The 54,042-nt window shown below is 35.1% G+C and overlaps 1 protein-coding gene across 2 annotated transcripts; it reads right to left on the bottom strand.

Moving 5' to 3' along the window:
• Positions 1 to 11,664: 11,664 nt before the first annotated feature.
• LOC123709849 (putative mediator of RNA polymerase II transcription subunit 26) lies at positions 11,665 to 52,759 on the bottom strand. Of its 2 annotated transcripts, none has more exons than XM_045661426.1 (6): positions 52,643 to 52,759; positions 19,154 to 19,278; positions 14,200 to 14,249; positions 13,297 to 13,477; positions 12,892 to 13,122; positions 11,665 to 12,698 (listed from the first exon to the last, which is right to left on the bottom strand). In XM_045661426.1, the coding sequence occupies exons 1-6, from the start codon at positions 52,668 to 52,670 to the stop codon at positions 11,688 to 11,690; spliced, it is 1,626 nt and encodes a 541-aa protein (XP_045517382.1). In that variant the 5' UTR covers positions 52,671 to 52,759; the 3' UTR covers positions 11,665 to 11,687. The 2 variants fall into 2 exon arrangements, with proteins under 2 accessions (XP_045517382.1, XP_045517384.1); XM_045661428.1 differs by having other exon boundaries at positions 12,892 to 13,119.
• Positions 52,760 to 54,042: the final 1,283 nt, after the last annotated feature.

Here is a 54,042-nt window from a genome sequence, read left to right as displayed (position 1 = left end):
CACCTATTTCTGTTTATGTATTGTATATAAGAGATGTATAAGTATATAGATGTTTAGATGTTGGGTGATATTTAAATATTTATTTATATGTTGAACTGTGAAAAACGTTACATAAGATTTTATTTAATGTTCCTTCATGTCGAGCACAAATAGTCACATAGATATATAAATTATAATAAATATTATGCATATTATTGATTTTATTTATTTTAAGCCAAACGTCTACAAAGTTATGAAATTTATAAATTAAATCAAAGCTAATTGCTAATGGTGATCGCAAAGAACGATTGTCTTTTATTTCTATAGAAAATGCAACTCGTAATACCCAGGGTAGAATTACCCACTGGCAGTGTCCTAAAACATTCGTACAAGTGTAGGTAAACAATAACTTAGTTATTAATTTTTCGTCGTCAATATGGAGTGGACATCCTTTCGTCTACATTAGTTATGTTTAATAATATAATCTGGATTAATAATTCTGATGTAATGGAGAGACTGGGTCTACGGGTACCAAGTAAAAACCTGTGGCGACAGTCTCAACTTTTAAAGCGCCACTCGCGCGAGCTATACAAATAAACAGAATTTCTACCAAGGTCACCTACTAATTTGTACACTGGCTGAGTTCACAAGAGTTACTTGCTATATTTTTAATATAAGATCTAGGTATATATATATACGTGTTTACGTGTCCTGAATTATATAAATAAATAATTGAATGTATAGAAAGGTCGTTGGATTCAATTCCTGGTCGACAAGATTTGTCTACTCCAAACTCTGTTTCGGGACCCCACTATATCCGTTGTTGTTGTTATTTTATCTTAAAGACTTTCGGTAGTGTTTACATTAACTCTACTGAAAGTGGCATTCATCTGAATATATAAATACATTATGAAGTGGCCTAGAATGCCATCGTTAATTGGAGCTGTTGGACAAAAGATTTATGAGGGCTGTCACAAATCAATGTGGTTAACAGATTCGGCTTTGCGAACATTTTTCGTAAATTTTTAATGTATTATATAAAAAACTGTTTTTATACCAGCCAAATTATGATTTACGTAAGACACAACAGAACATATGAATCCCTAACTAAAGGCTGTCTCTTCATCAGAGCAAAACAAATTAACAAGAGACGCACGTACTTTAGTTAAAAGAGTGCTCTTAGAAGAAGATATATAGAACTGCTTTTTTTTGTCAAACAAGGACCTTTCTTTTTATTCTGGACCATAGTCCAATCTGAGTACAAGCTCTGGCAAGCCAAGATTATAGGTGGAAATTATAATATATTGTTTGTCCTATAAAAAATCTTTATTTCCAACGATGTTGGCTTGTTTTTTTTAAAATCAAATTTAACTCGGGTATAACTTTTAGATTTGCAGCGAAATAGAATAAAATGCTTTCTAGAAAACTAAAAGGAACGTCTCCCGAGGGATAACCGTGGTCTGCTAAGGCAAACCACAGTTTAAGAAATCGAGTGGTTCTTAAAATAAAGTTTGTTTCAGAGATTTTGTTTTGATTGTTATATATATTACCAACGATCTGACTAAAATAATCAAAATTAATCAAGACAGGATGCTTATTTATGATAATCTGTTAAACTCTAGAAACCATAGAGTGTTATATTTGAGTATTGTATAAAACACAATCGAGAAAACGTGCACTGCTGAATCTAGCCCGTAGATTAATAAAAAAGGAAAACTCTCATATGTCCTACTGCTATGGATTCTATATAAACTGTGGACATAAGCTTAGATTTTCAGATTATCTTTTGCTATATTAAGTCCATGAAATTGCTTAAATTTCAAATTAAAAAAAATCATACCATTAAAGACAATTGTGTAACCGATGGAAGAATAACGTAACAAATACACACAAAAACAAAGTAAATCTAAATTTTTATCAACTGCCAGCTCTCAAGTCTAGACAAGAATTTGCAATAAACTCTCCGCCACTCTTTTAATCTTCTAGGTTTTAATTTTACATAATATAATACAAAATACAATCGTTTAAAAGTATCAAAATTATATAATGTAAAAACATTACATTATGTGCGGACAACACGAAATGGCTAGTCCAGGTGAATTAAAGCAATATCATATATACAAGGAAACAGGCATCGGGCCTCTGAATAGGGTACACTCATATCACTCCGCTGGCTCTGCGACCCAAAAAAAGGTCAGTCTAGATACTGCTGGATACAGAGGAGGAAAGTCTGCTGCAGCTGAAAGTCAGCAATTGGCACGAGGTGGCACAAGACAGTGAGTGCTAGAAGTTTCTCATTTCGTTGGCACGCCTATCTAGAAATTTAAAAATAGATTAATTCTATAAAAAGATAGAGGTTGCAGGAACACTTTGCGATGTTTATAAAGTTCAAGTAATTTACGATGTGCTCAATTTAAACAACTGCAACTTCTCATACCTTCACGATTCTTAGTTATGTGATGTCTAAATTCGGACGGAGGTACTGTACAGTTATACCTAGGTAACACTGAAAATGTTTAGAAAATAAAAAACGCCTTAATGTAGAAAGTTGCCAATACTTTTATTGTTTTTCGAAGTAATCTCTATTCCTCTCTACACATCGTCGCATTCGATGGAACCACTGAGAAAAGCCCAGAAGAAAGTGGGTCCATTCTTACTCTTCTATGGCATTTTCGTACGTTCTTCAGGGCTTGTGAAGTGAATACCTCAAATTTTATCTTTAGTTCGTGAGTATAAATGAAAGTCACAGGGCGCCAGGTCAGGGCTGTATGGCGGATGACTCATTATCTCGACACCTGCCATAGTCAAATATTCACCAGTCTATGCGAAGGTGTTTCTGGTCGTCGATTAAATTATGCGGAATCCGTCTGGTACAAAGCTTTCTGAAGCCTAAATGTTTGTGTAATATTTTTTGAACTTGACTCATACCAATGCCTAGGCTTAACCGTATCTGCACTCTCTTATCTTCCTCTATCATGCGTCGCACGGCACTGATGTTATCTTCAGTAGTCGCTGTTAAAGGACGTCCCTCACGCACGGATTGTCATTGAGATTGCTACGTCCACGCTTAAACTCGTTAAACCAATTGTAAATTGTGGCACGAGATGGAGCTTCATTAAGAAATGCTAATCGCAGCCTATCTTAGCTTTGTTGTTGAGTGAGCCCACAACGAAAATCATAATAAATCATTTACCGAAAATTTTCTCCCGTTAGGTTAATTTTCACGTGTTACAAGAGTTTAATAGAACAACAGACAAATGAATGCAATATACTACATTATGTATTACTAGGTTACCAAAGAGTTCTAAAATTGAAATTCAAAAAAGTTTTCATTAGCAATGTTTCTAACAGGCCCGTTTTAAACATTACCAGTGTTTCCCTCGTACTAGGTATACTCAAAACAAATAAAAAGAAAATATAAATTATCCATGTAGATAACTCAATACATACTTTTGAAAGTCAGTCAACAATACTGGGTATAACGGACGAGAATTAGCGATAAATTCTCCCTTACTTTTTTAAATCGCCAAGGTTCTTTTGTTCTTTTCCGGCGCCACTTTCGCATAGGGGCTTGAGTAGGCGAATTCCAACCCTGAGGAAAAATCAAATCCCAACAGTGCTTCAATCTATTTTTAATGTCCACACTTAACACAGGCATGCATTCCATTAGAATCGACAACATGTGTCAGGCTTATCACCTGCTCGTTTAAATGTAAAATAAAATCAGTTAAAGAAACAGATGGAGAAAAGTCCATAGGCCAGGTCTAATTTCGTGATATGTGGTAGGTCAAATATATGCGATAATACCCGCGAATTCTTCCACGTAGATTTAAGGAAACCACTGAATAGAGACTTTATTTATTAACCACATTTAAAAACCTTTTATCACAATTTACGATTGAAAATCTGATGAGAGTTATATGTATCGTGAAATTGTATTACAAGTGTGATAAACTGGAAATGACGTTATAAACTTTAAGCCGTAAACGGGTAACAAAGTTAAGAAATCTAGGTTACACGGTGACGTCATCGATCAACGCTGCTGTGACGCCACAGATATGATTAGCTTGGTTCTATTATTATTGAGTTATTTATGGAGATAGTATTATGTATATATACTATATATCTGTATAGTATATAGACGTATTCTTTTCTACTTCATATATACAAAGTAAAGCATATAGTATTTATTTTATCTGCATAACACTGTTTAAAACCCACCCAATGTGTTTTAATAATCTGTGTAATTTACTGCTGGTTCGACAATTAATTACACGTAGATAATATTGAACATAAAATTGTCATAGATCTTTCAAACTGAATGGTTCCCGGAATGGAACCCGTCTCTGTGGTGGACTTGCATCTGTTGGCTGACCTATATTAAGTAAAAAAATAAATAAACCTATAGAAGATTTCTTAGTATTAAATTTTATAATTTTAGTGAGTGTTTGTACGTATTGTGAACTATTGTAAAGGCAAAGTATTAAACGTATATTATCAGTCGAACCTCTCTTATTGTTCCCAAACAAATTTCCTCATTATCCATACAATTGTGTGCCTTTTATGTTAAGAATATATGCCCAAAGTATGTCACTGGCACATTATGTTTAGATTTCGTTTAAAAAAATTATTTCATTCTATTTTTGAATGTTTGACTATTGCTTTAAAACAAAAAAAAATCACTTGCACGTTTGTGTACCGTATTATTGATAAGTACAATAAAGTCTACAGTGTTGAGGACAAGAAATGAAACTGGCCGGACACGCTCCGTAAGCCGTAATCAAAGCTATCAAGGCGCGTATAGTAAGAAATCCTGTCCGAAAACAGAAGTTGATGGCTTTTCAGATTTACACAAAGATCTTGGTCTACGAGCATACAAAAAAAATTAGTGGGCACTTATCTACACATGAGGATTGACCTTCCTCCAGTCCGGACCTTACTCTTTTGGATTATAAAATTTGGCAGGTCTTAGAGAGGAAAGTTTATGATAAACCCCTTAAAAATTTGGAGAGTCTGAAGTCATCTTTAAAAAAAGCAGTCACTGAAATCGACATGATTATGGTGCCTGCTGCGATAGACGACTGGCCGCGGCGCTGAAGGGCCTGTATTAACAATAATGGAGGTCATTTCAAATAATTTTATGCTATTTCTATTCCTTAATTAATGTACTATAAATTCATATTTCCATTTATGACAGAACTTTGGGACCGACTACATATAGAATAGTGTATCAACAGCCAACGAACTGTTCTTTGTTGTACAACAGTGTTAATTTATTATTAATTGTAACCTCCGAATTTAATTTGAGTTACAAAGAATTCATATTACATTATGATAGTAAACATTGCTTAAAGAATACATTTTAATATTAGTTTAGTCTCGAATTTTCCCTTCATTATTTCTAAACAAGAGGCCTGAGGTTATATTATAATGTTCAGCCCACGCGTTCTCGTGTACTTTCGGTTATTCAATATTGTATTCTAAACAACAAATACGTTGATTTGTTCATCAGACATCTATACTATCATGAGTATATCAGAGCATTTTTAACATAAGAATCAACACGTATGTAGTTGCAGTGGTAAATGGCAATTAAAATTTTACTTAAAATAAAGTTGTAATAAAAAATAGTCATTACTTTTAGAGTGGTTCGTATTTATTTATATATATATATATCTCAATTCATTTTTATATGTTTGTATTATTTTGTTTTCTTTTCATTTGGGTTGTAAAGTAAATTTGAATTATGTTAGATGCCGGTTTGGTTAATTTAAATTGAATTAAAACTTATAATGTAATTACAAAGTGTGGCATTTCGATGATGTGCGTTTAGATTCCTCCACGTCTAGATCATTGTGTTACTTATTGTGTAAATGTTCTGGTATAAATATTTAAAACTGTAGCAGAAATAAAGATTCTATAAACCTTGTGTTGGTGTTTTGGTACGTACTAGTATACAGATTTTTTTTGCATTTGTTTTCGGAATGCACAATATGGTGATTTTAAATTGATGATTAAGATTATGGAATAATAATAATAAATCATAAACCAGAAAATAATGCTACGTAATATCCTCATACTAACTGTTAGGTTAGAAAACTACCAATAAAGAAAGACGTAAATATAAAGCTGGTCCAATATCTTAGTTATAAAGTTTGAATATTGTGTGAATATGTTTGGGCGCTAAGACTCAAAGCATCAGTCATTGTCGGATCTCGGGTGTTGATTGATTACTTCTATACGACCCAGTTTTGCACCAGTGCAATACTAGCCTTCACAGGCTGTTTCCACGTAGCAAAATAAACTAGGTATTAAGTAATTAAATGACAATTAATTTTGCCTAGTCTAGTGGCTAATGCAAGTTTTCAAGCCTGAGATTCCGCGTTCGTTACCCGGTAAATGAAGTTATGGAATTAGTACGTACTTGCTCATACACAGAAGAAATACATCGTTTGAAAACCATCTAAAATTCAACGGCTTGCGTTAGGTATAGACATTAGACATTATTTTTATTGCTGTATATTAAAATTTTGATTGTCCATAGGCGATGGTATCACTTAACATCAGGTGAGAATGCTTCCCGTATGCCCGTGTGACCCTGTTATAAAAAAAACAGTTTAGTGTAGATTTGGAATATCTTTAAAAAAATACCTTGCTGCTTAAAAAATTTAGTTCTAGTTGGTCATAACCAAAATTGCATTAAGCAAAAACTTCCGAATACCACCCCAATACATAGATAACTAGGCCTCGATCTTTACGAGAATCATATAAATTTAATTAACGTAAAAGGTAATTTGGCTACTTAGAATTAAGATTTGAAAACTTCTTGAAGTTGAGGAATGTTTACTTAGTACCTTTAAGGTAGTTAATTACTTTAAGATCTCAATTGGTAGTACGGTATTAGTTTTAATACTGTTTTGCTAAGTTGAAGTTATTTGAATTTATTTCTATAAAACTTCGTCAACCAATAAACGCAAATACACAAATGATTAAATTTATTATGAACATTATTTACACAAGTCGAGCAGTGTTGGTCTAGGGGATTTAGCGTGCGACTCTTATCCCTGAGGTCGTAGGTTCAATCCCCAGCTGTGCACCAATGGACTTTCTTTAACATTCACTCGAATGGTGAAGGAAAACATCGTGAGGAAACCGGCATACCTAAGACCCAAAAGGTCGACGGCATGCTTCAGGCACAGAAGGCTGTTCACCTACTTGCCTATTAGATTAACAAATGATCATGAAACGGATACCGAAATCTGAGACCCAGACCTAAAAAGGTTGTAGCGCCATTGATTTATTTTATTTACACACATAATCATAACATCAAGTTAACTGTCAAGTTCATGTAACTCTCACTGAATACGTATGTAGAAAAATACTTTAAACGTCATGTGTTGTAAATAATGTAAAATTCGCAATTATATCCATAAATTGGCACAACTTGAGGAATGCGCTTTACACAGAGGTTCAGGTAAGCATTACAGTCGAGCCTCTTTAACTCGAAAAACATGGGAGACACCAAAAATTCAACTTTTTCGGAGGATTTTAACGTTTTCGACGTTTAAGATTAATTCAATCGACAACCAATGACTTGCTTCGCTAAAGTTTAAATGGAATCAAAACTAATACCCAAAATAAACAACTTACACGAGCCAAACAAGCACGTGTGAGCGACGTAAAATAATAACTCTGTTAATTGTAAATTGTTTTCTATGAAATCCTTTATGTGGAGTCTTCGAACTATAGACGTAATGAGTTTCAAATTATCAAACTGTAAATATTTTAAAATTAAACATTGCTGTTGAGAAACAGAAATCTAATTTAATTTAGGAGAGTTTCGACTTCTCGAGGTTCGACTAAAGAGGTTTTAATGTATTTACAAGAAATTAATTATACATTTCGAGGCTACAATCACTTCGATGTCGTTATACCTTGAATCGCGCTATCAAAGTTATACTGACTGCTAAGGCAGATCTCGACCTAAGTCACTGGTGACCTTGGGGCCAGTCACTGTAGATAGACTGGTCGAAGATCCTTCATTTTGGTCTTAGGAAGAGCAGCAATTTCCTTCCTTGACAAGAAAATTACCTAAAGATGAGCATTTATGTACATTTTTGGAAATCTGACTATTTCGCTGTTCTTATTAGAATAGTCAAAAGACTTACAAAACTACATCATTTAGATTTATCTAAATCTAATTACTATATTACTACTACTATTTATAAAAATATTGATATCGCAAAAATGTGTGGGTTTTGGAATAATCATATTTCTTTTATGTCGTTCACTTTAATTGTGATAGTCGTAAGAAAATAAATAAAAATCCTTAAATACTACTTTTATTAAACCATTATTTTATATAACTACTTCTGTAATAATGATAGTGAAAGTCTGAGAATATTACCTTTTAAGACTTGTTATATTTTATTGTGTTTATATTGAACCTGAAATAAATTTTCCATATAAAAATAGACAAAGGCGCTTCCGTTCATTTGTAAATAATTCAATATTTATTAAAGAAAATGGAAAATCATTTACAATTCCACAGGGAATTACATCATTGTCTATTTTAAAACATTGAAACGACAATATATTTTATAAAAAATCTTTAAGATAAGATTTCGAGATAAGAACGGAAGTGACACATAAGGGACACAAGCGCATTTAAAGTATAGAAGATACACAAATAAAATCTAGAGAATGAAAAAAAATTGATTTGAATTGCGAAATCTTTGAAATTTTTAATAAATTAGTTCTCATTACAATAATCTGTTTTCTAAATAGTTGAAAATGTCAAAATAAAAAAATTCTACATTTGATGACAAACATTTATAATTCAATGAGTATGGACTAAAGTCCTTTGCCTTTCCCACTAGGGATAAATTAAAATCATTATCATTAATTTTAATTCAATGACATTTGACTTATTTTAGTATTTTATAAAACAGCATAATAAACAAGTTTGTTTATAATCATCGAAACAAAGCTTTACTATTAAATAAACATCTTCATAAATATATTTCCCTTTGAAACCGAATCAATCATAATAAAAAGAATGAAAACTCAATTCCCTTGGGTTGGCCTGTCAATTTAACGAGAAAGCTTGAAATTTAGGGTAGGTAAAGTTTACCAAGAAATAATTTGGAACTAAAGTTACGCAAATATACCTGAATTATTTTGTTCGTTTCTTGATTTAATAGATTCGCAAATAATGTGTAAGAAAAGAACTCCAACTGAACGGCCATAAAAGGCAGCTACCGCAGCCCATGTTAGTGCTGTCCTGTTATGGATAATTATACTTTTTGGATGGCCAAGTTTGAAAACACTAACCGGAGGGCGGGCGGAGTAGCGTTTTCAAAGTCAAAGTCAAAAATCTTTTATTTATATAGGTAACAGAATGTACACTTATGAACGTCAAAAAAAGAAGTGCTAGTTCTCAAATCAAGGGCGTAGAACAGGAGAGAAGAACTGGCAATAAAAAACTTTCCGCCACTCCATTTAATCACCAAGTTTTTTTTCTTCATTACACAACGTTTGTAAAGAGCTGCAACCATTACACTATGTTCCACATGACATCTTAAAAAAAAAAATTAAAAACAAAGATTGGTCTTAGATTGTCAAAGATCCTCTATCAGCAGGAGGCATGGTGAAATAACACGCAAATACATAGTCGAAATAACTAACATCACCATTCACCGTATACACGAATTCAAGTACGACCAGTCACCACTGTCAATATTGAAAATTTACAATTCTAAATAATATTATTTAAACTTGTGGGTAAGCTACACAAGACAAGAAAACCCTAAATACTCGCCGTATAGAGCATACCACATCAAAGATTAATTCTCATAATTCCTTAGCACAATTCCCACAACATTCTATGAATTCTGTCGCATAATACTGTTTAAGTTTTGAATAAACATTTGTCCCAAAACTCAAATTGGTAGATTTTACAACTTCGTTATTAGTTTATTTTAAGTTCTGTTTAGCACAGTTAGATGCTGTGTCTCTATTAGTAGCAGATAGCGGAGGACGTTTCCTCTGTATCCCACGTTACCCTCAATTTTGAGGAAATAGTCCATCACCTTGAAATGTGAGGTAGTAGCCGATCCACGGGTAAATCCTGGTAATCGCCCTAGAAGGTTTTTTAGCTATTGGAAGGAATTAGTGTACACTGTTAAGTGAATAAATGTGTTTATTTATTTGACAATAATTCAGTATGTGTAAGATTTGGGAACACTTTAAGTAAAAAATACCTGTTATACAAATAATTATAAATTCTTTAAAATATGTATATATAATTTAATTTCATATTTTTTAAAACTGTTATCAACAGGCCTGAGTGCATGAGTGAGTGTGGGTTCAAGGGGGCGAGTGAGTGAGTGAGTGAGTTAACGAATGAATGAAATGTGTAACTACATATTAGGTCTTAGAAGCATCTCCAACACTGCGTGAGATGTGTTCAGCCAGTACTTTCATCGTATTTTTAGATTGAAGATGGTGAGCGGGGAGATATTAAGCAGCATAATATTTAATTTATTATAGATATAGTCTGCTTACATATTGCGTCTGTCGAAGTCATTCCTTACTAAAACAAACGATAGTTTCATTCATATATATATTTTCTAAAAAAAAATTATATAATGTGTCCGACCTATTTGTTTGCAATTCTAACAAAGGGTAGAAGGTTTAAATAACTCAAGTTATGTTTAATAACTTGAGTTATTTAAACCTTAAACCGTAAACCTGTCCTACGTTATTAAACATAACGTAGGACAGGTTCAAAGTTCGAATTCCGGTGGGACAATAATGGTTTCCGATTCAGTTCAGTTCAGCACAGAAACCTGACCTATAGAAAGCTATTTTTCGTTCTAATAATGTAAGATATTTAGGTCTGACTTATAACTGCTTCTTTACTATACACTACCACTATTTTTGAAAACAACGGAAATCATCCACTTGTAAAGATAATACCATAAATCAGAGTTTATTTATATGCTCCATGTGATTTCCAAATTTTGGTATTAAAGATAATTTTTCCAATGCAAATGAGGAAACTAATGTTACCCTATAAAACAAAGAAATAAAGGTAGCGAGTTAAAAAATACAAGATTATTTAAATTGTTAAATAATAAACTATATTTTAGTTTGTCTTGCTAAATAATCCAATTTATTTTCATTATTACAATCCTATCAAAGGTTTTAATAAGAAAGATACCATGTTTCCACTCCTCTAGTAATTGAATTTCCGACGTTCTCAAAGACACTGATGCAATTACTTTTATTACCTACGAAGTCTCAAGTAAGCCGTGTGGAGCGGAAAATTAGCTCGCTCGCTTTTTAATTTCTCAGTTGGTTTTATACTTGTGATCTAAAAGCTTACGATTCAGATCCAAGTACCAAAGATTCACTAATAAGAAGAAATAAATGATAAGGATTTTAAGACTTTAACAATGGATCCTCTCTCTCTCTCATTTGTGCTATACTTTCATAAAAAGGATTTAGTACTAATATAAACATAATAGATATGTTATAATACTACTAAGACTGATTATTGTATGATATTCAGCAATATCTCAGGTGCCACAATATTCTCACCATATCTTTCATATCTTCCATTGTAAGGATAAATAAAAAACAAATTACTATAATTATTTATTGCTAGAAATTATATCTAAATTAGTATATCACGGTTCATTTGTTCAGGGTGCGTCGTCTCCTCGTAAAGGGAGATATTGGTTGCGTCTATTGTAGTAAGCTCTACGGTGATAAATAGGTTCACCCAAAGATCTTGATTGAGCCTGCGGTTGCGGTTGAGTCGGTGTTACATGTCCTACTGGTATTGGAGTTACTGCATACCCAGCAGCTATTAAACCAGCAAATTCTTCGGGAGTGTATGCTTTGTTGTTCTTTGGAGGAGGTAGCTGTGACCTCTGTTCATCAAGACGTCCCTGTTCAAAATGAACCTGTTCTGAACCTGAAGCTTGTTCAATTCTATGTGGTTGATCTCTTAACTGCTCGGGCTCAGGCTGTTCATATCTTATCACTGGCCTGATTGCCTTCTTAGGAGCAATATTCTTGCTGACATAAATTGCGGATAGGGGAGCTTTTTTTGCTTCAATAACTCGAGGTTGTTCCTTAGCGGTAACCTCATACCTTCGTCCTTCGTTCGGTCTATATATTGATCGGTAGTAATATTGTTCAGGTTGTACGGGTCGCTGGATAGAAAGGTTTTCTTGGAGGGACTGTTCTCCAATGGGATGTGCTTTTTCTGGTTCTGGAAAGCGTTTCAGATATGCAACCGGTCTGTCGTTTAATACACGAGGTTGTTCTTGTCTAAATCTAGGTGTATCGAGAATTCTGTATTGTTTCGGTGTGTTTTCCTGTTGGTACTGAGGGGAGCGGTATGGGTTAAGATTTTGGAGGTTAGGAGCTGGAACTACTTTAAGGCCTTGAGTCTCCGGTCGTTCGTACTGAACGACTTGTTGAGCCTGCAGAGCTTGTGGTTGTAAAGTAACATAGCGCAGAGTTTGTGGGACTCGTTGTTGAGGATGGTATTGCTGTTGAATAGGTTGCTGTTGCTGTTGCTGTTGCTGTACGTTTGTAGTTTCAATCAGGTACTGTTGAGGCGCTATTGTTGGTTGGGGAACGACGTGGATTTTAGGGCGAAGTTTGGTAGCCTTTTTGCTTGGTTTCGGTATGTATTGTTCGATCTAAAACAAAAGTAACCGAGTTAATTTAATTTCTGCTAGAGTAACTTCCAGATAAAATAAATATGAATGCGGTTAGAAATTAGATTTTGATTGGTAACAAACATATTGCTACTTTTGGAAGAACTGACCCAAATCTGCTAAATAAATTAATATTAGTATAGCTTAATGCTTATTTTTATCAGTTTATTTTTACCTGTTGGTATTGAGGAGCAGGAGTCTGGGCCTGTGGCGCCTGTGTCTGATAAGCCTGGGTTCGAATGGGGTGACCCAGAAGAGCCAAGAGATCCTGTCCATACGCCTCAGCTGAGTTGGAACCCGTGTCACTCACAGATAGAGCAACACCTACAGATGCTTCTCCACCGTTGGTTGAATAGTTTGGTCTGGCAATCACTGCGTGTGATGGTGGCACCACCTGTTGTAGCTGCTGAAAAGTAATATTTTTGTCAATTTCAGATTTCTGAACAAAAGAGCTACATAATTTATATTGTTCTTAAAGAAGTGTAGCCATGGTTTGTATTTTATTCGTAACATAAAATAGAACTATCAATATTATTATATTGCATTACCCGAATAATTACAAATAAATAGGGTAACATACCTGCCGCTGTGTTTGAGGGTCGATATAGTAAAACTGCTGCAGATTCTGTTTCTGATCTTGTTGTGGAACGTACAGTTGCTGCAGGTGCTGGCTAGTTATAGGAGCTTTTCTCTCTGGTTGAAGGTCAAGGAGTTCCTGAGTGTTGAGCGAGATTACTTGTCCTGGGCGATATCGTTCATCCCTATTAGGAAAGTGAAAAACAATTAACACAAGAGAAAATGACGATCTAATAAATTCAAAAACAGGTCACACGTGTGCTTGATGTTTCTTTATTAGTAACACACAATTCACCATTACATTATTAGTAATTTTCTAATAATATAAACTTCTCTTTTTTCATAATCTTTAATATTAATCATTAATCAAGTAGATTAGCTAAAATTGGTTACATCAAGACATAATATTCTTTTAATCGATTAATTAAATTCCAGTTGTTATCTAAGCAAAAATATGTAAAATAAGACACATTTCAGAAATTTCGTTATGCAATAAGCAGTTTAGGCATCCTTTTTAGTCAAGTTTTTCAAAGAAAAATACATATTAGGTTAATAACCTCAATCAAGTGAACATTTAACTGATGTTTTATTCTTTTCTCTTCCTCTCTAAATTGCCTATAAACATTTGAATCAACGCAGAAGGCACCCGACCGAGCCAATTACCCTTTCAGCAGCTGTTGGTGATTTGAAAAGCTTTAAGATATGAATTCAATCTAATATGCAAGGTCGTGTTTAATGCTATTTATATATATTATAACGTTAAATTGTGTAGTTATTGACCGTATACTATTTCAAGTATTTTTTTCGGGTTGGAAGGACTAGACTCCTATAATACACAAGATACCTATGTCATAATAATCAATTCCATTTGTAAATTACGAACAATTTTTTTTATATCATCTCTTACCTTAAAGTCTTGTCTTCCTCCTGAGGTTCTTCTACAGGTGCCACTGGTTCCTGCAAATATTTTCACTTGTAGTTAAATAATTCAAAATTCCAATAAGTTAAAAGTTTCCAAGACTAATTATCTATTATTAAGTAATATAAAATGGTTAATTTGTACTTTTATAATACAAGGTTATTTAGGAATGCACCAAATATTTTCGATTAGCTATGCCCACATAATCTGAACCTGGAAATAAAGAACTAACTATCGTGGCTAATTGTCAAATGCCCATGTGACAACATATTGTGTAGTAATAACATGAGCAACAGTGAAAGTGTAGGAAATGCCGCTGAACTCAACACGACATACACAATTGTCTATACTGCTGTAGAAAAATACATTTTACGAGGAAGCTTCATGTACAATTACAGTACTATAAAATATACGCATATATATTATAATAAAATCTATTTATAACAATTATATATTTTGGATTTACAATTATATTTGTTGCTTAAGGCTAATTGTCTCAAAGATTTTGATTCTTCATATAAACTCCGGTATTCATAAAATCAGCCACTTTAGAAACATTTTCGGCGAGATTCAGTAACCTGACTCGATATGTATATGGGATTGATATGTATAAGGATGCATACGGGATGCATATGAAAATCCAAAAGGTTGTAGACGTACGGAAATCATTCTTCACACTAAGTTACGACTATGAATCTCAGGGTGAATGACCCCAGAAGGCTAACTATTCCAACCCTGGATTCGGTTAAAGGCTTTGAATAATACAAGAGAGCAAATACTAATAACTGAATCGTAAATAACCATGTTAAATATGTGTATCTAATTCAATTTTGCATAGTCTCAATAAATGATAATGCACATGGCCTTAATGACTATAATTTTAAATTTTCCGTATTAATACCGATTTGCTTTCTAATATTTTTTTTTATAAACATACAATGTTATGAAAAAATCTCTGCTTTTTCAAAAAACTTCTTTCTTCATCTACAGTTGGTAACTGTATCGGAGTTGTTAATAGAGTATGAGTATGTAGAGCCTGAGGTTTCTATAAATTTGACACTTCATTTTCATCACTAAGTTGCGTCATTCTTTATACATTGATCAACTTACAGATGTCTTATAACATAATTAATCTTAAAAGCTTAATTTAGTATATATTATATAAGTATTATAGAAATTGATTTATTTTATGTAAGGCCGTAAGGTGTCTACAGTCTAGTCCTGGTCACAGTTTGCTTCAATACTGTATTCGTAGCTCATTCGTTGTACAGAAGAATCGTAGACGTAAGAAATAATAAACGATCTACGTTTATTTTATCTATTTCCAATATTAAGAACTTAATAGCTTACAACCGAACTTATAACTTTTCTCTCAAACATTTATGATAGTTGTAAATTCCAAATATAAATGCACAAAGTTGTGTATTTGAAAGGTTTTGTTTGTTGAGCCATAAAAGAGAAGTATAATTTGTGATTTTAACGATCCGTAAAATAGTCTTGGAATATCATACAGAGTTAAGAGTTATATCTTGTTTTGTATCTTTTTGTAACATTCACATAAAGACAGACGTAAACATGGCCTGGGTGATTCTTATATAACTTCAATAGGTGACAAATTATTTATTCTAGACGTCTTTAAATATATTTACTTCGTTCGTTAGGATTGTATAATGGTAAATTGTATGTATAAAAAAACATCAATACTTAATAAAGAAAACTACAATATATTTTTAGACATTTAATAACATATTCTGGTCGCACTTTTGCCTGTCAAGGTAATATTTTGGTATGATTGAAAGCTAATCGCTGCATGGTTTCTTCTGACTATATACCTAATGAGAGCTCTAACGTTGAACTTTCATAGAATATTTAGTGAGAAAATACTTCTGACGACCTTTTATAGGAGATCTCGGCTTAGAATAGTAGAAGCCTTATTATAAAATGTAGACTACTATTTATTTAGACAGGCTTGGTAACCATGGTTTTATCTATATAAAAAAATGGTTACCTTGTTTTATCTATGTAAAAAAATGGTTACCATGGTAACTGAGCGTTTACAATAATTCTCAGGATGTGTTAGCTCTTGATATTATACTTTTGTACACTGAGAAGACACTTGAATGTCTATTGTTGTGTTACTGGTAATTATTGAAAATTATTTGCTGCTGGCTGTGCAAAGCCAATTGAGATTGTACACAGAGCTTGCTAAAGAGATAATACGCTTGTTCTGTCATACTTTTTAAGTAATTAAAGGTAATTATTACAAAACTAGAGGACATTTCGTGATGGTGTCTCAAACAACGTAACATTGGCAAATAAACAGTTACTTCGTGCCGTTCTAATGTCGATGTTGAAATTCTGTATCAAATTAGTTGAGAAATTGTAGATATTTGTCGTTAGTAAACGTCATTAAAGTAGCGAATTCAAATATGGAACGATGTGTCCATCTGTCAAATGTCAATCAATTTTAAATGACTCCTTTTGTGTTCTTTCTTTGAATGTTTTAATTTATAATGTTAAGTTTGTGCCTTTATGTTATTGTTATGTATTGTGTGGTATTAAGGCATTTTCAATAGTCTTCCATAAACGGCAATAAATGCACCTGTTTGATGAATTATGTTTCAAGAGGGTTGAATGAATTGCCTATATATACTATGTGTTCAATGTCTTAATTCAAAATAATTTATTTTATTTATTTAGTTAACAAAACTAAAAATTAAACATTTAAGAATACATATTTAATATTTTTTTTTATTTGAATCTTTGAGTCAGATATTTTAAAAAGTATTTTCAATGCAATAGGTATCATCTTGGAAACACCTGAAGCCAGTCCATGAACCTATAGGGTGTTTTTTTACAAAAATTGAGTTAGTTAGTATCCTTTTCTAATGTTGGTTAATATGTATTATAATTAAAAAATGACGGTTTCCTTAATAATGAAACAGTACATTGTCTATTTGTTCCGCTAATCATGTTATATGTAACGAATACATAATATGAGGTAATTGCTCTATTTGCGATTATATATTCGATCAGATAACGTGTGAAGTAATTAGTTACCTTTCCCGTATTAACTGAAAAAACATATAAACTGCCTGCTTTCTTTCAAGTGAGCCAAGAACTGTTTTTATAAGATTTTTAATCGTACCCACACCATAAGTCTGACTTTATTATAATTCACGTTTATGATTTTATAATGCATTGAAATCGGGCCAGACAATTATGGGTCAATTGTCAACATTGTCATACATAATGTTGCTTGTTAATAAAGCAAATACATTTTATCAGTAAATACATATATGATTTTCAATTAAATATATCGTAAATGATAATATCATGTAACCTAACATAACACACATATGAACGTCTTTTCATTTATTGCCAGTTAAACAGTAATAAGCAAAAAGTAATGTCATGTAATGTAAAATAATGATATTTACGATATCTGGATGGAATGTATTTGTAATAGGAAGGAACTCTGACGAAATCTGGGACGAAGTGAAAGGAGCTGAGTTACTCAGTACTTCTAAACTGAGTGGTATAATATAGTATAACTGTTCTTTAGATACAATTAAATAGGTTAAATTATACATTTATTTAAATATTAAATTAATAGGACAACTTCAATTATATTTATCTTCCATTATATGTATGCCCGTTTGAAAGTGAGGTTGAGTTACGAAAATATTAAACATTTTAGATATATTAAAAGTAGAAAAGTATGTATTCTTTCGCGATGATACTAATTTATATTTATTTTGAAGATTGATTGAAATAATTATAAATACAAATTGAACCCCGCGTCCTTGGATTTGTGTCGGGTCGACGGATATAAAGATAAAAAAAATTATGATGAAATATCAATGAAACAGAAATGTGTCAGTTATATATAGCCATAACCGTAGCCAATGTGATATATTTGATTTATATAGGTAAAGGGATAACTCGACACCATTTAAGCTTAATTAAAATAAATGCGAGCTTAAAGCTTGGTCATGGGTATTAGAATAATCATGGTTCAAATATGTGTGTCATAAAGTAATTAATGGTACAGAATTTCTTTGAAATATTGAGTGTTAGCGATAAGTCCGCCCGTTGCCTAATGACTTATGTTACCTGCTTTTTTTAATATTATGTATATTATGGTAAAGAAGTGTAAATAAATAAATAAACAGGTGATAGATAAATAGAAATTGTGCCATGCTAGTTTTGGGCTGATCGTGGTTATTAATCGAGAACGTTTAATATTCTTAATATCTCCTTTCTCCTTGGAGTGGAAAAGTAGTCTGTTAAAAGAAACAATTTTTTTACCGAATTAAAGCTATTTTTATTATTATAAACTTATAATTATTTTACATAATTCAAAATTTTCCGAGGTATCGCGTGCCTTACAGCGTGCGTGGTCACATGATCGAAAATACAAATAGCTTTAATCCGGTTAAAAAATTGTTTTCTTTCAATGTGTAAAAGCTATGTTAACCAAAGACAATAGTCCGTTAAAGGTGGATAAGTAACCTGTTTTTAAAAATAACAGCAACAAAATAAAATAATTATTTCAGCATTATTATTATTTCTTCTTTTTCTTTTCGTTTTCTTTAAGCAAATTTAGTTGGTTAAAATTATATAGAATTTCGATTAACAAATTCATTTCATTGCGAATTTTATAAACCCTTACGTGACAATAAATTGTAATTAGTATTTTTACTGGATAATCGTCTAATTAAATTTAACACGTCAATTTGATCAATGTTTAAAATTCAATTGTATAATAAGCGTCGGCTTGTCGTTAATGTTCCAGTTAACGTTTTTATTATTTGTATTTTAACGCAACTGCTTAAAATTTTATCTCAATTGTGTCTCATATATTCATGCTGAACACGCTTCCTACGGTTACTGTGTGATATCAAAATGTATAAACGTTTAAAGGTAAAAGTATAAATACCTGTTTCCTTGCATTTCTGTAGTAATATTGAGGTGAGCCGACATCCTGTGTTTGTCTTTTGTCCTTGGTTTGTTCGGCATCTTTAGTTTTTTTTGTGTCTTCACAAGATGCGCTTAGAGCGAGAGCTGTAACAAACATATCGTTTAATCAAATATTCGTAATGATTAGTAACTTTTGACAGCTCAAACCGTGGATTCTATTTTAAACTTTTACTTCGTTTACTACAGAAAAACATAGATCATTATTTAACCAGTAGTTTCAGTTCAATTGTATAATATTAATATCTCCATAGCATAAACAAAGGAGCCGCCATACCTATCAACACGTATTGAGAGATACTGTTAACCAATAACAATCGAACGAAACGAATCGTTTTGTCTTTTGTTTCCCTCTTTATCGCGAACGAATATTACCAAGATAACAAATATCATAGCTTGTTCATACAGTCATAAAAGGTTTTCCTACGATCTATATTATCATTGTATGTATATCATTTTATAGTTGTATCTGAAGGGATTTGCATAAAATACACTGAGTAAACATTGATATAGAGTTTGTTATGATGTGTTCTGATTAATGTGATCTGTTCTCTAAAGCTGTTAAATAAATCCAGACAACTTCTAGTAAGGCTGTTCTATATTTATTGAATTCGTAAAGATTGTAGTGCCGTTATTAGAGCGGTTTACACAGTACAATTAAATGAAGATTTTAACTGTCCTCTTATATTGCTTAGTATTTCACTAAGTATATTTTAGGGTCCGATTCAGAAAGACATACCAGGAACTCGTATGACAGAATTGTGTCAAAAATGTTTTGCACATTTAACGCTAAATTTCGTTGCCGTCGTACTATTAGAGTCGAGACATAACATGAGCAATAAATATTACTCCTGTAAGTCAAATCCGATACATTTTTCAAATATAGCGAGTCTCTGACTGATCTTTACATTATGTTTGTACATTACAAACATAATACAATAGTGATGGTTAGAAAATCTAAAGCATATTAAAATTTCCGGTGTTTACGAACCGAAGATTAACTCGACTGTACGCTAAGCTGACCTTTGCAATAAGCTTAGATTAAGCGAAGGAAACTTTGTAAGTGAGGCAAACAAGGAATGGCTATTTCACTTTACTGAGGATTAAAGCCAAAAAGTGATTACTGTATACTAACTGATGCCCGACTTTGGATTACGATAATTAGGGCGTGGTCGTCAAAATAAATATAAGTAACGCCTACATTAAAGGTAATGTATAAAATAGTGTATTTGCTGGTCATTTTTTAGTTGTGGAAATAAAAATGTTACACAATGAAAAAGCTTTTGAAATCCATCTTGTAGTGTTTGAGTTTATAAAAAACTAATTTAATCTTTCGATATGCGATTCGTTTACTGACGGAACAATAAACGTGGCGATATTCAATCTCACCTACTTGCCTGTTGTCAAAATGGACAGATAGGTTATTGGCATGTGTAAACATAAATTTTCATACAGAGGTCAATCTTCAATCTCTGATCGGTCCTCTGAAGGATTGGTTGAATAATAATAATGGTAACTCAATCTATGGGTTGAATATTGGCATGCTTTTCTGTAGTAATAAATTGTCGATCTAAGATGGCTAAAAATGGATTGAGATTGAATATTAATTTTGGCCGTTAGGTAATTATGTCATGATCATTAGTAAATGAATCTCTCTAGATATAAAGATACGTAACAAAACTGTGTACATTCACTCAATGAAGCACTCGGTGTGGTGTTTGATCGTATATGACTATCTGGATGTGTTAATAAATTCGTCATGTATGGGTTTTATCATGAAAAAACCAATTCTTTAAACGCATGACAGGATTTGACAAAAAAGCTATAGAAAAACTCCTGCACCTGACCGTTCACAAGCCAACTTCTACTTCCCTTACTTCTTCAAGGCGCTGACTCAACACAAAGCGGTCATCTCTCGGATCGTTTTCTTCGACCGAACCGGGTCTTTTAATACCGTTGCCGAGTCATCTGCTTACTAATCCTAGACGCTTAGGTTACGAACAATCTTCTTTAGGTCATTGCAGAAAAGGGAAGGTTTTCCTCAAAACATTAAAAACTTTGAGGAAGTTCAAAAGCTGTAATTTAGGCAAGGGGAGATCATACTCGTTATTAGGTATTTATCTTTTATTTCTAATTTATTTTTAATTGTTTTCACTTTATTTAATTTTAAAAAAGTAAGAAGTCTCCTTGTTGTCCATCGGTTTAAAAGAATAAATCAAAAATTATAAAAAAAAAATTGTCAGCATTCACTTCACGCGTATTAATTTACACGAATATAATGAAATAAGTATACAGACTACGGCAGACAATTAAAGTTATTTTAATTAACTAAAATCGACCTTATAACGCTGATTTTGCAAAAGAGTTAACAAATATACAATAACTTTAAATATAATACGTAATAATAAAATGAAACCCGATATTAATTTTTAACAGCTACAGCTCTATTTTCAGTTTAACGAATCGTTAACGCAATATTACTTTTTTTTTTTTTTTTTTTTTATGAAGGAGGTAAAAATGCACAGCTGCAGGCCCGCGAGCGCATGCAGTCGCTATCGCGGGGACTGTGGGGATAGTTAACTCTTATCCCTCTGCTAATCAGAGGGGAGAAACCCGACCCACTAAAATTTCCTCCTGAGCCCTCCATATCGCCTGCTATGCCGGACACATTCATTCTGAATGAATGACGTCTGGCACCGCATTGAGTCCCCCGGGGGTCGCACTAGGCATTCAACCCAGGGAACTCAGGCGAATATGACTGCATACGGACTCACCGACGGCGCAGGGGGATACTGTTGGGCAAACGCTCCTCGCGTCTTGCCCCCGCACCCCCGCCTCGCCGCCGCCGAGCACAACCCCTTCGGCCATCGCCACGCACCTCCCGCTGACGCTCGGCAGCCTCCTTCTGCAGCAGGACATGCTCACAGAAGAAGGCCACCGCACGCCATGCCTCTTGGCTACCAAGCATTGCTGCAACAACGCTCGGTAGCGAGAGGTCCGTCCCGACGACCGACACTAGGTCATGGCGTTGCCTCGACCAAGTGGCACAATCGGCCAGGGTGTGCTCCGCCGTGTCCTCTGGGGCACCACAATGGTGGCAGATGGGAAGGGTTTCCCGCCTCGCCACCCTGTGCAGATACCGCCCAAAGCACCCATGCCCAGACAGTATCTGCGCCATCCGAAAGGACACGGCTCCACTCGGGCGATTCACCCATTCCCGTAGGCATGGGCGAATCGCCTCCACGGTGCGTACTCCCGCCCTAGGCATAGCCAGATCATGGGCCCATCTATTAAAGGTGGCCTCCCTGGCTTGCCTCCTTGCCGGTCCGACCAGTTCAGCCCATCGGCCACCTGCCCTAGTCTCACACTTGAGACGATACAGGTCGCCTAGGGCCAACGCCTCTAACTCCCAGGGGGGAGTCCCCGCCAACAGGCACGCCGCCTCGAACGAGACGGTCCGGTAGCATCGAGCCGCCCGAACCGCCATCACTCGCTGTGGCCTCCTGAGTAGGGTGCGGTTCCTCGCCCTCAGCCTATCATCCCATACAGGGGCCCCATACAATGCCATACTGCGTATGATTCCGCAGTACAGCCTCCGCACACTCTGCTTAGGGCCCCCAATATTCGGCAATAGCCTTGCAAGCGCCCCCGCCGCCCCTACAACCTTCCCCCCGAGAGCTTCAAAGTGGGCCTCGAAGTTCCAGCGGCCATCCAAGACGAGACCAAGGTACTTCATCTTGGACGCCACCGGAACCCCCACTCCTTCCACCATCAAGACCGCCCCAGGAGGTGGACCATTCCTAGGGCCATGGAACAATAGGGCGTCCGTTTTTTCAAGAGACACCCTAAGGCCCAGGGCCCTTATCCGTCTCACAACAAGAGAGGTGCCGACCGTTGCGAGTCGAGCCACCTCCCCATAACTTGCCCCGTTGGCCACTACGAGGGTGTCGTCTGCATAGCAGAAGACGCGCAATCCCGGAAGAAGCGCGCCCCTCAACACCCAATCGTAGGCCATGTCCCACAGAAGCGGCCCAAGGACTGAGCCTTGAGGAACCCCACACCGCACAGGGTGGTAGGAGATCGTGCCCTCCATGTTGGAGTACACGATCCATCTTTCCGCAAAATAGTCCCCCACTATTTGGCGCAGATACAGTGGGACCTCGAAAAACTCAAGTGCCTCTCTGACCACACCAAAAGGGAGACTATTGAAGGCATTCGCAATATCTAACGATACTGCCAATGCCCTCCCCCCCCCGTCCACCACCCCACTTGTGTGGGACCTCAGGTCCCAAAGAGCATCAAGCGTCGACCGTCCCGCTCGGAAGCCGTACTGCGCCTCGCTCAGATCTGGCCCCTCAGCAGAGAGGTGCCGGCACAATCGAGACGCCACAACCCACTCCAGCGCCTTGCCCGCCTCATCCAAGAGGACGATAGGGCGGTAAGCCGCCGAACTGTCTGCCGAGCGCCCCTCCTTACGCACTAGACACAGTCGTCCCGTCTTCCAAGCCACCGGGAACCGTCCACTGCGTAAGCATGCAGTGTACAGCTCCCGGACGGAGACCTCCATATGAGGGAGGACTACTGCCAGGACACGCGCATGTACACCATCCGGGCCAGGAGCTTTCTTGCGGGCCTTGAGACGGGTCAAGATAGCCTCCATCTCTATGTCAGAGACTTCCGGAGCCATCTCTCCGGCCGCTTCCACTACAGTCGCCGCCATACACGGAGGGACAATGTCGGGAGGCAAAGGAAACAGGTCCGCCACCACTCTGTCCAGAAAGGCCGGCTCCAGACTCTCCACAAGAGGCATTCCCGCACCTTTCAGCCTTTTACGAGCTGATCGGTAGGGGCGCCCCCACGGATCATCATCCAGTCCCCGGAGTACCTCCTGATGGGCCCTTTCCTTTGCCTCACAGATAGCGCCCCGGAGAGCCCTCTTGCGATCATTATAGATAGAGCGAAGGCCCTCCGTGACATCGGGACCATCTCTCCTCCTCCTCTGACTCCTGTAGTAGGCCCTTCTGGCCTCGCTACATGCGCCACGGAGATTGCCAATCTCCGACGTCCACCAGTAGACCGCTCTCCTCCCCTTCGGCGGCCTCCATTTGGGCATTGCCGCATTCGACACCCTTCGGAGACTCAGACCCAGTTCGCCAGCTCCTTCATCCACATCCACAACACTAGTGGGCGCACACCATCCCTCTATAATGGCCATCTCCTCCGCAATCTGGCGGTCCAGTCGACGTACCGACCAGCGGGGGAAGCTCTTCCGACTCTGGGGAGTCTGGCCCCGCACTCCCCACCTCATCGAAGTAGAGACCCACAACCGGATATATCGGTGATCCGATAGGGTCTCCACTTCGTCCAGAACGCTCCACGCCGTCGTAACTCGGGCCGCCGCCGCAGAAGCAAGGGTCACATCGACCCTTGAACTGCCCTGCGGGCGGACGCAGGTGGGCTCCGTTCCCTCATTTAGGAAAACGAGGCCCAACTCCGCCGCCCACTCCTCCAGAACCGGGCCCCTCCGACACGACACCCTGTCACCCCAAGTGGGAGACCTCGCATTTAGGTCTCCCATGAGGATAAGGGGGCGCGGAAGTGCCCTCTGTACGGCCAAGCCCATGGCGTCAAGGAAATCCTCGAAATGGCTTAGACGCTGATTGGGGGAAAAATACGCTCCAACAAGCGTCCAGTCCCCCCAATCAGCAAGAACAAACCCGGAACCTCTCTCTCTTAGAGAGAGAGGAGGTCCATGCGGCTGAGCAATCACAGCCGCATCACCTTGAAGGTCCCCCACCCACGAGTTCTGCCGCGACACATAATAAGGCTCAGTGACGACGGCAGCCATCACACCCCACTCCGCCATCGACTGCAGGAACAAGTCCTGAGCCGCAGCGGAGCGTCTTAAATTCCCTTGTAAGAGGCTAGTGTCGCTGTCAACCATTTTATTTGTTTGACAGCTCCAGACCAACCTCCATGGGAGTGTTCCTTACCACCGTGCTGGACGCTTTAAGGGCATACGGGGCCCTCCTGAGCCTTGGAGGGTTGCAGGCCCTACCTGCCATTTTGTGGTCCGCCGGCTTCCCAGCCTCTGAACAAACCACACAATGCAACTCTTTTGAGCTGCATTCATTGGCCTTATGGCCCGCAGTCCCACACCGGTGGCAAACCTCCACCAGGTCCACCACTGAGTCACATGTCGCACGTACGTGACCCAGCTTTTGGCACTTATAGCACCTCAATGGACGGTCCTCCCGGATTTCCACCCGGCAGGAACTCCACCCAATGAGGAGCCTCCCGTTCTTTACCTTATTGGCGGAGGCAACCGGGCATAGGAGGAACATCTCCCCCATTCCCTGCTCCCCACGCCGCAATATCCTCCCTGGTTTAATGGCGGTCACTGGGCACCCCCCCATGGCAGCCACCGCCTCTATCACGTCCCTCTCAGTGACACTGTCATCAAGGTCTCTGATGCGGAGGTCCGCACACTTGACGGGCCTCCCCACCAAGGCCTCCTCCGACAGCACCTCTCTCAATCTTTCCGCTAGGCGGTTGGCTTTCTCCTCCCTGCCTTCTCCAGGCACCTCCAGCATCCGAGCTCCGGTCGCTGTCACCCGGATACCAACACGCTCTATGCCCAAGTCAGGCAGACTGATAGCCTGCCTGGCCTTGGATAAAGCAGCGGCGTAGGTGACTCCCCGCTCCACCGCCCCCTGCAGCAGTGTGATAACCACTGCAGCAGTTGTCGGCGGAGCAAGGGAAGACTTCCGCACCCCAACAGACTTCTGCGCAACCACCGACTGCCCCGCCAGAGGACCTATACCACCCTGAGCAGTAAGAGCGGGTACAGCGGGAAGACTTTCCGGCTTCTTCCCCTTACTCTTCTTTTTCTTTTTCCCGGCCACTGTCGCCCAGCTTCCACCCACTGGAGGCTTCTCTAGAGAGACCCCTCCAGCCGATTTCTCCATAGCCGGAATATTTCTTCCGGGGCCCTTGGGCCCCGAGACGTTTGAGACCCCGTGGGCCTCGACCCCTGCGAGACCCTCAGGGGCTCTCCTGCCCCGGGGCCCCGACTGATCTGAAGCCACCTGAGCCCCCTGGGGGCCGCGGGCTGATGCCAGAGGCGGACGCATCACAGGCTCAGGGAGGAGCCTGTCCCCGATCCCCGCTATCTTGGCATCGAGCATGCCACCCACAGCCCTCATCAGCTCCCCCATCAGGCTCTCCCTCACCCCGTCTAAAAGGCCCTCCGTCAATTGACGGAGGGCATCCGGTGTGAAGGAGCTCTCCGCCGGGTTGGGAACAGGGTTTTCCTTCGACTGCGCAAAGTGCGCAGTGCGCTCATTGAATTCTCTTCTGAGAGCCGCCAGCTCAAGGCCTAGGTCTTTAACTTGGGCCCTCAGGAGATTATTGGCCCTCTGGAGGCGCCTACCCTCTTCCCCTTTCAGGCATCTATCGGCGAGATCCTCCACCATCTCGCCGATTTCCCTAGCCGCAACCTTCAGGTCGCGGATGAAGGTGCCCTTGAGGTTACCCGACTTCGTCGCAATCTCTATGATGCGGCGAACCCGAGCAACCGATCTCTCCTTGATTTGCGGCACCCCCAGGAGGACCACATCATCCTCATAGTCTTCCCACGAAGACGGAGGCCCATTCGGGGCCACAGCTGCACTTGAGGAGGCCCCACCTTGCGGATGGCCCCCACAAAAGGAATGTTGAATTACTGACCACTTGTAATTTCCATTCTCGGCCTAGAACGTATTTGCTACATTCTAAACCTACACAGTCTCCTTTCTATAGTTCGATGCCCACTGCATACTATAGAAATTCGACCGTGCCCTCCATGTACGGTTTAAGCACTCGCCCGGTACCGTACAACCCTACCAAAGGCCGAGAACAAATTTAAAACTTGCACTCGAACCGGGAATCGAACCCAGTACCCCTCACCACAGCAGTCACATACAAAGACCGCTAGGCTATGAGGCCCTTAACGCAATATTACTATCTCGTCCGAGGCTAACCTAAAGTGCATTATAACTGAAATTCCGCCATTTACGTGAAATAGTCCGAGAGGTATGAGACCAATTTAATTTCAATTAATTTTATATTATTAGACAAAAATATTCTTACGATTAATATATATGTGTAATTAATAATGTGTTGTAGAAAGTAATGTTTGTATAGATGGTGCGATTGGCAGGTACCGTGCACTTAGTCCTACACTAAGTATCTGCAGCAAATCTAAAGCTAGTAAGTTGTACCGCAACATGAAACATTTGCCAAAATGTTACCCACATTTTTCTTGTGGTACATACAGGTACATACATTTATAAAAGCTATGTTGTCTTAGTAACTGCAGCCTGTGACTCTCATCTAAGGACAAATATTCACCTTCTGTGTACGTATCGACTTTCTATGTGTGCATTTAACAGTCGCTCGTATGGTGGAAGAAAATATTGTGAGGAAACCGAGATGCCTTAGACCCAAAAAATCGGTTGTCCTTGCCAACATGATCACGAGACAGATATGAGAGAGTCCAAGGTTGTACTGTTTTTTTTTTGGTATGTCATTAAAACTATTATTTTTACTGTCATAATTGTTAAATAATAACTTCACTAATTTAATTATTAACCCTCGGGATTCAGAGTCGAGACTTAGTCTTGACTCCCGTTTGTGATAAACGTATTGGATTTGACATACAAGAGTAATACTAGCGCTAAACTTCGAGTTCCTTAACACATACCCTCTACATCGCTTATAATTTAAAACAGAAGACAGACTATTATCAAAGCACTTTATAAAAGAAGACACTGTAATCACGGAAGCAAGACGTTCAGTCCACCTCTATTTTTACTAAAGTAATGGTTACTAATGTATAGATTTCTTTTTACAACACACTTTTCGATGGATTTTCCCACGACTTGAATACATCCATATGACTTGCTAAAAGTGCAATGTCGTAATGCAAATAAGATTTACGATAAATTGCTTTTTGTTTTGGCCTAGGTGCGTTTCAACCTTGAGATCTGTAAATACTTTAATGAACAACGATTATTTGTGTTATTCATTAAAATTCCTGAATTCCACTATTTTTACTAAAGCACAAATTTTCATTCAATTATTTTATAGAATTTTATTATTTAAATTTGTTATGAAAAACGTTTATTATTATAATTAAATTACTATAATAAAAGTTTGTCTTTTCAATTTGTTAGGCGTTCCTATGTTTTGGCTAGGTTTGCTTCCTCATTAACAATAACCGTTATAATAATTACAATAAATAACTAAAAGTCAAATTTACAATCGCAAAGCAAAACACTAATAAATTAGGCAGTTTAGAATTTATCGCGCATATACAAAACAGGATAAGGTCCTCGATTAACAAGTAATAACAACATATTTTATAAAATATATTCAAGCCATGTCCAAATTATGCTGTAATATCTAGTAATTTCAATAATTCAAGTAATTTCTACTATACTACATAGAGTTTATAAACCCAACGATATACAACCCAGCGATAAGAATCTTATAGACTTAATAAATGCAGTAGTTAGGAATATTTTATTCAAATATGTACCTACTAAAGTCTAAAAGCAGTGTTCGCTTAAGTGCGAGACTCTCAACCTTGAGGTCGTGCATCCTGCGCTGTTCTAGACTTACTTTTACCTTTACATGCAAGCGGTGAATGAGAACATCGTGAGGACCAAAAGTGGTAGGGATAAGACAATACCAAAGGGCTCTAAATGGGCTGTATAATGCCGTTGTTTAAAGATGACCGGGAGTGCCCGCGCTAAGATATCTCGCATGTCTGTTATGGTTATCCAAAAATGGTAGAAAATTTGTAATATTTTTGTCTGACAAAAGCAGGACATTTAATATATTAAGATGTCAGACTCTTAAGCTAAATGTAGTTATCTCGCCGCATATTTGATTACTTTCTCGATGCAATCAACAAACTCGATTTATGTTGCTTTTCAATGACATCAAACAAACGACCAGTATTCGAAAAAGGAATAAATGTTTTTATTTTCTTATTACTGATGACCCGATAAAGTTTATATCACGTACATATATTGGTAACAAAACTTAATACAACATTTTATAAACCGACATCGAACCTCATACTAAAGCTAAAACACAAATTTCTAAAATCATCTATAAATATCAAGTGACAATTTTATAATTTCTAAACTGATAAAAAAACATCAAATATTTTATATATAACTAGTAACAGTTTTTATAGGAAAATTCAATTGTCGTTTTTAGTATTTATCTTTACTGTGTAGTATATATGTTTCCCATCGTTATCGTAATATTGAATTCACAGTGTATAGCGCCTGTTTATACCTTGTTCGATTTCGCGCCTAAATCATTTGACATTATATATAATATCTACAGAGTATAGAAAATTCTGTATACAAGTTTGAGAACACAATTTTTAATTTGTTAAAGTATGTATTACCTTTTTTATAATAATCATATTGTCAGTATTCTTGAAGGCTTTGTATGCTATAATGCTATTTTATATACTGGCCGCGCTTTGAAGCACAGATTCTTTATTTATTGTGTGTTTTATTCTGTCGAATAGCGTCAAAACATATTATTGATTTATTCTAGGAATAATATAACGTTGATTGTAAGGAAAATAATAATAAATTTAAACGTTAACAAAGTTAACCAACAATTATAAACGTAATTAATTGTTAAATTTGTTTTTAATAGATTGAAATTATGTTTTTTTTCGTAATTGTATACTGTCTAATTCCTTAAAAAAAGTTTCAGAGACGCGGTCGACGCCGAAAGTCGAAAGTATTGCGTGCAGCAAAACTAATATTTCCTTATCATTTCGACACAATAAGTCAGCGATAACAAACATTTGGCACGCACTTCTTTTAATCTTCATAGTATCGCTCTAAATAGCATATGCATCGCCACGGCTGTAAATTTTGCTTATTCATCATATGTATCACAGATAAATATGATTTGGTTCACAGAATAAATAAAAAGCAATATATACACACTTGTCATTATTTTTTTTACTAAATAACGCCCTTTCTATCTTCCCTTTACTATGGGTACATTATAATTTGCATTTCCTGATTATTCAAACGCGAGTAATAAATAACACAAATAATCTAACATTGTCTGTTTAAATTCGACACACAAAGAAATAATATTAAAAGGTTGGCTGCAACTGGTAAATAAATGGCCAATTATGCGGCTACATGAGATTCGGTACGCGATGTCAATGTGAAGGTCAAGTTAATTTCACTTGGCCATTCGCGCTTTGTGTTACTGAGTAACAGTTTTTGTTATAGTTGAAGTATCTATTTAAATTTAGAATTTGTTACCCTCTGTGTTCAATTCTCTCATATGGCGGGAAAGGCGTTTAAATGACAATTGTTTCCACAGAACACTGTTAGCTGGTCTTGTCGGACTTTCCTTTAATGAAGCAGAGTATATAACATTTTATAAAAAAAAAATATATTTTCCTATAAATATACAACAACATTGTGTAATATTTCTTATGGAAATGCATGTTACATTCGTTTTACATTTTTGTCAGTGGACCGAATAATGTCAGTATTTGGGGTCTTCTCATAAGAGCCCTTACAACAACAGCTACAAAACTGTGGCTTTCTTCTCTTTAGGCTTTCAAGCAATATTTAACAAATAATTTTTATTTCTTTCTGACCGAAATTTTTTATTTCTTTCAAAAGTAAAATAAATTGCCTTCCTCTCTTGCACGTATTACGTTTAATATTTTTTACGTCTTATGTATATATCTTATGCCCACGGCTACCTAAGATCAGAGAGAAATGTTATGTTAATAGTATTACATAAAATTTACTTTGAACATAGTACTCTTAGTCTATGATGCAATTAATAACAAATATATAAGCGCATGAGACAGAAAAGAGTACAATCACAATTTGTAAAGAAATGCTCATTATTCAGGGATAAGACAGCCTTGAGACAAAAATAATCAGAATATCTCATAAAACTTTTTGGCAAACACTAGGATGAAGTCAATGTCAAAAATATAATTTATTCCAGAACATTCTGAACTAAGAACTAAGATTTTAATATACTTTGTTGCCATAGTTAACGTACATAATTTATTGTGAGGTATTTTATTTATCAGTTTTTAAGAAAAGTATATAATATACTCAGGCTACTGAATCAATTATTGTTTTAACTATACTAATGTTATAGACGTAAAGTTTGTAAGGTCGTGTATCGGTTGTAATCTTTGGATTCACTGAAACGAATTTGGAAATTATTTTACCAATTGAATGCTACATGTGTCATAGACTATATTAACCCGAAAACATAAGACTTTCGTAGTAGTCGGATTTGCAAAGAAAGCCAGAGAGAAAACGGTCGGTCGACAACCTTTCTGACGAACGCTGCCAATACGATATATGAATATTCTAGAACATAATACTGCTTCCAAAAAATTGTAACAGACCGTATATGCCTAACTTATTATATAAAAACAATTACTCCACCTTCGCGACTAACTCAACAACCACTGCACGGAACATCAAAAAGACCCTAATTAGGAAAAACCCAATGGAAAAGAAATAAGAGAGGCCGCCGAAACCTGGTAAAATGGCGTAAAAGGGACAACGGGAAAGGATTGGAAAATAGTGGCGAGGATGAGAGACAATTGGAGGACTTTGGAGTCTTATCTCCACCGGACATTGTGTCCCAATGTTTAACATGATGACATGGACTTAATGAAATTTTTTTCTGCACGGATTATGTAGTACTCGAATACAGGTTTTTTTTCAGCACGGAATTGATTACAGCTCACCAACATCTATATTGATTTATAAAAAAGGTTCAGAGTTGCCCATGCGAAGCTGAGACGGTAGTGATACACAAAATGTATATGGGACCAATTGAAAATAGTTTTACGCAAGTCACTGTCCCAATTTGTAAGCTTCAATTGATTTTCGAATGTCAACGACCGATTTGAGACTTGCAAATCACAACTTCCGTATAACTTTGAACTTTCCTTTGTGAAGTGTTTTGGCAAATTGAATTAGATTCACTGGTTTATAAGATCTTTGGAGATGGCAGAACTTTCAATAAGGTCGTTGGGGATTTTAATTATAATTATGTTCTGCGTAATATATATATATATATATTGTATATTAGCCTAAAGTGTTTACATTCAATTAATGTTATTTATGAATGTGACTTGAAGAATTCTTAGATTCATTTCTCCTATCTTATACTGGTAGAAAAGTATTTGCTTTTTAATGAGATAGCTTTTTTTAAAACCCAGACCTAAGTGCTTTATAGAATTTTATAGACAAGAACCTAATACTCGGGGAATTCTACCGATTCCTCTGATGAATATCATTAAAAGTAGTTTACGACCTCTCAGACTAATCGAGTATAAAAGAAAACACCGAAAAATTGGTCAAGCCTTTAATTATATATATTACTCAAACAAAACGTGAAAAAAACTTTCTCGTTTCGTAATGATGAATTCATGGTTTCGTCACATTTTTGAAATTGCCATAAAATAAACTGTTATTATTTAGCCTAGCGTATAAACAGAGAAAGTGTCATTGCGGTCAAGTGAAAGACAATTATATGTCCAATTTATATAACAAACGACCGAATGTGGGAAAATTACATTCTGCGCGCACCTGGCTGGAAAAAATCTATTTTAAATTATGAGAAGTTAACTGACACATTTTCCATGCATTGGTTTAAAGAACTTAGTCCATATATAAAGGTATCTTTTACATAATATGAAACGAGACTTCGTTGTGTTCCTTTATAATCTGTGATGAATTCATTATATTTCAGAAACCTTCGTACCGTATAAAACGCTTTGGTATTAATCTTGCCTGATCGGAGCACATTTTTCAAGAGCTTCCCGCGTAGGCATAAAAGAAAATTGCTGCGTAATACCGAAGCAATAATAGAGTCTGATAACATCTCATTAGTGGAGATAAGATGAATCACTCAAGCGTGGTAATGCTATGTTAGAGATAAGAGTAATTATCCGAAAAAAGAAATCCGCTCTAGTCCAAAACATACAAGATATATATGATTCGAAAATTAAATCAATGGTTAATAGTTATGATAGGATTTTTGCTTATTGAAGGGTGAACACGAAAGTGTGTTTAATTATTTGTAGTTTCATACTATATTAAGGATCTCCTGGCTGAATCGGGTACTATCGGGTTGAGTTATCAATTATACATAAGAAAAAACAGAAAAAGATTACAAGGTACCTTTAGAATATCCAGTTATGTCACACAGAACACCTAAGAGTCGTATAAAAGAAAACGAGCCATGTTTAACTATTTATTTCGTATAATTTGCAAGCGAGGCAGGACTCTAATTGATTACTTTCCTTTACCGAACAAAACAAATGGGCGTAGTTCGAATCTGCCTATAAATATCCAATTTACCAGGGTTGCTACCAGACCAGACAAAAAAATGTGTGCGTGTACTAGAGTACATATGTAAGAAGTGAAACTTCCTTATGACATTTTTTTTTCTAAAAATGATCTACTTTATGCAACTTTACAGAAATGGGTTACATAAAGTTAAATAAGCTAAAGTTTAACAAAATGCTTTTATTATCATAGACATGAATACAAATAATACAATTATTTTATTTTACCTTATTACTACTAAGATTATTACAGAATCTCATTAATAATTAATAATTGTAATAGAATTATTACTATCATTGTTATCGTTATTATATATTTTTGTTATTAATGGCTGGTAAACCGTGGTAGGGACAAGAAAAAGATGGCAAGAATAATGTGACGCGTAACCGAAAAATGTGGCGTTAATTATTTACCACGCCGATAAAGAAGTTTCACTTCAAAAAGATTTTGTGTTCTGAAACTTAACACATTTTATATTTAATGCCAAAAATTAATTCTAAAATTGAATTGAAATGTCCGAAAAGTCCGAAATATGCCTCTAAAAATACTACTAAATCTTTATATTTTTATGGTTTCCTTAACTACTACGAATAACTATTATTACCTCAATCTATAGGAAGCACAGAAGGGTCGCAAAAGCATTGCCAAAATAAAAATCAACCAATGAAACCGTACCGTTATTTGATCGTACACTTATATATTTTTTCAATATTTCAAATGTAACAGCCCTTATCCGTCTCATAAAGTAGGTTAAATTTATCTTCCGCTTTTGCATACTGAAGGTATAGTATGTTATCTATTAAGAAATTTTTCAATACTAACTAAAAAGGATTATATGACAATAAATAAGCTTTTTGTCACGTGTACTTATTTGAAGTTAATACACTTATATTTTATCCATTGACATTTGATAGCTACTAAGGGTGGACTGAACAGTCCAGAACAATATAGAAGAACTTGATTAAAGGACTTGAGCACAGAGTAGAGTAGTGTGGACTCAGTTTCCGAAATTCGACGCACATTTGGTCTTTTGTGCGTTAAGTACTGACCAATTAAGACTCACAAGCTCATCAGAAGAAGCTTCGAGGTAATTGCCGAGAGAACCACTGTTTCCTTTTGTAAGGTAGACCTGTTTGTCAGGGTTAATTAGTACGAGGCTGTCTTGCACTTTGGTACTTTTGCCATCAACTCAGACGTACTGTCAGATACAAATCGCCTTTAATACAATAAAATATAGTAAAATAAGTATTATAGTAATATACTATATTACTTATATTACATTGTCGACTTACTTAATGGTGCAGAAACGAGACACAAACACTTACATTACATCTAACAATAGTAAATTAACGAACACAAGATTAATTACTTGAAAATATTTCTGTTAATTACATTGCAATTATTAATTTGAAGGAATTCGTACACCTCAAAACAATGGCAACAAAGAGGTCGCTACCATTGTACCAATTCTCACACATATTAGCCCACATCTCAAGGCCAGAAAATATAGGTATTATCTGTGAGAAATCGATTCAAATTTTGCCGCAACCGGCTTCGACACTCACCTAAGTTTAAATATGGACACAATCCCGAAGACGTACTATTTTGTGTAACTAAACATCATTTGTTTTAAATGCCGATAAAGATAAGGTAGAGAAGAACGGTTATGTCAAATCGCTGAAGCTTGTCAGTTGTCACTTATAACTTTAGTCATTCATAACAATTGACAGGAAAGGCGGGAAGTGTTTGAAATAGGCGGGCGCCAAACTTTTGAAAATTAAATTTAATTTGATATCGCAGGATCAGTTAAGTTGTAAAGTGTATATATTAGTAGTTATTATTGTTTATTTATTTTCTTAGTTTGTTTCTTCCCCTGGTAAGTAATTTAATTGTATTATATGTAAATAGGAATATTCTTTAGGCGTCCATGTTGGAGCCTGAAGACCCTGGAGGGACATCCCTCCAGGTGTCTCATATAGTCACAATCGATGCATCGGGAATGGAAACGGAAGGTTCAATTTTAGATACGGACTGTGCGGATAGCACGAAATCGATTAAAAGAAAAAGAATTTCAGGTAGAAACCAAAAGAAGAGAAGGAATCATAGACATACGAGTCCGTCAGAATCCCAACTTTCCCCGAATAATTTAAAGGATAATATTATTTCTAAAGTGCTTGATGATAAAATCAATGTAATACACCATAATGAGGCTGCTCAATCTGCTTCAAGTAACCCTCGCGCTGCTAGGTCGCTTTACCAGGCGTCAGACCCTGCGCCTTATGTTGTCCATATTCAAAAAATATTACAACCAAATCAAACTGGGTCTATTCACCCAGTACAATTTGGATTTTTCCTGAAAAAAAGTTCTATAAAAAGCATAGTAGAGGGAAGCATCAAAAAAATTGGAAGGAACATGTTGTCTTTGCAATTTCATTCATTTCAGGATGCTAACACATTTTTAAATCACAAATCTCTAGAAATTAATAAATATAAAGCATTTATTCCGGCCTTCACTATCACTCGCATGGGAATAGTGAGAGGTGTTCCATGTGACTGGGACGAGAAAGACATTATAGAAAATATTGAGCTTCCGCAGAACTGTGGAAGTATTTTGAAAGTTCGGAGACTAAACAGAAAGGTATATGAAGGCGAGACGCCCAAGTTCATTCCAACTGAGACCGTAGTTTTAACCTTTGATGGAAAGGTGTTACCTCCCAGGGTCTTTATATGTTTCAACTCCCTATCTGTAGATCTTTATATTTACCCCACACTGCAATGCTTTAATTGCTGCCGTTTTGGTCACACAAAAATGCAATGCAGAGGCACTCCAAGGTGTTACAAATGTGCTAACAACCACCCAAGTATAAGCTGTAAGACTGAAAGAGATGATGCTGTGTGTATCTTATGTTCTGGTTCTCATTTTGCAACAGACAAAAAGTGCCCAGAGTACGCTAGACAAAAAGCTATCAAAGAAACAATGGCTAGAAACTCTATATCTTATTCAGAAGCCAGTAAAGTACATCCACCAGTTTCGAAATCCTATGCAGACGTTGTTGCTTCTGCTTCATCGGCCCCTTCTGGTCCGACTACTCCTTATTCCAGTCCCTATAATTTAACAAGCCCTTCTAAAAGCCCCACACAGTCATTTAGGAAAACAGTATACATGAAACCCAAAGCTCGTCCCAGAAATACTAGTAAGGGATACGATCAAAAAGCACATGCAGAGCTTATTGAACATTACAGCAACATTCCTTCCTTTTCTACAGGTTGTCGCAAAAATTATAATGATTTGTCAGAAATCATAACAAAGGATCTCATAATTTCTATAATTCAATACCTTTCACAATCTGACATAATTAAAATACCGTCCAACGATGCCACTTCTTCAAAAAGTTTTTTAACTCATGGACAGACAGGACCATCCACGAAACCAGTCTCTGGTGATTCAATGGAACTGCCGGAGTATTAATAGTAAAAAAAGTGACCTAATTTTTTTATTGAATAATTACAAACCATTTGCTGTGTCTCTTCAAGAGACTTGGCTTCGTCCTGGATTCAATTTTAAAATCCCAGGATATATCTGTCTTAGAGAAGACAGAACAGATGGGTATGGTGGAGTTGCACTAATTCTTAAGGGAAGTGTGCCCTTTGTCCACATACCCATGCCTAATCACAGTGATAAATTTTCCATTATTGCTGCTAGTGTAAATAATATTTGTATTGTAAATATGTATATACCACACCCTTCCACTGAAGTCTTTGACGATATTTGTAGCATTCTATCTTCCCTCCCGCGCCCTATTTTGGTCATGGGAGATTTCAATGCACAACATTCTATGTGGGGAAGTTCTAAGTCTGATCATTATGGGGCTAGAATCTTAGACATCTTAGATGATAATAATTTATGCCTTCTAAACTCTGGTTGTCCTACTAGAAGGACAAAGCCCCATGAGGGTATCAGTGCACCAGACCTTACCCTGTGTAGTCCTTCCCTTGCTCCTATATTAAACTGGTGGCCTCTATCGTCTTCATATGGAAGCGATCACTTTCCGCTAATTGTATCATTTCCTCAAAAAATTGGCGAAAAGACGTCAAAGGCTCCTCCCCGGCTAAAATATAGACTTAAGGATGCCAACTGGTCATTATTTAGAGATAAAGTTCAACAAAATTTATCAACAATACCTCCAGTAAATGACAGCAATAATCATCTTTGTGCTGAAGCTTTTACACGGGCACTACTACAGGCTGCTGAGGAAGTTTTTCCAATTAAAAATAATAGTGGCAATGGGCATATTCCATCACCTCCTTGGTGGGACAGCGAGTGCTCTGCTGCTATAGCTGAGAGAAAGATGGCCGAAAAACATTACAGAGAAAATTCTACAACACAACATTTTAATATTCTTTGTAATCTTATAACTAAAACACGTAAATTATTAAAACAAAAACGATTCAATGGGTGGAAATCTTTTTGTGCTTCAATTTCACCAGACATTTCTTCATCTGAAGTTTGGCAAAATATTCGTAGATTCAGATCTGCTTTTAAACCTCAAAGGTCTCGCTTTATGGTCAGTTGATTTGTTTCTTGACAAATTAGCTCCACCATATGTCCCATCTATAGAAAATATTTCTTCTGACTCACAGCTTTCTCTCTTCTCCCAGCATGATAGTAGCGATTCATTCATTTCGTTTAGCCTTTCAGAACTCAAAGGGGTTCTTTCAAAACTTAGGGACTCAGCCCCAGGTTGTGATGGAATTCCATATTCTTTTCTACAAAACCTGAATGACACATGCCTTTCTTATTTTCTCAGTTTAATTAATTCTATCTTAACATCAGGTAATATTCCTTCATCATGGAAAATCCATGAAGTTATCCCTATACATAAGCCCAACAAACCGATTAATGATCCAACATCATACAGACCAATTGCATTAGCTTCAGTTATTTCCAAAATTTCTGAACATTTAGTTAAAAATAGATTAGAATGGTTTATTGAGAGTAAAGGCTTACTATCTCAAAACCAGTTTGGATTTAGGAAAGGCAGATGTTCGATGGATAGTATCAGTATTTTTATGACAGACTTAAGATTGGCATTTTCATGTAATAAGTCTGTGTTAGCAGCATTCTTAGATGTGTCTGCAGCCTATGATAATGTTAACCTTTCAATTCTGAAACAAAAAATGATTAATTTAGAAATCCCTCAAATTTTTATAAGCTTCACTATAAATCTTCTCTCTGGTAGAATGCTTAAAGTAATATCAGAAGACTCCTACCAATCCCGTATTGCCTGGAAAGGTTTACCACAGGGCTCAGTTTTAAGTCCCTTACTTTACAATATATATTCTCATGATGTGGAAGCCTCCCTTAAGGGTAAAGTTAACTCACTCCAATATGCAGATGATTTACTCCTATATATCTCAGGTGATTCTGTTGACAAAATGTCTGATACTATGACATATTCCCTTAAGTTGCTAAAAGTCTGGCTTGACAATAATTCTCTAAGTCTTTCGGTTCCTAAAAGTGTTATGGTCTTATTTTCACGTATGAGACTTCCTCCATCAGTGTCTGTATTTTATAATAACATTAGAGTTCCCGTTAAAAGTGAAGCAACATTTCTAGGGGTAATTTTAGACTCAAGACTTACAGGAAACCCTCATTGCAACTATATAAGTGCCAAATGTGAGAAGATTCTAAATATACTGCGTTGCCTCTCTGGAGTTTGGTGGGGAGCCCACCCTTTCTCTTTAAAGCTTTTATATAATGCCCTAATTAGAAGTATTTTAGACTATGGAACATTTATACTTGAACCCTGTAATGCAGTAGCTCTCTATAAGTTAAACATTATCCAGTCTAAAGCTCTGAGAATAATTGCTGGGGCTATGCGTTCGAGCCCTATTAACGCTTTGCAGGTCGAATGCTCTGAAGCCCCTCTGCACCTCAGACGACAATTTCTTTCTGACAGGTTCCTGTTTAGAGCATTCCAAGTCTATAATCATCCTCTTTACTCTAAGTTATGGTCTCTGTTGGATTGTATGGATTATCCGTACTGGGCTCATAAATCGCCGCCATGCCTTATTGTTAGTCTCCAAAAATATTTAGCTCTTCAAGCTCCAACACATAGATCACAATTCCTTCCTATATTTTGTGTTAACTATGATGCCTTAACATTAAATCCTTCTATTTTGCTTGATTTTGGTATATGTAAACAAGACCCTTCTGCCAATGCCAAATTTATAGATATTATTAACAGTAACAGCCGATGGAAACATTGCCATTTAATTTTTAGTGATTCTTCCAAACCCGGACCCGAGGAGTGTGTGGGAGTTGGAGTTTTCCATCAACAGTTTGGCATTGTACAGAAAATAAAATTGCCTCCAGAGACTTCAGTATTTACTGGAGAATGTTTTGGTCTGCTGAAGTCTCTGGAGTATATTTTAATCATGAAGTTAAAAAACTCATTAATTTTAACTGACGCTAAAAGTGCCCTCCAAGCCTTGGAAAGATTTCCTTTTAACAGTAACCGAAATAATCATCCAGTCATTATTGCATGTCGTGATTTATTGTATCGATGTTGCATCAAGAATTGCACAGTTTCTTTTGCTTGGATTCCGGGGCACTCAGGTATTTTTGGCAATACCAAGGCCGATAGCCTTGCCAAGGCTGCGGTCAATGACGGAGATCTGGTTCCGTACAAAAACTTTTCTTGTGATTTGGCTCTCCTGCCTAAATCTCGGTTACTGAATTCTTGGACAAACATTTGGCGTTCTTCAAGTCAGACTAAAGGTCGATATTACAGCACGATTCAGGTCGATATACCTCCTAAACCGTGGTTTTCAACTCTGACGCTTGGTAAAGCTATCACTTCGACCCTTATTCGTATGAGGCTTGGCCATGCATGCATTCCCTTGCATTTGGCAAGGCTTAAACTTTTACCTAACGATATATGTCACTGTGGCAATGACGTTGGGGATTTTAATCATATATTCTTTGCCTGTCCTCAACATGACCGTTCCGCTTTTATTTCCTCGCTTTTGTCCATTAAAATTCCTTTTCCTACTTCAATCTCTATCCTTCTATCTAATATAAATATTGATGTATATAGAATAATAGCCAGTTTCATTTTTCATAACAATATAAAATTATAATCATTTATGTACTTATTATATACCTAATTTATCTGATCCTTTTCAAAATTCCGATCCAATTTCCAAACCAATAAAATAAATCTAATAACACACTTCCTAACTTTTTTGCATGGCTGACGCACAAACCGTGCTGGCCAAGAAAGGGGAAAAAAAAAACAATTGACAGATATTATAATATATTTCTGTGATCGAATGTCCGATCTATTTACCAATTTGCTTCGTTATTTCAATAACTTTGACAGGTCAAATTAAAATTTGGCGTTCGAAATTCGAAATTTGAATTATATTGTTTCATGATGTGAATTCAATTAATTGCAAGTATTTCAAAAATATTATATGTCAAAATAGGATTGTAACACAGGCTGTGTGCGACAAATTGAAGATATTATTATTCAAATTGAAGTTTGAAGTGTCTTAAAAAACTTTCATATCATTAACGCGGCGCTTTTTATGTTTTAAATTATGTAAATTACAATATCCCAATCAGCAATATAAAGTATATGTCAACGTTATTGTAAATATAATTAATCAGTATGGATTTAAGGGGCAAGCATGCGTTAACTATCAGATTAATCAAGCGTAATAGCAAGTCATGCGTTTATTAATACTATACTATTAGCATTGCTCCAACAAAGTAGAAATGTTGCGTGGAAGTCCGGAAAGAATACTTTGAAATCTTAACTAGGATATTTTTATTACATTTTTATAAGAAATATAAGCAATTTCTGACATCAACCTATTTTTGAGCAGAACTTTTTACCCATAGAAATATTTTCGAACTAATACAAAAAAGGGAATATCAAGTCATATAAGGCTGGAGACGTACACGAGAAGTTTCTGGGATAGGAAATGTCCATTGACGATTAAACGTTTAGTTTTTGTACGATTTAAATTATTATTATTATCATCCATTTAAAATTATTATACATTTATATTTAAATTATGTTAAGAAATTAAAAAAAAACGAATTATCTAAAAATATTCAATTGCTTATAAGTCTGGCTGATAATTAAAAAACGTGTGCTTGTGCTTATGTACACGCGTTAGAAGTTATACTTTGGCGCAACAAGATAAAAATATTTACAAAAATTTTAATTTCGCCTTATTCTTCGTTTGTAGAGTAAGGTTGTTTAAAACGACACTAACAATAGAAAAAAAATACTCTCATTTTTTCCTAACACGCCAAAAGAAGTATAACTTCAAAAAAACTAATATGTTGACAATAGCTAATTTTTGTGACGGTGTGCGCGCGCATCGTAAAAAATTACTCTCACCATTTTTCCCTAGCGCCCCAAAAGTGGTATAACTTCAAAAACGAATTATATAAAAATATTAAACTGTTTATGAATCTGGCTCATAATTAAAAAAATACACATGAAACACATTATCAAATGCACAGGAAGTACTGTTTATTAACTCTTATTTTTGTGTCAAGGTAACTAAGGAGTGGTTTTCAAAACGATTGCAAGAACATTAACTTTCTTTACGAGAGACATAAAACGTATAGATCTTTAAAAGTTACGTATCCGTCGATCAAAAGAGTCCATTTTATGGACTTAAGATTATGAGATGGGTTAACGAAAGCTTCGTGCCCTTATTTTAGTGTGATTTTTATTTTTATTAAAGTAGGATAACAAAATTCAATTACTATATAGAGGGACAATTTGTTTTTATACAAGTTCTTCGGGTGTGTAAGTTATTTTTGATTATAAATCTTTCATGAAGTAAATCGCGTAGTTAATGAATGAAGTGATTGGTGCAATAGCTACTGCAAGTTATGTATTAGTATCAAATAATATTGACAGTAAATACAATGAAAATCTTTATAATAAACAACGCCAACATCGTCCAATTCATAAAATGCAACAGCTGTGCATAGTATTCCGTACGACAGAACCCCAAGGAACTCGAAAAAATAGGTGTTAGGGGTTGGACTCAAAATTTTGGCAAACAATTTTTACGCAGGCTAAGGGAGCCCATAAGGGGCTATACAGTCATTAATGATGATAAGGATTGTTAATAAATTAATACTAATACTGTACAGTACAAATAAGGAATGGCAGAAAAAATAAAGTTATTTAAAATTAGTTACGTAAAAGAATCAAGGAAGCTGTTTTATGACACACACGAGTATTGTTCTCGGCGAATAAAGGCGAAACTATTGTGATAGTTCTGTGAAATTCTCAGAAGATGATATACTAAGATGATAAATCTCAATTTTCAAGAAACACAGTTCTAATTAAAATTATTAGTTCTCTTAACTCTGTAAGCGCCTAGGATAGAGGCATAAAATAATACACTTAAAGTCGAATCGTCCTTAGCTTAAATCTGATTGGTCAACGGTATCCTTAGAAACACAAGCGACATGATCAATGAATTGGTTTATATCTGTACGTTATTCAAATAGCGTTGAACACTTATGTAGTCCACTAAAAATGTGAAATATATAGATATCTAAATAAGCGCAAGGAAATTACCGAGACTTAATAAGCACATTAAAAGGCATGTTATATACCTAATTGCCAATTTCCTAATTGGATCACTCCTGTCATAGAGTATTTCCTAACGAAGCATGTCGTAAGTTTTATCAAGTCTTAATAAATATAATTAACCTTTCGGAAATCACTTCGAAAGTAATTTTCAATTATGGGACGGACTGTGAAATTTGTCAACGCGATAATGTGTAATTTAACGTTGGTGGTCTAGTAAAAATCTAATTGCATTTTATTCAGCATCTTACTGCAGATAAAATAGACTTGAGAATCCATATAATATTAGTCGCAGAAAACATTATGTATGTAATGTATTGTCAATTTTTTCCCTCCTGTGTACCCCACTAGCCAATCGAATTGGTACGGAAATGGTGACATAACTAAAAAGAAATAATTGTAATTAAGGCATTTTAACGCGTACAAAAAACTAAATACACTTTTGTTAAAAATTCATTTCTATTTGAGAAACAAGTTACGTTCATCCTAACTTTGGTAAAGGGATGATTATAAATCGAAATTAAAATCCATACGTTTCGTACCCTTTGTTCCAAACAAAATTAATTATCGTTTATCCGACGGGATCTGATTAAAAAAGTTTTCAAATGAAGTTTTATGTGTATTTTACCAAATGTGTAATCTGTGTAATATATGTAGAAGAAGCAAGCACAACAGTATTGTCGATGTTAAACGAGTATTGTCTCTCAATACAAAATTCTACCTGAAATAATTAAAATTTCTTTCATTATGAATATGAATGAATTATATTAACTTTGTTTAATCAGTTGTAATTAATTCTCATATGAATATAATACATGTTTAATATAATGTGTATAGATACAGAGAGAGATTACAGATTATCTGTGGAGGTAGAGATTAAAATAATTCATGGAATATATACTATGAATGTAGTTTGCGTCTTAGCCATCGTATTAATAGAAGGCTGTATTATGAGGTAATAGAAAGCCTGTGTTGACGTTGGCCCATAGGATATTACGTACGAACTAACTTCGATCAAGATATGGAAAATAGATAAATTTTCTCGTTTATATAATTTGTAGGCCATTCTCAAGCTATTATAAAATTTGATAAACGGTACTAGAAATTAATATTTGCATACGCAGACGAAAGTCTTCCATTTAATGAATTATTTGATGTGAATATCTTTATTTGTATAAATATTTTGTACCTGTGTTTGGTTTTTTTGTGTTTTAGACTCTATAAATAATGCTTACATAATAATTTTAGTCCAAACTAAAGACATCTGAAAGTATCAATGACTCGGGTAATTTATATAATTTTTATTAGAGAGATCTTGTGAAATGGAGGAGGTTATTTGTAATAATTTTAGTTAAGATATATTTTATTAAATTTATTTGATAATAAATATTATTGTGATATTTATAGGTCTCTTCAACGGGGAATGGGACACATTTCTGCGTACTTAGGACAAGGAGGCTGAAACAGTTATTGTTTCACCAGGTTCTATTATTTACGTACACTCAAGTATGGCACTAATAATTATAATACCTACGTTGTCCATTGAGTGAGGTAATAGGATTACTATTTGAATCCTATAGTGTCTGAATTTCATCGTTTCATGTTTTTATTCAAAGCCGCGTACAAATTTAAACAAATTTTCTAAACTATGAGAGTGTGTAATTATTTAATTACCCTAAAAACGTTACTGTATTTAATCAATTCAAAAGGACTTTGAAATCACACATTATTAACTCAGAAGACTAAATTACCAAATTAAAATGGCTGCCGATAGTGACCAATTAGGTTTTTAAGAAAACAAAATTGTAACTTTATTAATGAGAATAAAGTTCTTGAAACATTTTTAGGTGTGCTGTGCACCAATGGTCTTTCTTTCTATGTGGGCATTTAACATTCGCTCGTACGTGAAGGAAAACATCGTGAGGAAACCGGCTTGACGCCTAATCCTACCTACTTGCCTATTAGGTTAACAAATGATTATGAAACAGATGCAGAAATCTGAGGCCCAGACCTAAAAAGGTTGTAGCGCCATTAAATTATTTTTTAAATTTATAAATATTTTTAATAATTATGATAGTTGTTTTTATAAATCTTTGTTTAATGTTTATATATGTTATTCCTATAATAAATTTCGTTGTTTGGTTTTCTTTCGGGAGTTTTAAATTTAAACAGATATTTAAAGATATAAAATAAATTTCGTTTGTCTTTACAAATCGTTAAATTTACCAAAACAATTTTTTGGGTTATTCAGGGTTTCCTGGATGAAGTCGCTTGTTAGCGATAAGGCCGCCCGTTGCCTAATAACTTATGTACCTGCTTTTTTTATATGTATGTTTTTGAATATTATGGTAACGAAGTGTAAATAATTAAATAAATGTGTAGTTAAATTTGAAAGGTGTAGTTTCCATTTAGATTCAATGCCAATAGGTTTGTATGTATGGTAATTGAACTGGATGTAATCCTCCTTCAACTTTAACCTACTAACTGGTTTACAATTTGTTTATTGAAATAACTGTTAGTTATTTTGTAGTTATTTCTGTATAACGTACATCGTGATTGTATTTAAATAATAATCTTGGCATCAAAAAGTATTTTTTGAATTAATTTTATATTTTTTTTATAAAAAAGAAGGTGAAGCTTTCAGAACCTTGCTACAACAGTATCTTTACGTTTGCCTTCCCTACGAGCAATTCCTTAATTGTGTACTCCATTGGTGCATAGCCGTGATTCGAAGGGAGGACCTCAGGTTTGAGAGTCACACGCTTATGACACTAGGCCCACACTGTTTTGTAAAAATAATGTAAAACTTTGTTGGCAGTAGTCAGACTTCTACATTGTACATTATTATACAAAATTCTAAGAAATATCATAAGGGTTTTTTCACTGGATATCGAATCTACGTCCTCCGGATTATCTGTATCTGTATTTCCTGCGTATTCCTACAATTGTTATAATTATAATTTATGTATAGTAGAATTTTAGTATTTCAACACGGAATTGTGTTTCATTGTCACAATTATAAATTCGGAGAAATTCGTGTAATTAAATGCACCTGAATTCCATTTCTTGTTAGGAACCAGATTGTTCACAGAAATGTGTTGAATGTTTAAACGGGTTAAAAATGTTTTATTATCAATTTATCATATAGTGTTAACCAAAATTCTATTCTTTTTACAAAATCTGTCAAACCAGGCCATAAAGTAGGCAAGTGTTGTTCGAATAAACAAAAGTTATTATGAAAAGTTCTTACTATCATAATAATTGAATCAAAACTGTGCCAAGCTCATTGAACTACCTATATACATACCCACAGTAAAATTATTTTAGATATTCACACTGTCTTTACTAATCTCATCTCAAAGTCTATTTTCATGGCATTACTACGATTAGCATTGTAGGAGTGTAATCGACAAAAACAAAAAAGATCCTGACGTAAAACCGTCAAACGTACTAGAATTCTGTAAAAAAAACGTCCTTGGATTAGTATGTAAAACATATCTTACCTATTTATTAAGGTATGTTCACAGAAAATCGCGGGAAAACACAGTTTGAATTATATGATATTTTTACCCGAAATATATTAACGTATCCTTCAGCTGTAAAGGCGCGATATGAATATTCTGACAGCCTTTCGTCTATTACCACTTTATATTACGTCCCGGGCGTTAAGACATTCCTATTTTGTTCGTGAGAATTTTTCTTCATTCACTTTTTGCTCGTAAAATGTTTTTTTTATATTCGTCTGTACTTTATTAGGTTCACAATGACGTGCACAGACATTAGCTGTGTATTTTTGAGTATTTTTGAGTTCCTCATTTATATAACTTATTTTGCTGAAGCATTATATCCCGCTGAATATAACTTAAAACCGTAATTAAAACTTAGCTTACAAAAGGTAATTAAAATCCTTTCCCAATATAAATGTTTGAATGAAATATTATAATGAACCTAACCCTCTTTTGAGGTTTTGAATGACACACGGACGGGTTTTGGAAAGATATACATTTTTTAAATTTATAAAGTTTCTGTTCGTTATTGTTCCGAAACATTACTAACAATTTCAATAGAGGTATACAATTAGATTCCTGTTACAATAAGTAGTAGAAGCCTACATATGTTAATCATAATTAGGCATAATATTAAGTGTGAGTTTAAACAATTTTCCAATAAAGGTCGTAAACTCATTCAATATAAATATTAACGGCAATTCTTGATAATTGAAAATGGAAAACGGAGTTTTATAAATTGACAAGTACTCATAGTTCATTAATAAACTTATCAATATTTTATTGTACGACTCATTAATTTTAAGATACTTAATGAGTCAAATTTTTGATTTAGGCTTATGAAATGTTGTAGGCCTTTGAAATGAATGATCCAGACATGTGTTTAATATCCGTTTCATTGATTCCTTTAAAGGCGAGTGGTCCTTTTGCGTTCATATCCGGAACGGAACAAACATCATTTTACCAGAAACGCATTATACGGTGTTGTTTTCATAATTAGTAATTTTAGCAAATTACCGAAAGTCGTAACAAATTTCATAAACAGGAACTCGATTTCACAATGCGTAAGGCCCGCTATGGGAACGATCGCTATCATACAATGTACCAGTAAACCAACCTGCATTGTTCTTAACGGAAATATGATTATGTGTGAAAGATCATTGTGATCTAAATCGCGATTAGATTTGCGAGGTCTTTACTTTGTTACTGAGCAAAATACTTCAAGATTATATGGAATAAATTTACCCTCTATAATGGGTCAAGGACTGTGAAAGCGGTTGATCGCGCGACTTTTAACCCGTGAGATCGTAAAAGATGTAGAGACCAAAAGCTTGTAGGGCCACTGGAACAAATTGGAAGCAGTTCAAGGAAGCATATGCTTGCCCTGTCACCATATAGAGGCCATTATATACCATCTAAGATATATTGTACATGTCAAATTGCCCAAGATTTTCCTTCACGTTAATCAATTTGAAAGGTTGTGATGTGGATATTATGAAAATTGGACTTTTGCGATCAAATTTTGATACGATTTTCGTCGTGTAGTTTTAGCAGTCCCCATCTCCGTTAACCTCTTTGTTCTCACCTTATAATTATTGTATAAAATTAATTTCGTTTGAAACTAAGTTCTTCTATGTCCTTCTTCATTTAGAGTGCTCTTTTTTGTTTTATATGAATACGATTATGATATCGGAGCTTTGTAAAGTTCAGGGGCAACTGGTAGGTCAATTAGGTAAGGTTAAGATATTCTATTTATTTATTAACATTTCTTTACACTACAATATAAAAAATTGAACAAAATTCAATGAAGCGGAGGGCAACTTCTATATCCGATTCAGAAGATATTTTATATTGCGTTATGTCCTTTTAGTAAACTTAGAACTTTATTTATACGTATACGTAGCTTGTCAAATTTTATACAATCATGTAATCAAAGAGAGTATCGAGAATTATTATTAGATTATAGAGAAATACCTATTCATGGTACGTTTTCAAAGATATTTTATATTAAACACAAATATAAAACCGAAAGGTTATGCGTCCCCAAAATACAAAGAAGAGCGCGAAATTGAAACCGGATATATTTGAATTATTGGAAATCGTCGAAATTACGACCCGAGAATATTATACGATTTTCGGAACATTTTAGGGAATATTGAGAAAATGACAAAATTGGGCTCAATGGATATTTAATGAGTCGGCATAATGTTTTATGAATAAAGTGCACTTTTAATACAGATATTAGTATTAAGTTAAATAAAGGGAACAATGTAGCTTAGACAGGTTTTTTATCTTTCTTTACTCTTTATGACCATCTTAGACAGGAGGAATAGGATTATTGCCTAACTGTCAGGCTTATTCCTCTATTATCTATATTTAAACCTCTTCTGTGTGTGCAAACTTTTTCTGGCTTACCTCCCTCTGTGATTGACACAAAATAATAAAAACGGCATTACTAGTCAGTCAACGGCATAATGAAGTAATCTTGCTAATTGTGGTCGAGGCAACTAGAAATAATAACAATCATTAATTACCTTCTAACTACTTCTAAATTACTAAGTAGTATTACTACTACAACTTTTATACGCGACTTCGACCGCGTGGGTGATATTCTGGATTTCGGGATGTGGTATATTTATTATAATACCTTACCAAATCTACCCTTTTTACAGTAAAATATTAGATGTTTTTAACACCTTACATTAGTAGTGCGAGATCTCATTCCGATAAATAAAACCTAAAGGTTCCATTGAGATGCGCGTAATGTATATAAATAAATGGGAAATTTACTAACATGCAGAAAAAAAATATATTAATCTTAATCTTAAATCTCGCTTAATTATTTTCAGATTAACTTTTATGTTATGTAAACATTAACAGAAAACACAATTTGTTAATATATGATAGACAAGATGTAGGTAACAGGTGAGCAATTACTCCAATTTGTCCACTCCACGTGATGATGCCCAAGGGAAAGCGTTATTAATATTGCTCTAACCACGTGGTGCCTTACTGTACAAGAACGGAATCAATGTGAATGTATGCATTTACCATTTATACATACATTTACATGTATTTACCCACACTTATATAATTTATAATTAACCATTTGTATTATAACGAATAAACTCGAATATACTGGACATATTAAAAAAATCAAACATTTTTTTAATAAGCCAAGAGGAAATGCGTTTGCGCATTCCCCACACATCAATGGGTACGAGTATATGTGGAACTCGACTCACACCAGGCATCCTCTCTGCTGCTCTGAGAGCCGGGTGAGGAATATTCCAAAAGAATATTCTACCGCAAAAGGAATCTCCCGCTTTTGCATTCAAGTATCAAAAATAAACATACAGCCTTATGAAACCAGGATAGGTTTGCATTCGAGCAGTTTTATTGCACTTTCATAGAAATAAAAGAATCGTATATATTTTTATAGTATACACATTTTTATATTTTTTTGAAGGTAAGTTGAAATGGTTTGGAAATACTTCAGCTGGCAGCTGGAAATTGGTGGTAACAACGCTCAGAAAGACGGACTTCGAGGTGATACGAGAAAATTCGTGTCATAGATATTGAAAATAAATTTTGGTTTTGATTTAATAAATGGCGATTTGAGAATTATTGCTGGCTAGCGTGCCAAAGAAAAAAAACTTTGCTAACAGAAGAAATACACTTAGTTTACCTAAAAACCTAAAGAAATAAGTACAATAGTGGATTAAGTGAAAACAATCAAATAGGATTTCTTTAAACTTTGCCTATTGTCCTCTCTTAACAATGGTTGAATTGAATAAAGCATTTCTAAGATCCCGCAGTCCCAAGTACTTGACATTTATTTAAAACTAACAACTACCCCGCGGTTGAAAGGAATTCAGGAACTTGTACGATACCCACTTAATATCTTTAAGGTTACTTAAAAGTCGTAAATAATATAGACGACTTTAAATAGAGCGGCCATATTTTTCTGTCTGCTTCATTGATGGTGATTACTCTTGCTTATTAGATAATAAATAAGTATAGGCAAGGCTTAATCAATAAATATATCAATTAATTGGTTAAGATTATTAAAAGTTTTGTTTTGTTCAGTGCGTATAGCTGTCACTTCAAGATGCAACTTAAAGACGAGGCCTTGAGGCCATTTTGGAATAAAGTGATTGTTTGATATGTGTGTGTCCTTTTATCGAATAAACGTATTTTTAATTTCTCCTTCCTTTCTCTCTAATTAAACGAAGGAGGACGTATGTCACTATTAAAAAAAATGCAATGATTAAAATCTATGATATGCAGTCTTGGGCGATGAGATTTCAAACTATTACCTAGTTTTAAAATTAAGTAGAGCTTTAAAATTTACATCGGCGGTACATTACAATATATTTTACGCACCGTAGCTGCTATTTACATATATCACCTACTTAGTAAGCTTTTCAAGCACTGGCTGGTTTCAAAGATTAAAAAAAGATTGTACTGTGATAGTATATCTAATTGGTCTGTGCTGTTGGTTGCCATGGTTACCATTTTTAATATATTTTTAAAATTATCGTGTCTTATTACAATAGTATCTTGTCTTGCGTATATTTAATATATCAAGTATATAAAAACTAAGTATCATAAAAACACACACAACATTACATTTCCGTCGTTTGTAATCAATATTCAGTAATTTACAATAAAACTAAAGAGCATCAGAAATAATCAAGCGTCTGCTGACAATTAAAAAAAGGATTTGTACCTATATGCTTTATTCAATAAAAACACATCAAACATTCTCTTTGGAAGTTGATTGTCATTTGTACAGTTACTTGTCATTGTTGCCACGCAATTTCCTTGCTCGTTAGAATCCCGATACAGACTAAAAATATAACTTTCGTCTAAACACGTGAATCACGCAAAAACCACATAATTAATTATCTGTATTCTCGTTTTCACTGTTACATACTCGGAGCCGCACATCCGTGAATAACTGGGAATCATAAGATAATTTATTGAAAATGGTATTTATGTTATTTGTGACAACTGTTAGATATTGCAAAGGATTTCTACAATATAATTTTCAAATAATTATTGAGTGGGCATTATTTTGAATAAAGAAGTTATGGTAAAGTATTATGTTATATACATTTTATGTTTATGTTTACTGTTAAAATACAATTATATTTTCATAACATTTAATCAATGGTGATAATATTATTTTATTGAAAATATATAATCAACGACCGATAAACCTATTACAAATTTATTTTAAATGTTACGCAATCCCATGCCATTCCCAATGTATATTATAAACTGAATTTTAAAAAATAATTATGGATTAATACTTCTAATGACAGTATAAAAATTAAGTATTAAAAAAAGGTATAACTATTTGAAAACATACTAAACCCGTGATTACGGGTTTAATGGACACAAAATACCATACCCAACAAAATTAATATGCAAATACACAGCAATAAAGTTAATTATGTGGTGAAGGAGAAATAACTTTCATAACAAATGTTTATTGAATAGAATAAAATGTGGTTACATCTCTAGTGTAGAATTTAGATAATTTGCCAACTTTCCCGCACATTTTCCACTGATTGAACACACTTGATTTGATCGACGCTGTCCTAATTACTCTATTTTGAAAAAGGAAAGTATTTTATCTGTGGTTATAATTTAATTCATAATATGTATGTGTTTTTTTTCAAAATCTCGTCACAGTTCGATGATTTGAATTTTTTTCATGTATGCTCGATTTTTTTTAATGTAGGTGTAAGGCATGGTTGAACATAGTCTTAATTTTGTTATTAACTTACCGTAAAAATAAGAGATTTTATTTCGAAATAGATCAAACTTTACTGTTTAAATAATTCCGTGTAAAAACAAAATTATAACTTACCGAGAATAAGTAAAACCTTCGTTTCCATTTTAAAGTCACTGGCACTTTTAAAAGAAAAAGTTAAAGAATTCGGTTTTTGAAATCCAAAATTTGAATTTTTGCGGCGGCGTACGTTGCGCGTTACCGCCAAGCCGCATGTGCTTGCTTGCCTTTTGCTTCGGGATGACCAGCGTTGGCGCATTCACTTTCTACGTAGAGGGGCTGATTTAGGAACACTCTTGTACTAAGGCCTTTTAGGTCGTGACTAAGCCAACAGTAATTTATCATTGTTAAATATTCTTATACCTTTATATGCGGGCAGAGTAAGTTCACAGTAGCGAAATTGTGTATCTTATGTATTTATTTAAAATGTTTATTATACTTTTTTGACTCTTCTGTGATAAATGATATAAATAATAAAAATTAATGAGAACTAGTCAAGAAGTCACAAATATTTACTTTAACGAAATGTGTATGTACCACATGTGTTACTTTAAAAATTTCTTGTTTAACAGTGACTGGGAACTAAAAAAAACCCTCGACTTAGCAGAACTGTCTGTGAAGATTAAGTACAAATCGAAACAAATATAGATAATAAAGTATATGACCGACTCTTATGTTTGGCGCTTATACTTAAATTGTCAAAATTAGTCTAATATCTATTAGTGCATGAACAACATTTTGTTCAACTGGCATTTTATACCAATTTATTATCTTGTTTAACTAAACAGAACGAAGTTAAATGTCCTGTTAAATAAAGCTTTGATATCTGGATTTCCAATCATGTCTTGATCCAAACAACTATCGCTTCATTGAGTAAAGTATTTCAACCGTGTAATAGGAAAGGTTTATTTTGTTTTGTATCTAAATTAAATTGAATTATACGTATCCACGTTGAAGACAAATTTAAAGTGTAAATTGCATATTTATTTACAAATTCTCAAAAAGGCATGCTTAAAAAATATAAGACATTACAAATTTTACTTTTACTTTTTAATAAACTTCTGGAAATGCGAGTGCCATGGGCAGCGATATCACTTAACGTCAGGTGAGACTCCTGCCCGTTTGCCTCCTGTAACATAAGAAAAGAAATTCTGAATGTATATTTTTTATTTATATTTGGCTCGACTATTGTCATTCATTCTATACTAAAATAGTTCCAATTCGATTCCTTTTATGTCAATACATTCACTAATCATAACCGAAACAAATAGTTACTTAAACCTCATTAAGAGCCTAATAAACGAGATTTGAAGAATATTGAGATAGTGTTCTGAAATAGAACTAGGCGATTTTAATAGCATCAAATACGAGAAATATTACAAACACCTGTGGAACTTTCTAGTACCCATATCTTTAATCTAACTTCACTCAAAGGCTCAAGACCTCACTAAAAGTCATATATTAGTGATTTAATAGGA

The sequence above is a fragment of the Pieris brassicae genome, chromosome 5 (assembly GCF_905147105.1).
Source record: "Pieris brassicae chromosome 5, ilPieBrab1.1, whole genome shotgun sequence".
Classification (NCBI taxonomy): domain Eukaryota; kingdom Metazoa; phylum Arthropoda; class Insecta; order Lepidoptera; family Pieridae; genus Pieris; species Pieris brassicae.
Note: the sequence above shows the minus strand (reverse complement) of the source record. Positions and strands in the feature narration are given on the sequence as shown.

Bases quoted from the DNA above. Each gene is read 5' to 3' on its own strand.
- LOC123709849 (XM_045661426.1), bottom strand. From the start codon at position 52,670: ATGGAAACGAAGGTTTTACTTATTCTCG. The intron at 19,279-52,642 runs GTAAGTTATAAT...TGTTTGTTACAG, and splicing joins GAAGGTTTTACTTATTCTCG to CTCTCGCTCTAAGCGCATCT. The intron at 13,123-13,296 runs GTATGTTACCCT...ATTACTTTTCAG, and splicing joins ACCCTCAAACACAGCGGCAG to CAGCTACAACAGGTGGTGCC.